The following is a 72,089-nucleotide window of genomic DNA, read 5'->3' as shown; positions in this document are numbered from 1 at the left end:
ACGCTACCGCACGACCACGAGATGCTGCTGAACTCCACTGACCAATTTTGATGTAGCAGGACGTGTAGTTTGAAGGAAGTTTGTGAGCCAAGCAATCTCCTTTTGTCACGAAAACAAGATTGCTGTTTGATCTTACTTACAACGGTGGTCTCTTAAGTACGAAAAGCTACGAAAACTTGGGCTCAAAGCCATTTTAAACCTTAAAGAACAATAACTTCGTCCAATTGCAATACGTCAACAACTGGTGCAGAAGCTGATCATTCAAGGAGGCGGCAACCAAAATTCAGGTACCAGTTACAACCAAAGTTCAGGTACCAGTTACGACTTAAAGTAAAAATCTCAATAAAAAATCTCTCTCTCTCTCTCTCTCTCTCTCTCTCTCTCTCTCTCTTTCCAAACACATATATAAATATCGATAATATTAAAAAAATTCATTTTTAGAATGCCAACATAAACATTCTGCAGGCTTCAATATGCTGGTACAAGCAGGGCAATGGACCACTAATGTCGTACGGGTTTTTGTGTTGGGGTCAGTCAGCAGGACTACACTTTGTTATCCATAGTCAGTGCTGAGTATGATGCTGCTGTTGGAAGGACATCGGGCTCGCGCTGTAATCTGTAACGTGCCTGAGCATGCGGCTGGTAGTACTCTGGGCTAGCGGTGTTCTACATCTACATCCATATTCCGCAAGCCACCTGACGGTGTGTGGCGGAGGGTACCTTGAGTACCTCTATCGGTTCTCCCTACTATTCCAGTCTCGTACTGTTCGCGCAAAGAAAATGGTTCAAATGGCTCTGAGCACTATGGGACTTAACATCTATGGTCATCAGTCCCCTAGAACTTAGAACTACATAAACCTAACTAACCTAAGGACAGCACACAACACCCAGCCATCACGAGGCAGAGAAAATCCCTGACCCCGCCGGGGCGCAAAGAAAGATTGTCGCTATGTCTCTGTGTGGGCTCTAATCTCTCTGATTTTATCCTCGTGGTCACTTCGCGAGATATACGCAGAAGGGAGCAATATACTGCTTGACTCCTCCGTGAAGGTATATTCTCTTAACTTCAACAAAAGCCCGTACCGAGTTACTGAGCGTCTCTCTTGCAGAGTCCTCCACTGGAATTTATCTATCATCTCCGTAACGCTTTCGCGATTACTAAATGATCCTGTAACGATGCGCGCTGCTCTCCGTTGGATCTCCTCCATCTCTTCTATCAACCGTATCTGGTACAGATCCCACACCGGTGAGCAGTATTCAAGCAGTGGGTGAACAAGTTTACTGGAACCTACTTCCTTTGTTTTCTGACTGCATTTTCTTAGGATTCTTCCAATGAATCTCAGTCTGGCATCTGCTTTACCGACGATTAATTTTATATGGTCATTCCATTTCAAATCCCTCCTAATGCCTACTCCCAGATAATTTATGGAAATAACTGCTTGCAATTGCTGATCTGCTATATTGTAGGATCTTTCTTTCTATGGATTCGCAGCACATTACACTTTTCTGCATTGATATTCAATTGCCATTCCCTGCACCATGCGTCAATTCGTTGCAGATCCTCCTGCATTTCAGTACAATTTTCCATTCCTACAGTCTCTCGATATACTACAGCATCATCCGCAAAAAGCCTCAGTGAACTTCCGATGTTATCCACAAGGTCATTTATATATATTGTGAATAGCAACGGTCCTACGACACTCCCCTGCGGCACACCTGAAATCACTCTTACTTCGGAAGACTTCTCTCCATTGAGAATGACATGATGCGTTCCCGCATGTTGAAGAGTAGTTGTTTGCCTGGCCCATGCTGTCTCATTTGCAGTGGGGGCAGGCATTGTCAACACGCGGATCTCTCCAACACAGTGGAGAACATCTTTAAATAGAGACATGACTGTCTGATTGTCCCCATTTTCCTATGCTACTATACATGCAGAAACACACAGCAGTGGGAGTGTTTGTCTACCATACAGCTTATAACAGTGTCTGCACTGAAGTTTGGATATGTGTTCTAGTTCTGAAAACCCGAGGGAATCCATTATCTCAAACAGTGTAAGCAAATTTCTCATCTTCTAAACATAGAACCAGCGAATTTTGAATTTTCCTGCCATTTAAATCTTAAGAGAGGTTTTCTTTTGGTTTTAGAACTTAAAGGTAACTGAGGTTTGTTAAATTACTTAAATTGTGATGTTAGAGGGTTGAGGGACATTGTTAAGTTGTAACTTCAGCGCAGTAGGGAAACTGTTCATGATTTTCCAGCAATTCTTTAAGGACGGCAGAAGTAGACCTAGGGCAAGTCCGACCTAAACTTTGGGTAACAATTGTTTCAACAGTGACATCAGAGAAGAACTGGGCTGTAACTTAGGAGAAGTACTACGTGTAATGTCAGGGGGGGAATTATGTCACCGAAAATAGATCAGCAGGCAGGTCTATGCTGGTTACTTCATATATATGGTGAAAAATCTGAGTGGGTAATAGTATGGAGGAAACATGTTAAGTATGTCAGCAGACTAATTGCATCCAAAAACCTAAACATTATGACCAACTGCTTAATAGCTTTTCTGTCCCACTCTGGAACGAAATTGATAACTGATTCTGCGGATCACGTATCCGACAGTTTGTTGGTAGGTTTGTCGAGGTATGTGGCATTAGATGCGGCCTTCATTATAGGCGCTGTATAAGTCCACACACGTTTGCATTCGTTCATTTCTCATTTCAAAAATTTCTGCGTGTAGTGTTCCGTGGGGTTACGTTGGTCTTGTCTTCTGGCGGAGTGCAAGAACACGTCGGTGGTAATGTACTCATCCACTGTCACTGACTTGGTAGATATGGGTAAATCTGGTCATACTGCAAGAATGTTGTTCGGGATAGAAGGTGGGTAGCGCTCTCCGTCACCATGACAAACAGCTACTTATTAACACGAGCAGCCTCATTTCTTCTGAACATTTTCAATATTCAACTGTCAATTCAATTGTTTATTGAAAGTCGAGTTGAGTATCTTTAAAACTTCCACATTGCAGTGTTCTAGAATGACATATAGGGAACTTCTTTATTATCTGCTAGCCCGATATGAGCAGATGCTTTGGAACAAATGAATAGGGACACAGGCATAGGGTCTCAAGTGATTTTTGAAACGTATTTGCTCAGAAAGGTACTGACATGCGACGCGCTGTTCAACGGTAAATTGAATGGACTGGGGACAGCACAACGTTAACTAGACTTAGCACATTCAGTGTGCAAGGAAACGTTTCTCATTCACATTTAAAAAAATATAATGCTATGCGTTGTCATAATAATCATAACCACCATCAAACTTAGATAATGCCACTGTGATTCTCATGTGGTAACAGACCTAAATGCAATATCTGTTTCGAAAGGAACTATGATGTGATGCCGTACCTCTTTATGGGGTTAAACATGAATTCCTGTCGTGAAGTTGCCAAGTACACTACTGGCCATTAAAATTGCTACACCAAGAAAAAATGCAGATGATAAACGGGTATTCATTGGACAAATATATTCTACTAGAACTTACATGTGATTACATTCTCACGCAATTTGGGTGCATAGATCCTGAGAAATCAGTACCCAGAACAACCACCTCTGACGGAATAACGGCCATGATATGCCTGGGCATTGAGTCAAACAGAGCTTGGATGGCGCGTACAGGTACAGCTGCCCATGCAGCTTCAACACGATACCATAGTTCATCAAGAGTAGTTTCTGGCGTATTGTGACGAGCCTGTTGCTCGGCCACCATTGACCAGACGTTTTCAATTGGTGAGAGATCTGGAGAATGTGCTGGCCAGGGCAGCAGTCGAACATTTTCTGTATCCAAAAAGGCCCGTTCAGGACCTGCAACATGCGGTCGTGCATTATCCTGCTGAAATGTAGGGTTTCGCAGGGATCGAATGAAGGGTAGAGCCACGGAACGTAACACATCTGAAATGTAACGTCCACTGATCAAAGTGCCGTCAATGCGAACAAGATGAGACCGAGACGTGTAACCAATGGCACCCCATACCATCACGCCGGGTGATACGCCAGTATGGCGATGACGAATACACGCTTCCAATGGCGTTCACCGCGATGTCGCCAAACACGGGTGCGACCTTCATGATGCTGTAAACGGAACCTGGATTCATCAGAAAAAAATGACGTTTTGCCATTCATGCACCCAGGTTCGTCGTTGAGTACACCGTCGCAGGCGCTCCTGTCTGTGATGCAGCGTCAAGGGTAACCGCAGCCTTGGTCTCCGAGCTGATAGTCCATGCTGCTGGAAACGTCGTCGAACTGTTCGTGCAGATGGCTGTTGTCTTGCAACCGTCCCCATCTGTTGACTCAGGGATCGACACGTGGCTGCACGATGCGTTACATCTATGAGGATAAGATGCCCGTCATCTCGAATGATAGTTATACGAGTCCGTTGGGATCCAGCACTGCGTCCTTATTACCCTCCTTAACCCACCGATTCCATATTCTGCTAAGAGTCATTGGATTTCGACCAAAGCGAGCAGCAATCTCGCGATACGATAAACCGCAATCGCGATAGGCTACAATCCGACCTTTATCAAAGTCAGAAACGTGATGGTACGCATTTCTCCTCCTTACACGAGTCATCACAACAACGTTTCACCAGGCAACGCTGGTCAACTGCTGTTTGTGTATGAGAAATCGGTTGGAATCTTTCCTCATGTCAGCACGTTGTAGTTGTCGCTACCGGCGTCAACCTTGTGTGAATGCTCTGAGAAGCTAATCATTTGCATATCACAGCATCTTCTTCCTGTCGGTTAAATTTTGCATCTGTGGCACGTCATCTTCGTGGTGCAAAAATTTTAATGGCTAGTAGTGTACATTTTAATGCTTGACTTGAAATAAGTTTGTCTTAAGACAGAACTCACGTTATAGACTCAAGGCAAATATATGGTTGGCTGCGAGACTGGCAGTCTACAGTACAGCGATGCCTGTTAACCAATATCCTCATAGTCAGAACTATTCGCTGTGCCGAGGGCGTATCCAACCGACAACTTACTTCACGATTTGATAGATATATAATTAATTATTCTGTTAAAAATTGATATTGTTTGGTGGAAAGAAATTAATCAGCATTTTGTTTTACTTTGTTTTGAAAACAACAAGATTTTGTAGTTATAGCATGTGCATGGAGCATCAGCTTGGTGTGTTACTTCGCCCTACGTGAAAGTTAGATCTCCCAGTTTCTTGTTACCCCACTCTGAGATACTCTTACTGAAGAAAAGTCTGGTTTTTATATTAATTTCTGACCTTTTCATTTTAAAGTTAGGAAAATTTTTCTGGACGTTTAGTCACACGATATGCATAAAAATAGTGTCCATCGTCATCATCATTATCAGTGTTCTCTGCTGAACTGAGAGTTCCTTTCCACCTTTTTATGAGGATGAGGTTGCCACTGTGCTTCCTAACTGGTTGTTGAATTTGCTTCATGTTGAAACTTACCAACAATGCACATTCTAGGTTTTCGTCTTGCAGTGATACTGGAACAACTCACTTTTCCATTTTTTTAACCGACACAACAGTGGTACATGAGCTATGAGCATGGAGTACGCAAGTACACGGAGGAAGATGCTCACGCCATGTATCGAGCAATGGGTCAAACTTTGATTCACTGACTACCAATTAACAGAGACCATCAGCAGTAATACATCTTTGTTAAAAATGAAGTAATGTCGTACGGCATGATTGGATGGGAGGCCCCAAAGGGCGAGTATAGCCAATAGGGAGGGTGTTTTCTTTCCTTCACGCCCAAACACAGTATTCCTTCGTGAAGTCTGTTGTTTACGTCTAGCTGCTAAGTGTAAGTGTCTGTAATGGGTGTGTTTGTAGCCAAGTGTCATGTATGTGCTGCATGATGAGAAAAGAAAGACGGTGGAACGAGATGCTGGCGCATAGTCTACTCCTTTAGGATAGCACCAGCGGGGTTGCCGATCTTAGCATCTCCATCCAGCAGACAGACTACCAACTGTGTCGCATGCCGTAAGTACACGAGACACTGAGGAGCGGTTTGCAATTTCATCCAGGACGTTGGCGCAAGACTGACCCTAATTACGTTTGTTTCTGTGATGAACACTGTGATATGCAACTACCAAAACGTACAACACAGACACAGAGCAATGTAATAATCATCGGACGAAAAATGTACTGTGATGTGCTTGTCATCATTGCAGAAACAGATCATATAGTGTCGTTGTACTGGCCTTCCACTGCATTCAGTGAATCTGTATACATATCGACCACCTCTTCATCGGTAAACCTACCCCAGCCACTGTGCATCCCCGTGATCGTTCAATTAACTCTGCCGCCAAGAGAAACCAGAGATAGGTCCGAGCAGAAGTGAATGAAAGCTTCAAAGCAAAGAGCAAAGTGGGCTTCACTGCTGTCAACAGAGTATCTCCTGAGAGCATGGTACAATTTTGCTTACAACCAAGACACACAACAAATACTCAAGTCATTTCTGCTGTTGTACAGGTATTTCTTAATTTCTGAATTGGGAAAAAATTCCTCTGTAACAAGCTATAAGATGCAACAGGTGCCTTATAAAGAAATATTCACAAAATGTGAATGCAGTGGAAGACCAGTATAACCACAATGTACTGATGTGTTTTGTCAGTGGGGTTCAGGTGCACTCTGCTTAAGTTTCATTAGTTAATAATCACAAGATATCTGTTAATGAAGAGTTAAGTCTGATTACAATAACTTTGTGACTGACAGACTGCAGCGGCTGGGGGCAATGTTTTCAATGTGCAACGAGCCACACGTAACAAGGCTCTGCAAATATGCACGAAACTGACAACACAGCGAACACATAGCGCTCGAGAGAGAGAACAACGATTGGCTAGCAGCCCACCCCTACCGCTCCACTTTACTGAAATGTCAGTTACAAAGTTTTTTTCCGATAGTGAAGTAGTGCATAACCAGCATATTATGTTACACCCCAGTGTAAAGTTCACGAAAGGAATAAAATATAAGTTTCCTCGAACTCTAAATTACAAATTTCAAAAGGCAACATAAATTTCGAATTTTTCATAAGCACATAACAAAACTTAGTACTGTATGTAATTATTCCTTGCAAGAAAATAAGCCATAATGAGCCTACTTCTATTTTATGATACATAATATTATGCGGATGTTTTTCTGAAAACAGTCTCGTAACCTATGCAGATTCATGAAGAAAGACCGTAAGGTTTGTGTAAGGAGAAACCCAACTACTTTACATGATACAACAATATTTCACACATCTACCTGATTTGTATTATAGCGTAGTATCAGAGAAACGCATTTTCTGCCACTTATTTCATCAAGAAGTTTTGTTTATGAAAAATAATTTGTCGACTGTGTATGTCATGTATCGATTTACTGTAATGTACTGATTTACTGAGGCATAATACTCCATAGCACGAGTTATCTGTCATTTGTGTAATACATTGATTGAAAAGACATGAACTTCTATAGGTACACTTGTAAAACTAGGTCATATGAAAGGATACATTGTTACGACAAGCGCTGCTGAGTAAAACAGTGTGTGATAGGCAGTACAGCAGTAATGAGGAGAGCAACTCATAGACGAGTCTTGGGCGAGATGTGAGAGTGATTAGTTCGCTTAGCTGATGAGTTCTGGGTCAGAGCAACTGTTTCCATTTTGAAGATAAGAAATTTTGAGAAGTGGAGAATAGTTAAGAATTGAATATTATTGGAGGAAACATTTTCAGAATTCGATTTTGGTGCAGAAACGATTAAGTAACCAAAATTTGTAACATCGCTTTTAATGCATTTGACGATGGTGATAGCTTGTTAATTTTCATAGTTCCGTGATGCTGACTGATATGTAAAGAGCGCGAATTATCAGTCATATTTCGAAGGTATTAGCAAATTCTGTCCATCTCTCTAAATTAAATGGAGTTTTGATTTAATAATTTAAAATTAAACTGATACCAGCTTTATACTTCAATAATGCTTGGAGTCCATGATAGGGTTAAAAAAATTAGTAATTTTATTAAAAAGAAATGAAATGTTAGATTTGCGATATCGTGAAAATTAACTAAATTCTGATTTCGTATTATTTTTCTTTTACAGTTATCGTCCCTCTTTCCTTAAACGACATACATTTTGAACACATTTGAATGGAATGAGTACTAAGAGTATTGTTTGGAAATCAACAGAATGATGAGTTGATAGGGTGTTGTCTTCCTTGGTGAACGGAAAATTATAGCCCGCAGTGCAGCGCTGCTCTCTTTCAGCTTATCATGTTGCAACAGCATTATCATTGGCAGCTACGACATGATCAGGGCCTAATTACAGAATCGTTTGGAAGGAGATTTCATCGTTGCATGCAGTGAAATAATTTAGACGTGAATGGATTCTCGACACATAATGTGTAGCCATTCTGAGAGAACATTTCCATGACAGGGTTTGTTTCTTTTGATGCTGTCAGTGTTGAGAGTTCCTTTCATTACAAATTTCCTATTTGAATAATTTTCATTTTATTAGATACTTTCCACAGTGTCTCAGCAAATAAATATTATTTCGCTAGATTCCTTCACTTGTCGACCTTTCTGTCCAGAACAGAATTATTTGACAATTTTATGTTTTATGGTCAGATTTACAGTACTGTTCTATTAATGGTAAGTGTATTCCAAGCACTTTAACACTGCATAATATTTTTTGTATGTAAAATTCACTTAAGGATAGTGATTATATGACTTCACGATAGTGGGTGGTTGTTTGTGAAGAACTGAATTTCAACTATCTCGTCAAGATGAACTAGCAACAATAGCGTTAGCAGTTCAATGGAAACTAGCCCCACTACACTAGACAAGATGCCCAAAAAAGATAAGTTTACGAAGAGTGAGACAGGCTAAGAAAATGTAACAATGACCAGAACAAGGAATCAGGTAAGCAATTTTGCAGATCAGAAAACGTTCTTGTAGGAAGTGACTGGCTAGAAATTCGAAACTTAGAAAATGTAGACTCATTTGCTGTGTCTAATGCACTAGGGCAGCCTGCTACAGCTCTGCCATTTGTTAGTAACAATGCTGAACGTTGTATAAAAAAGTTGCAAACCACACATTGTCAGACAAACCCTCTCATTTTGAGTACCAACCCACCAATAGACAACCAAAATTTATTTGACAGATAAAAACCATGACAATTTGGGCGTGGCAGCCAGAGACAGTGGTCATACGTGTGTGAGCTGCGTTTACATGAATGTGTGTGTGTGTGTGTGTGTGTGTGTGTGTGTGTGTGTTGTCGATTTTCTGTTTCAGAAGAAGGCCTTCTGGCCGAAAGCTTAGTAGCTTTTTGTTGTGTATGTCTGAGACTCAACGTCTCGGCTCTGTGGTGAGTAGCAATCTATTCTCTTCATACTACTGTCAAAGACAGGAAGAAAACTTCAAAAGACTGGAGGAAAACATAGGAAGCAAGGAAAGGATAACAAAAGATATAGGGAAGACATAAAGGAAAATTTTAAATAACAGGAAGAACATTTCAAATCTTTTGATGATGATTTCAAGCAAAGTGTGAGTGGGCTTGTAAACAGAACTGATCAAATGAAAACAATGAAGAAGCTGTAGTAAATGACCGAGAATATGAAAATGAGAGTAAGATCCAACAATTAGAGATGGAAGCTAAATGCGCTAGTCAGCAGTTAGGTATTGTCATGAAACAAGTTGAAGAATAGGCTCCAAACATTTGCTATTATGTTGCTAAGCGTTAACAACGGTGATACCCTGCCTGTCCCATGCTTTGAAATAGAGAAATACACATAGTAAATTGCAAAACTTTACAAAAGCTCCAATAGCTGTGTACCTGTAACAATGACAGATGGTGGGTGATCAGACTAAAGTTGCTAGAATAAAAGGAAAATTAGAACACAGAGAATTTGCAATTAGGTGTGACAGGTTTCATTTAAATGATTCAGGCTAACAATCAAGTTCATGATAAATAAGGGAACCATATCAAGAACACAACATCAGTTTTCATAGGCAAACTAACTGCAGTGTAAACTGCTACCTGGGAAAAAATGGATGCACATGCCAAGATGATCAGTTTGGTCACAAATATTTTCTCTCCACTACAAACTTCAAAATATTCCATAATGCTGAAAAGCGATTCACATTTAGAGAGGATTCCGCAATTTCAATATTCATTCCCACCCCTATGGCTAACTGGGCACAGATTAGAATTTCTGTGTAGTTTCCTTGAAGTGGAACCGTCTACAGCATTGCAATATACAGCGAGAGAATGCCAATGTTATGATGAATTTTATCATGCATTTCTATCGACCTACTGGTCTGCAGCAGTTTAATACCACAGCAAACATACAAAAATTGTTTCCAAAAGCCAGTCTGATTTTTTATTTCCTGCTAGCTTCTTCAAGCCTATGGTTTCTGAAAATAAGTACCTACATAACTCTTTTACTCCTTCAGACTTAATAAGAACGTGTCTAACGAAACTGCCAGTTTATTCCTGACACATTGTTTTGAAAGTGTGTTGTAAAGACTTAAATCCTTGCTTCAAGAGTTGTATTTCGACAACAACGAACGGCCACTTTGTAATCACAATAATAGTAATAACGACAATCGCACACAGAATTTCCATACAAATAGTGATCAGCCAACTCATCACTTGCAAAAAATGAACTAAAACAATGACTTCCGTAATAATGACAACCAACCATTTAGAAACAAACAGTGTACGTAAAATTAATGGCAGTCAAGGGAACACTTCAATGACAGGTGGGAGAATAACGGATATTTTTTTTAAAAAAGAAACAGCCACTTAGCGACAATTATTGGCAACCAAGGAACAGTGGTCACGAAGTTACAGCTTAAATGACAGAAATGGACAGCGCTGGTTTTCAGGTGGAAGGCGGTATGTAAATGAGAATCAGTTCAACTGCAACAACAGCGAACAGAGATTTAATCAAAACGTGGGCGAAGGGGAGGGTGGGGGGAGGAGCAGAGATTTGATCAGCCACTTATTCAACAGGTATTTGAGATTCGTGGACAAAACCTACATGCCAATAATGGAAGCCAAGAGAAACAGAGAGATCAATGACGTGTAGTATTGCCGCCATCGATATATCTTCACAGTACATAAACTATCATAATACATAAGGTAGGTGTTTGTGAGATGTATGTTTAACAAATAGTCATTTACGAAATAATTGAAAGAAAAGGTGTGTCTCCGGTTGTAGAACAAAAGCCCATTAGCCTCGTCAATGACAGCCGCTCGTGTCTGCCGAGGACGAGCCGTCGCAGCCTATTGTTGTGATGGCGAGCAACACATGCGGTAATCTAGAAACCGTTAGAACTGGTACTATTCAGCCAGACGATAGTGCAGAAAACTTTTTACTGTTTATGAAGACGTTACGAAGACCTGGCGAGGCGATAGTTTCTCTGAAGGTAAAATATGAATAACATTTGCACAATTATAGGAGTAATGTACCACAACAGTGCAGAATGATTCAGAATCCAATCCAAAAATGAGAATTAATTTATTACATTATGACAACATTAGGGAAATTTTTTTGGATAAAGAGGATAACATTCAGAAGATTATATCTCATCCAACTGTGACTATAGGAGAAATACCTTCAGATGCTGTTTTGGATTCAGGCAATCTGGTTGATGTTATAAGTAATATAGTACTTAACAAATGCCATTTTGTAGAAGTGTCTGACATTACCAGTGCAGCATGCTAACATAAAAGGTGCAATCATAGGTAAGAGTGCAGAAGTAAGAACCCATACAAAATTTGGTTTTATGTACGTGCCAAAGGTCAGCAAACTTTATGATCATGCCATTAGTTACAACTGGAATGATTCTAGGGGTTGAAGCTCTTGGCGACCACAAAGCAATTTTAGATTTCCTTGAGCCTGAATCAAATTTAGAAACTAATGGGAAGCTTGTAAATTTAAAATCTGGGGACTGGATATTTAATGTCGAAGAAGATTTGAACCATTTAAAACATCTATCATCAATTAAATTGTGAGTTTTATGTTAGATATTTTCTAAAAGTATGAGTAATGCAGCTGTGTTGTATGATGACTACGAGCAGTCTATTGATTTCCGAGCTGTCATACATAGTAATGTGAATAATATTGATAATTCTACTGAAACTGGAAACCAAGAATGCTTTGAAATTTTAAATTCACATTTCGAAATTAGTTAATAAACCAGGCACCATTAAAAATTCTGAGTATGAATTTGAGGTTAAGATAAAGCGCAACAAAAAATTCAAGAGATGCTTGAACAGCGTATCATAGAACAAACAATAAGCTCATATAACAATCCACCTGATACAGTTAACAAAAATGACATATACATTAAAGTGAGTCTTGATTCCTGGGCAAACAAAACTATTATCGTGCCTGAGATAGATCACCCACAATGTTGTATGAGATATTACAATAGAAGTATAACATGTTTTTGGCAAATTCATCTGAAATCTGAGTGTCATAAATACACAGCTTTCCTCATTTTCATACAGTGGTATCTACTTTGTAAATTACTGTTGATATTGGTACAACCTTGACATATTATGTAGACTATATTAGTATAGGAAATGCAAGTCTTAGGAACAGTAACTGCACTGTTGCAAAACCTAATCCTATCCCTTGTCCTAGTGTTAAAGAATGAACAGCCTGCAGACCATAAAAAGAACTGATACAATTTCCTCCATGCATAAAGCTATTTCACAGTGAGATTACGAATCCCACAGTAACAAATAGCACAAAAGTGGCAGAAAGAAGACAAGAACAGCAACAGGTCAGATAAATGTTAAAACATTGTCCATGACAAAATGTTTTAGTTAGATGCCACGATTTACCCAACAAAGGCATATCACTGAACCATTCTGTATTGAGCTGACTGTGTATACAGGTGCTGTGGAAACAAATTCTGAATACATGTAAATTTTGAGGGCTATGTCCTGAACTGAACACCAAACCATTCTTTGATTAAGTGAAAACACAATAATTTCTCATCATAAATATCATTTGATTTTATTCTGATTTTTGCTATCATATCCAACTCAGTATGAAATTACATTTTGTTATGAATGGCTTTGACAGTGTGCAAATATAATAATCTCTTGCATATTTTTCAGTGTAAGAAATAACACATGTGATTGCCACCTAAAATCATTACGTTACATACAAAGTATTATTGTAATATAGAAGACCACAACAATATCATCTGAATATATTAAAAGTATGGGAAATAAATTAATAATGATGAATGCAATATGTTGTCCAAGTGTTCACTACATGAGCAAGGAGGTAAGTAAATAATTGTTATGCAGAACATCAGGAAATGATGAGGTAAGAAATATATACAATGTTGCAAATTGTGACTCAAATGTTTAATGAAGACTGAAAAATGAGTTCCATAGGTAAAAATGTTATGTTGACAATATAAAAGGAAACAATGAAGCTATTATTGAACATAGGTGCTTCGGATTTTATGTGATTATTATTCTGAGGTTACAATGTTATGATGATAATAGGAAGGGAAGCAATGGACCCATCATTTACCTTTGGTATTCTTCACTGAACAGGGTTCAAAAATTTTAGGTAGATTGGGGATCATATCTAGTTGTTCAGTAAGTATGAAACATAATTTTCTTAGGTAAACATAAAAAGCTACATACGTGCTTAATGAAAAATTCCTTAACGATTTAATACAAGGAAAGTGAGGTTCATATTCAGCACATCAACACTGCTTATCATGCATCATTTAGTCTTAAGAAAGCAATGAGATATGCAATAGCAATTCAATATCACTCTCTTTATAATAAGTAATGACAATACCTACTAACTTTTCCTGTACATAATAGTACATTTGGTATTGTAGTTTAATGTTTTCTGTGTTGCCCTTGTGTAGTAATTTGTTCACTTTGTAGGAAGGTACCCTGTAGTTAGTATCTTCTTTTCGTTATGAATAATTTGGTATTGCAATTGCTATATATAAGGGAAACAAAAAACGTCACATTCACACGTTTCATGTATATGTAATTACGACTACGCATTATTGGATGTTAAGGAATTGAACACGTTGTCTTACACACTATGAACCTAATTTTTGAAATGACAGACTTTTATGTAAGGATGATTTATGGTTTCCAGTGTTTTGACATAAGTTGGACACTTATATGATACAGTCTATATTTTCCTTTTACACATGTGTTTACAACTTTAAGAATTATATAAAGGAGGAATTGGCATTTGTGACAACAATTATGAAACGTGTGAACAACAGGTATTTGGCATAATATTTGATTATTACCTTTTGTTCTCATGTGGAAAAGAAATTAGCTCGAGAGCTATTTATCTCATGAAACAAAAAATTCAGAGATACAGACTATGTAAAACAGTGTTATATGAAAACTGCATTTTGCATTAGTGAGCACAGGTGTAGGAATTTAGAAATTTATGGGTGAGCTATGTCAAACATATCAGTAGTTTAGTATTTCATCAAATAATACCTAGTGTCTCAAAGTAAAGAATTTGGGGTGGGTTATCAGTGACATGGACTATATATGCTTTAGCATTACTAGGTGTTCCCTTTCCACAAACTATAATTCGTTTATATTCAGAGTCTTGCGAGTGAAGACGGTGTCCCTGAGTCTGCCATTTGCCATTTCATTGACTATCTTCTGAAATTTTTAAGAAAACATAATAAAATTTTTAATTTTTACGCTTAGTTTTAGGTCCCTTCAATATTTTCTACATGTGATACACCTAATATTTTATTTAGGCCCTGCTCTTGTACTTATATAATTGTCGTAATTCTGTATATATGATATTATCTTATGTTCCCAGCTGGCATGAAAGTTTTTCTGACTACTTGAATAAAAAATCCTATTTTCTGGTACGATTTCAATATTTCTCGTGCTATACAATTCATATAAATTATAAAGTTTGAAACATGGCTGTTTCGCAGCAAGTGTAGACAACTTCCAAACGAAGGAATTATACAGCCAACCAGGTTCAAATGACTGTCTGGTAAAATTAACCTAGGTTTTGACACCTACCAAGTGTGTCTTTATCAGAATAAAATTTTGTGAAACTGTTAATGTGGCAGGACTGGCGAGGAAGAGAAAGCAGTGGGGACCCGCTGAGGTGAAAAATCAAACGTATTTTAGGTGCATGGCTGTTTAATGCCATACAAAGGAAATGCAGGCCTAGAGAAGCTGCTAGAACTGAATGGGCTGCTGCCCAAGAGAGCAGGAGAGGAGATCGTCTGGTCGGGTCGGAAACTGCTAGCCGAAGAAAGCAGACGGTGTGTCCACTCCCGGTGGCTGGTCGCGGTTCCATCCCCATGTGACAGCCTCCAACCCTCCCTATTGGACAACCAAGTTGTAGACACGCAGTTTGGTAGCATTATCTTCTCAGCAACATGTGAGTTTAGCTGCTGATGGTTCAACACGTGAGTTTCAAGGTGGTTCTGTCCGGTTTTGTGCAACATGACTGATAAACTGCAACTAGCCGCCAGACAGAGGCACTGACGAACATCAAGTGAAAAATAAAATAAAATATTACATCCATTCAGTGGTGCCCCCCACTGTACAAAACAATATAAATAATACATAGTCAAATCAGTATGTTTTTTTGTCATATTAACTAAGACGACAAGTGTCATGGCATACAAAGGTTAATTACATAAAATTACATTGTGAGAAAACAATTGTCAGAATTTAGAGCAGCGATACTCAAATTAAAAAAAAATACATTCTAGTCTTGTCACGTATATCTAGCTAATAATAACATCTGCCTTATCGACCCAAGAGCTTACATTGCCGCCACGAAAACAAGTAGCTCCGACCATCGGGGCGCGGACCGTGACACGTGCCCATTAGAAGTATTATGACAGAAATACTTGAAAAAAGACAGTTAATTATAAACCAAATTAGAAGAGAAGAGAGCTTAACATATTTTTGAAATTACTCAGTAGCGAAGCAGATGAAGTATAAGAGCCATTTATTACACTTTACAGGAATTACTATTATGTAAAGAACAAAATGACAGAGAAAATTTATACTAACAGCTCTAGAATGCACCTTAGGCATTACTGCAGTTTCTGACAATAATGAGCACATAAATGTTTTCTTGATTCCATTTCTAGGCCCTGTTTCTTATAAAATTCGTCATCTTCCTATTAAAAAATACAGGTGCAAAGTTACCTTCTCCACTAGCAATAATTTGCATAAAAATCTTATTGCTCCACTAGTATTAGTCTTAGTCGTAGGAAAGAGGAGTTTTGTTAAAATTCGGAAAAGGCATGGTTGGGCAATGAAGTCTGGGACCGCTGGCAGTGTGTGGTAATAGTCGGCAGCTAGTAGGCCAGACAGACTAAACATGGCATGTAGCTGTAGCAGAGTGTTGCACATACGATTTGAGCAAAAGCGAAACAGGGAACTCCACCGTTACTCGAAGTTTTTGTGATGTATGAGGTGGGGCACTAGGCCAGAGCCAGGAGGGCGATGTGTAAATAGCTGACGTATAGGAATTTACCCCAGCCATAGTTTCTGTCTGTATCTGACAGTACATCAGAAGCGAGACTTATAGGGGCCAGCCCGGCAGCAATGTTGTAAATTTTCTATGTAAACCTGTACTGTATTTCTACATACTTGTTTGGGCTGTCTTCCATCTCCGGGGATGCAACACCTGGGCGGGACGGAATGGCAGTCGGGTGCTTGGAGATAGCACGGTCTGCCTGAAGGAAAGCAGTGATAGCAGTCTGCAGCGGATCCTGGACGGGCCACATTCGCTTCCCACCTGGCATACGGGTCGGGCGAGGCGTACATTGCAGGAGGAGCAGCAGCGCTGCGGCAGCACCAGGGATGGTGGGGGATGTTGCCACCTGGCAAACGCTACAAGTGGCATGTTGGCAAGTTGCGGCACAGCATCCAGAAGGGCGTAGGTTCGAGTCTGATCCTATCCTGGGAGCAGTAGCGCCTGAGGGCCACTGGAGACCTGTGCATCCACCTTCGTTCCATGATTGGACAGAGCTGGCCAGACGGGGTGGAGAGTGGTGGGGACCAGGGACTATAACAGTCTCCAGAATCGCGGGCAGCTACACATCGGCAGGCGGCGAGCGGGTAGAGCGCGGCCGGCTTCCAGCTGAGCGGCCTTGCAGATGGCAGCAGCGCTGTTGGCATACCAAGAATTGCTGAGCTGGCTGGACTCGTGGGACAACGCTGTGGGCATCACACTGACACTATGCTGCACCCACCGTAGTACTGTAAATTATGTGAATAAAGGAATACTTCCAAATACCGCTGTATCAACCTGCACTGTCCCTTCACGCTATTGAACTTGCTCAGCCTCCTGACGAAATACGGCGCTGTGGGTCTTGGCTTCAGCTCGGCCAATTGGAGTCCCGGATTCGACCATTGACACTCCGCAACATTATTCACAATATTAAGTGCACAGCTGGTCTTATACACAATTCAGGAGTGTATAAATTACTTGTGATTCATGACCCATTTATTATACAGGACAAACTGGAAGATCTTTTAGTGTCAGGCACGAAGAACATTTATTGGGAAAAAGAAGCACTAATGTACATAAATCCACTTTTGCTGTTCTTCTGTTAATTTCTGGTCACAAACTGAAAAGCATTGAAAAAATTCCCATTTTTCATAGAGAAAAGAAAGGTGATAGACTTGATGTACTCAAAGCACATTACTAAAAATGATGACCTAATCCTCTCTCACAGATGTTTACTACTACAGTTACCTTCATGTAAAAATTTTTTGGGGTTCTAGAGCTGTTAGTATAAATTTGCTCTACTATTCTGTCTTTTCCGTAATAGTAATTTCTATAAGGCCTAATACATGGCTCTTATACTTCATCTCTTCATTACTGTGTATTTTCAAAAATATATTAAGCTCTCTTCCCCTGTAATTTGGTTTTATAATTAACTGTAGGTTTTTCAGTTATTTCTGTCACAATGTTTTAAGTGGGTACATGCCACTGTCTGTGCCCAATTGGCGGCTCTACTTGTATTGTTTTCGTGGTAGCAATGTAAGCCAACCAGCCAGGTTGGCCAAGCAGTTCTACGCGCTACGGTCTGGAGCCGCGCGACCGCTAGGGTCGCTGGTTCGAATCCTGCCTCGAGCATGGATGTGTGTGATGTCCTTAGGTCACTTTGGTTTAATTAGTTCTAAGATCTAGGGGACTGATGACCTCAGAAGTTACGTTCCATAGTGCTCAGAACCATTTGAACCATTTTTTGAATGTGAGCCACTAAGCTGATAAGTCAAATGTTATTCCTAGTTAGGCATATGTGACAAGGCTAGAATTCATTTTATTTTATGTTTGACTTTAGCATAGCTGTACTAAATTCTGACCATTTCTTTAGCACAATGTATTTTGATGTAAGTAACCTCTGTACGTTATGACAATTGTCATCTTAGTTAATATGTTTTTGTCATATTTAATTTTATATATATTATTACAGGGTTTCTCAAAATTTCATTCAGTTAAAGACAGCCTTAGTAGGCGTCGAAACTTAGGTCACTTGTACCAAACAGTTATTTGCAACTGGTTGGCTGTATAATTCCTACTATGTATGTAGAATTCCTATAGTATGCTCATTCACAATGCTTACTTTGTACTCTGAAACTGAAATTGAGATTGCCAATAAAAATTCTTTTGTTGAACACCGGGGGTGGGGGTAGAGGAGTGGGTCTGAAGTTTCATGGACGGTGACGGCCTCCTACTTTGCATGATGTATGAACATTATTTACAGTTTGACTTGTAGTATAGAATCATCTTAGAAAACAGATCGTCTGCCACTTACTTCATGCAGAAGTTTTGATTACAAAGATCTTTTGGCGCCTGCATATGTAATATATCGGTATAGTGTAATGTATCGAGTTACTGAGACATAACTTTCCATAGCATGAGATTATCAATTATTTGTGTAAGAGATAGATTTGAAAGAGTTTAAATTCCGTGGCTACGTTTGTAAAACTTCTACAAACGAAAGGATGCACTGTCTTTGAGTATTAAGTAAAGTGTCGTTGAATAAAACAGTGCCTGGTAGGCAGAACAGCAGTAACTCAGAGGGCAACTCATAGTCGAGTCTTGAGTGAGATGTGACATCGATTAACTGGCTTAGCTGATGAGCTCTGGATCAGAGCAAGTGATTCTCTTTTGAAGATGTGAATTTGTGAAAAGTGTATAATGGCTAATACTTGCATTTATTGGAGGAAATATTTTTAGGAGTTCATTTTGATGAAGAAACGACTAAGTAACCAAAATTTATTAGTTGCATTGCTTTGCATGCATTTGGCGATGATTGTATTTTGTCAAGTTTCATAGTTCAGTGATTCCGAGTGATAGGTAAAGGAAGCGATTTGTCTGTCAATGTACAAAGTGTTAGTAAGTTACATTGTTAGTAAGTTCTATCTACCTCTGTTAATTAATAGGAGATTTTGATTTAATAATTTCAAAGTAAAACTGATGCCAATTTTATACTTCATTAACGCTTGATATCTGTGATACAAAGTGAGTACGTTTACTAGAAAAAGTTTAAATGTTAGATTTGCAATTATGATAAATTTACATAAGTTCTGATTTCATTTTGTTTTTCATATATAATCATCCTCTCCCTTTTCTTAAATGATATACATGTTGATTGTACGTTGAATGCAGTGAGTAGTAAGAGCTTTGCTAACTTATAAACAGGATGATGAGTGTTAGGGTCTTGTCTTTTTTGAAATGTGGTAAATTATAGCGTGCAGCGCAGGGCATTTCTTTGTCAGCTTATTATGTCATCACATCACTGTGACTGGCAGTTACACTGATACAGAACAGAACCGAGCATCCGTTGCAGGTGAGACATTATCAGGCCTACTTACATAACTCATTTGGAAGGAGATTTCATTGTTGCATTCAGTGATACAAATTAGATGTAAACATTTTGTTGACATGTAGTGAATAGCCCCTGTGAGTGAGCATTTCTGCAACAAGGTTAAATGCATTTAATAATGTTAAAGTTCAAAGTTCCTTACATCTGAAACTTCTAAATTAATAATTTTAATTTTATTAAATACTTTCCAGAATTTCCCCCCCCCCCCCCCCCATTAAATATTTTTGTAATTTAGTACTTTCAGCCGATTTGGTCGTAATATTTAATTAACTCCAAGGAATACGATAAACAACAGTATTAGTGGTTGTCGGTAACAGAGTGCGGTATCGGGCACTATCCGATATGCCGCACTTTCAAATATGCGCGCCACCAGTTTCGCCGCCACCTTTCTTACAGCCGCCAACACGACACTAGGGTGCTGCAACGAATGACTACACCGCTGCCAATGAGATGCAAGCATCCCCAACCCAGAGCTCCACAGGCGGGAGTGCTTAAGTCCTAACACTCACGCCCTGAGTCCATTTCGTGTGTTTGCCAGTTGAATAACATTTATAGGCTTTCTTAGTGGACCAACGCTCGTTACCCATTGAATAATTCTTGTATTGAAGACTGACGAATTTATAAATCTGCGGTATCTGTATGTGTTTCATCATTCAAAGGAACAGTTAGTAAATGACGCTGCAACAACAGCAACAACATTATCTATTATTTTTACTATTTGATTTTAGATGTAGAATAAATTACCATCTTATTTCTCTGTTCACGAACAGCATCTGAACCTTGTTCCTGTATCCACTATAGAACCACACAGCGTGCAAGGAAGTTATAACACTTACTAATGCAGCTTTATTTTTCTTCTTGCTCTTGATTCGGATTTGGATGGTTTGTAGAGGTGAGAGAAGTTGAAAGCATTCTGAGTGATGGAAAAAATCCCAGGGAAAGTAGGATCTGTTGCCACCCATAGAGAACTCTCACAGTTGGCCTGCTGAGGGAAAGGCGAAAGTCAGTAGCCCACCGGTCATTGGCCGTGCTTTCGTACAGCTGTGCTGTGACATACAGATTTCTTAACACTGACAGGATCTCCTGGCGAAACGTTTCACAACCTGAGAGTGCAGTGAGAAAATTTGCGTTTTAGTAGAAGGCACTATTGTGACGAAAAGTAGAAACTGGGGGAGACGACAAAGACTGCTTCATTAGTCACAGAGAAAGACAGAGAGGAGAGAAGGGAGAAGCTACATTTCCTTTCGAACATGGTAGGACGACATTATTCGTTAATCAGCCAGAGGAAGGGGCAAGTGTTTTCTACGTAGCATTTTTATCGGTTGGCGCCTTGAAGAACAGGATTCCAACAATTTCAGTTTAGTAAGAGCCGCAAAACAGGACCGTGCGAGGTATCCTTTTAATTACCACTTGATCAGAAATCCTTGATCTTCGGGAGCCGCTGCGGGCAGACTTACACGTTGAGAGCCGACGTCGAGCCTGGGCGGAAGTATTGGCGACTTAGAAAAATATGGGACTGATCTGCTTTTAGCTGAAGGCGAGGGTCGACAGTTCCAGCAAAGACTGTTACTACGCTCCTTCAGCCTACACCTGCAAAGCTACGGTGAGATCGAGCAGCATCAGCGAGGCGATATGTAGGGACATTAAACTAATTTTATAATAACTCGGTTACCTCAAGATTCACTGATTTTAACAACAATGAACAGTCAACTTTCAACTCCAGCCACAGGTGTGATGTATTCCGCTCCTTTCAATTAACATCGTGACAATCACTGAGCACTTCACGATTACAATTAATCCACTTGCGCAGTTATTAGCATCTTTCACCCTGATCACTGTGTTAGAAAGGCCAAGACATAATTGTTTTAATGTTGCCAGTGTTTATCATTTGTTTTATCAACAACTTTATTGGAATAAATCAAAGTAGGTGTGACCCATGTCTCACTTAGAAGCCATAATTTTCTCGAGTTGTTATTTTGGAGGACACCCTGATATCAATGCGACACCTTTTAGGCTTACCTTGCAGTTCAAAAACAATGTCACCTTGCAGCACAGATAGCAACATGCCACTAGACGAAGATGAAAATGAAAAAAGACCCACCGATCTCGCAGGAAGTGGCCACCAACAATGGCTACAGAGTGGATATGGGCACAGAACTGTATAGGTGGAGAATTAAAATAGGGAGTGAACGCACAATTGCTGAGGATACATTAGAAACAGGAAACGACAAGTGCAAAAAGACAAAGTTCATCAAATTAAAATACTTAGATGCAGGCGCAGACAAAGCCGCACAGGTGTGCAAGAAAAGTAATGTAGGTATCAGTTTTCATACAGACATTATATTAGGAAAAAGGATCAGACGCAAAACTGGTAGAAACATCCGGTTTGCAAGATGTTGGATCTTACGAAGGGACTTTTGCACACGCATGAATGTTATGTCGAACAAAGTTGCCTGGTGTCCAGTGACAGAGTTAGCGAACATACGAGGGAGACTGAGAGTAATACCTCTACCTGCATCAAACATTTAAGTGAGAAGAGACACATAGATAATAACAAAGAGCCATTCAACCCAGTGTTTGAAAGTAGAATAATGAACGTACTCCAACAAACAGAAACTTACAACTACATCAAAAAATCCTACCGATGACTTGCCTACAGATGAGACAAATTTAAGAAACATAAGACTTTCAGGTAACTTTAAGTCTACTTTCCGCACTAACTACCGAAAATAACAGGGCATAAGGGTGCATATCCTGTCCTATTTGCTTAGGTTTACTGACCTAACAATTTGTTCAGAAACGTGTTTCGTTCAGTTTTATAATATGTACGGTGTATACGATGCTTTATACGTGATAACGAGGGAAATATGTAAACTTGTACAAGTTTTTATTTTATTTTGAGAGTGTCTTTTATGTTGTATGACCTCTATTAACAGTTACGTAACCACTTTTATAAGTGCAACTCGCTTACACCTTCGTCGCTAGCATCCTAATCGCCATGGGTTTGTTTTATTGTGTGACTACATTTGCATACATAGAAAGCAAAACAATCTTTGATCGCAAATTACTTTTATTCAGCTCAAGAATCGGTTTCTATGATAATGATCATCGTCAGATTGAAATATCTATTTAAAATTATTAAAGGAATAAAATAAAATTGATAGCTATTGTTGTAATCGTCACTTAATATGAAACCATGATAAATCTGGGATGAACACCCACGGCCCATGGTGTAGGCCCATCGTCAGCACGCTAACTGAATAAAACAAATTTGCAATCAACGACTGCTTAGATTTGCACACACATTCAAAAATTGGATCGCAGTTACATTCAAGGTGACCATGGCTCCCTCGTCACATTTACAAACGTTTCTTGAATATTTATATAAAAGTTCACGTATTAGAGTGTGGAGAAAGATATTTCCAGTATTTAGTGGGAGTAGTCCTCGTCATATATTTATATCTCAATTTTTTGTGCTGTGCTTTTGGTTGGTTTGTCGGATCGGTTCATGTGCAATCATTTTTGTTCCTTCTGTTGCTACGTATACGCATGTTAAGTGATTTGCAAAATTACTATTGCAATATTTGTATGAGCACCCTAGCCCCTGTAAGTCCTTTCGGACAGGTAACATAAGCACTTTTACGCTGCTGCGTTTAAATCCCTTTTTTCTTGTCCTTTTGTGCCATACAACTGCAGGGTTACACACAACGCTGTATTCTGCCAATAAATGTATAACGATATTCTGATACTATGATTGCGGGGTCACCGCCAGACACCACACTTGCTAGGTGGTAGCTTAAATCGGCCGCGGTCCATTTAGTACATGTCGGACCCGCGTGTCGCCACTGTGTGATCGCAGACCTAGCGCCACCACAAGGCAGGTCTCGAGATACGAGAGAGCACTCGCCCCAGTTGTACGGACGACATTGCTAGCGACCATACGGACGAAGCCTTCCTCTCATTTGCCGAGAGACAGTTAGAATAGCCTTCTGCTAAGTCCATGGCTACGACCTAGCAAGGCGCCAATTGTAACAGTACATGTATCTTACGAGTCTCATTTGTATAGTCAAGAGAGATGTATCACAAGGAGTGAAAAAAGTTAAGTATATTCCAGCTACGTACTTTTCATGCTACCATTCAATAGTTATCCTGTTCCAGACTTCACGCCCGTCTGCGTTAGATAGCGTGCCTATCGGCCCCCTAGTTTCAAAATTTTGCTCCCGTATGCGAACATCAGAAACGTTCTGTGCAATTGCATCACGCACCATCGTATCTGAATAAGAAAGGCCACAGTCACATTAAAAGGCACAGTCCCTAGTAAATCCCTCCCTTCAACAAGTGATAGACATATTGGATAGACAAGACACACTAGACTGTGCTCAAAAATCTTTTGAAACTTCGCCAGCTGGGTGTAACATTAACCGGCCCGCCGGGCGCGCTCGCGCTGCGCGGCCCGGTAAATTGCCCTCGCGCACGTCGAAGCAGCTGCCGCCGCGCTCTAAGCCACGTGTGCCGCGCCAGCACACAAATGCAGTGAAATCATGCCCGCGGTGTGCTACTAGACATTCGCGTGAACATTGCCCGTCACGCCAAGCTATTTGCTTTTTCTGCAATAGGAAAGGACATGTTCAAAGTGTTTGCCAGAAAAAGCTCCGATCAGACGATCACAACCATTCCAGGCCCTTTGCTTCGCGCCGGAATCGAACCAAGGACACTCAGGCTCGTGGACCTTCGCCCATGGACATTCATGTAGTTAAATCCGCTTCGTCCAGTGCCACTTTCTCTAATAGTGACTGTGTTTGTCCCACAAAAACTGTGCGTCGACGTCGCCGGAAGTCGCGTCAATTAGCAAGTGATGCTGTGCCTGTATCAGTTCAAATTGCACGAGACAGTCGCTCTTGTCGTCAGCAGGACGATAAAATTTTTGTAGATTTGGACGTTAATGGCAAAGTCATACCATTCCAGCTCGATACCGGAGCTGCAGTTTCATTGCTCAATCACGACACGTACAAACAACTGGGCAAACCTCCGTTGCGTGCCGCAAATGTTACGCTAAAAAGTTATTCAGGACAGCCGATCCCTGTGTTAGGACAGTGCAGCCTTCTTGCAACATACAAGGGACAAACAAAACTTGTGTCATTTTACGTTCTTCGTTCTTCTACTGCAGTGAACTTGTTTGGTTTAGATTTATTTCAGTTGTTTAACATGTCTATTGTAATTCAGGTCCTATCAGTGACTCAGACTGTGCCTTCAGACAGTGTTTCTCGTCTGTGTGAAGAATTTGCAGACATTTTTGCACCGGCCTTAGGTTGCGCTTAAACTATGAAGCACATTTGGAACTGAAAGTAAACGCGCAACAGAAATTTTTCAGAGCGCGCAATGTTCCTCACGCATTGCGTCATGAGGTCGCAAGAACATTCCACAATTTAGAATCCCAGATAGAGAAAGAAGCTTTGGCTCTCGTGTTTGGTGTTACTAAGTTTCATGATTTCTTGCATGGTCGTCACTTTACCATCATCACAGACCACAAACCTTTGACATCGCTTTTTCATCCGAACAAGCCTGTACCTCCACGTACAGCGCAGAAATTCATTCGCTGGTCTATTTTCCTCTCGCAGTACCGCTACGATATCTTGTATCGGTCCACTGCTAAGCACGGAAACGCCGATGCGTTGTCCCGTTTGCCTGTTGCTGAGGATAAAGCATTCGATTCTTCCGAACTTGCTTGCATGTTCATTGATTCGGAAACCGATGAAGTGGTCGAATCGTTTCCGATTGATTTTCGTCGTGTAGCTACAGCCACAGCTGCTGACCCTGTCCTTGCTACCGCTTGTGTTTTGTTGCTACGCAATGGCCTTTGTCAAAGTCTCGGATTGCGGATCCGTTGGTTCGCCGATTTTTTGCTCACAAGGAGAGACTTTTTGTTCGACGTGGTGTTTTGTTGTTGCGTTCTGATAATGATCAGTCCCGAGTAGTGGTCCCACGTTCGTTACAGTCCTCTGTTTTACAGCTTCTTCACCAAGGACATTGGGGTATAGTGCGAACGAAACAACTTGCTCGTCAGCACTGTACTTGGTTCGGAATCGATGCTGCGATTACGAATATGTGTTCTTCTTGCATGGCGTGTGCCGAACAACAATCCGCACCGCCGCGGAAAGTCTTTGCATGGCCAAAAGCCACTTCCCCTTGGCAACGCTTGCACATAGATTTTGCTGGTCCATTCTGGAATGCTCGATGGTTGGTTCTGGTCGATGCCTTCAGTAATTTTCCTTTTGTTGTCCGGATGTCTTCCACGACGTCCTCCGCCACCATCCAAGCGTTGTCTGCTATCTTTTGCATTGAAGGTCTTCCGCAGACTATTGTTTCCGACAATGGCCCACAATTCATGTCCGCAGAATTTCAGTCATTCTGCCAGGCCAATGGTATTCAACATCTGACATCCGCGCCGTTTTCGCCTCAGTCAAACGGTGCCGCTGAGCGATTGGTCCGGACTTTCAAGTCACAGATGTTGAAATTGAAAGAGTCGCATTCTCGGGAGGACGCATTGTTGCTCTTTTTGTCGTCGTATCGCTCTCAGCCCCGAGATGGTCGCTCGCCGGCTGAGTTGCTCCACGGTCGTCCTCATCGAACCCTGATGTCTTTGCTGCATCCGCCGCATCAGGTTCCTGTGCAGCGGCAGACTCCTGCTTTTGCTCCAGGCGACGTTGTATTCTATCGCAACTATCGCGGTTCACGGCGTTGGCTCGCAGGGCGCATTCTTCGCTGCCTCGGCCGCGCGATGTATTTGGTTTTGGGGGCCTCTGGTGAGGTGCGTCGGCATCTCAGTCAGCTGCGCCTCTGTCGTCGCACGGGTTCTGCCGCTCCCCGTCTGCTTTCAGCGACGGTGCCGTCCGGTCAGCGCCCTGGGGACCCATCTACTGGCTCGCCTCATCCCCAGGTGTTACCGACGATGCCTTCCACTTTGCCCCATGGCGACGCGCCGCCGCAGCAGCCGCCGCCGCCGCCGCCGCCGCCGCCTGTTCTCCCGCCGGCGCCGCCCGCATTCGACGCTTCGCTGCAGCCGCCAAGCGCCTCCCTGGGTCACGCGCCGCCGATCGCTTCCCGTGACCAGCCGTCCTCCGCCATGGACCTCTTGCCCGCTTCGGACCACATGACGTCATCGCGCGTCGGGTACCCCGACGCAATGGAGGTCGACCCTTCGGCCCCTCCTGTCTCATTACGGGCGCATACACCGCATGTTGACGTGCACCCTGGACTAGGTTTTCAGGCGTTTCCTAGCTCCCCTCGGACCGAATGGCCGGGTGCGGGTGGCACAGCCTCGCCTGTTGTTAGGCTCCCCACCTCATCGCATACGTCAACATGGGGTCCTCCCCACGGCGGGCGGAAGCCTTATCGCACGACCGTTCGCCGATTTGCGGGGGAGGAATGTGGGGTCACCGCCAGACACCACACTTGCTAGGTGGTAGCTTAAATCGGCCGCGGTCCATTTAGTACATGTCGTACCCGCGTGTCGCCACTGTGTGATCGCAGACCTAGCGCCACCACAAGGCAGGTCTCGAGATACGAGAGAGCACCCGCCCCAGTTGTACGGATGACATTGCTAGCGACCATACGGACGAAGCCTTCCTCTCATTTGCCGAGAGACAGTTAGAATAGCCTTCTGCTAAGTCCATGGCTACGACCTAGCAAGGCGCCAATTGTAACAGTGCATGTATCTTACGAGTCTCATTTGTATAGTCAAGAGAGATGTATCACAAGGAGTGAATAAAGTTAAGTATATTCCAGCTACGTACTTTTCTTGCTACCATTCAATAGTTATCCTGTTCCAGACTTCACGCCCGTCTGCGTTAGATAGCGTGCCTATCGGCCCCCTCAAAATAACACTGTGTCGGCACTTCTGTCGACACATCAATGATTACAACTGTTCTCGCTAAAATGTTCTATATCTGATGAGAGAAAAGGAGATATGATCTGTGAATATATCTTCACGCCAACTTCCTCAGTCCACAAGTAAATAATGTACAATAACTTTGGTTATAGGGCTTTGTGTAAAGCATGTTAACATTTGTAATAGTTTATGTCATCATCATCATCTTGTACAGTTTCCGGCCTCTGGCCGAGTCTGTATGGAACATAGGCCTCTCCATTATCGTCAGTCTTGCCGCCATCCCTCCGTCTTCACCTTGGTCCAGTCTTCTCCTTTCTTCTGGTCACATTTTTCTATTCCTTGCAGCCATCTGTCTCTCGGGCTTCCTCTTGGTCTCTTTCCTTCCAGTTTCATCTCGTGTATCCTCCTGGATATCCTCTTCTCCTCCATTCTCTTAACTTGTCCATACCATCTCAGCCTAGATTTCTCTATCTCCTCCTTAATGGTTCCACCTTCATTAACTCTCTGATCCTCTCATTTCTTAACCTGTCTGTCACTCCAATGCCTTTCTCAAGAATTCCATCTCACTAGTTTGTACTTTGCTCTTCTCTCTTTCTTTCATAACCCAGGTTTCTGATGCATATGTCAGGATCGGGACATTGTATGACCGGTATATAACCTTTTTACTGATTTAGGGTACATTCTTACTCCATATCAGGCTTCTGAAACTCTTCCGAAATTCTTCTGCTTTTCTCCTCTGCTCGTTTATTTCTCTGTCGTTTTTTCCATCTTCCTGTATCAGGCTTCCTAGGTGCTTGAAACTCTCCACTCTCCTCAATCGTTCACCACCAATTGTTATTCCATTTGTTCTCCTCTCCTTCTTTCTTGTTGTGATAATCATCTCACTCTTACTTATTCTAAATTTCGTCCTATATTATTTTTATGTTCGTTCCCTTACGTCCAACTCCTCTTGTCCTTCCTCTTTCTTATTCCCCCAAATCAGCAGATCGTCTGCAAACACCACAGCTTTCATCTTTCTTTCACCAATTACTTGTGATACTGTACTCATTATATCATCCATCACTACAATGAAGAGTAATGGCGAAAGTGCACTTCCCTGCCTCAAGCTATTCTTCTGTTCAATCCAAGCAGATCTCTCTCCTCCCACTTTCGCACAGCTCATACTTCCATGGTACATTTCCCTTATCCTCCAAATAATCTGTTTTGATATTCCTCTGTTCTCCAGGGCTTTCCACACTTTGCTTCTACATACACTACCACACGCTTCTTTAATGCCCAGGAAGGTTATTAGTAGATCGATTTCATATTCATAGTGCTGTTCCTGAGGTTGTTTACAGCAAGAATTAGATCCACCGTGGAGCTTCATGTTCTGAAGCCATGTTGCTCTTCTCTCATACTTTCTTCTAATTTTGCCCAAATTAGTGCTTCCAAAATTTTCTCAAAAATATTTGCACAATGACTAATCAGTGTTATCCCTCGATAGTTCTTTCACTCTTTCCTATTTCCCTTCTTAAAGATTGACAGTTATTCCCTTCTTCCATTCTTCTGAGATCATCTTCTGTCTACACTCAATTTTCATCACTCGATATAGCCATTGTATCCCCACCTCTCCTGCCGCTCTCACCATCTCTACACTTAGCTCATCCACACCTGGTGACATCCCTCCCTTCATCTTGCCCAATACCTCTGCCACTTCCCCCCATGTAAGGTCTTTTTCCATTTGCTGTTTCTCCTCTTTTTTCTCCTCGGCTTCTTCCACCTCATTCAGGTCTCCATTCGGGTTCAGGAGTTCTTCAGAATACTCCTTTCACATATTCTTGAGTTCCCCCTTATTCTCTACATCTTGTCCACTTTTGTTCACCATTCGAGCTTAATCAGTCGTACCATTCTTCCTCTAACTTTTAATCGTCCCACATAACACCTTTTTTGAACATTCACTATCCTTCTCTATCATTCTGGTGCACTGTTCCATCCACTTTCTTTGTTCTTCCACCACCACACTTTGTGCTTCTTTCTTTATTTCCTGACACTCTTCTCTTGTCTCTACTGTTCTCTTCTAGAGCCATATCCTAAAGCCTCTATTCTTCTTCTGTAGTATATCCTTTTCTTCATCATTCCACCAGGGTTTTTCTTTCCATCCCTTTTTGTTGCTTTTCCTCCCACATATTGCTTCTGCTGGACTTACTAAAGTTCCCTTGAATCTACCAAATTCCTCTTCTACCGTTTTTGGTTCATCCTTTGGGATACTTTCCTTTACTACTTGTAGGTACTATAGCCAGCTTTCTTCCTCCTTCAACTTCCATACCATTATACGTCTTCCCTGGTTTTCTGCCCCTTTATTATCATTATTCCCTCTGGTTCATTACCAGCAAATAGTGGTCGTTATCTAAGGCCTCTGATGGTATTACCTTAATGTCAATGATGTTCCTATTCATCTCACTATCGTACAGAAAGTAGTCAGCTATCGACTTCCTCTTTAATTCTTGACTGTACCAGGTAATCTTGTGGCTCTCTTTTCCTGAACCAAGAGTTCCCAACCAGCAAGCCATTCCTTTGACAGAACTCCAGTAGTCTTTCACCATCCTCATTTCGGCATTCTCAACTCTGTGGTCCAAGCACACTTTCGCAGCCTTGTCTTTCTCTTCCAACGTGCGCGTTAAAATCCCCCATTACTGTCATATTCTTCTTTCCCATCTGCTTCTGCATTTCCTCTTCAAACTCCTGCTTCTCCTCAGAAGGGCAACCTACCTGCGACGCACGCACTTCTACTACCTGCATGGGCGTCCCCTAGAGTGATATTTTGGTCATCATCATCCTACCACTTATTCTCTTCACTTTCTCTTTTAATCCATCTCTTATTACTATTACGACTCCATTTCTACTTCCCTCCTCATTTCCACTCCAGTACAGTCGGTAGCCTTTCCTCAGTTCTCTTCTTCCATCGCCTTTACATCTCGTTTTAGCTAACCCAAACAGGTCTAACTTAATTCTTTCCATCATGTCTACCATCTCCTCCACCTTCCCAGTCAATGTTTGTGTATTTAATGTTACAAATATAAGTCCTTGTTTATAGCTAGTTCGTCGTCGATTGAATCCGTGCTTTCAGAAGCCTGTTCTATTTTTGGAAGAAGTAATCATAATCCACTACTGGCTTGCTGGGACTCTCGTAGCTTCACCAGAGCCCCGTTAGCCGTCACTTTTCAGGGTTCCTGTAGGACCTTCACAGCTACAGTAGCGGTCCCTGGGCACACACGGTCCCCACTGTACCTCGTTCCTACAGGCAATCCCCTACTTCATGCCGTTGCCCATCTCCCATGACTACGACGAGGGTTGGACTTGTGGAAGACAAGTTTATGTAATTTAAGTAATTATACGCTCTTCTAATGTTGCTGTATTCCTACAGTTGTGTAAATGTCGGAGGATCTTTCCAGTTTGACCTTTGTTGAAACACAGTGTAAGTGATACGTTGTTACTGACGTTTCTGTAATGTATTTCAGTAAATATAGCATGTTAGCACCGTTCTGTCTATGCTATGTGATATTTATTTTTTAGCTTTTGTAGTATTCCACTTTATAGTGGCGTTAAGGCCGAAATTGCAGTGGTGAAAATAAGACATTGGCGAATTTGATACATTTCGAAACATTATTTTATTGGGCGTATAATATTTAATAACTAAAGTCTCTTACAAGCGGGCACTTAACTTTTCACTAACGGAGGACGTACATGCAAGCGACCAAAACAGAGATAAAATTTTGTTGGCTCTGAATTAAGTACATAGAAACGAAATTTCAGTTCCTGAATATTACGTACCAGTTCCTCTCCTAGTGTGATAAAAATAATAACTGGCAGAAGCTTGCACGAGATCACGCCCCTTCCTTGTTCTGTGTTCTCTAATTATTTGTTCCTGAGGCGTTTTCTTCCAGTTGTCTGCAGTCACCATGCAAGGAATGTTTGAGTAGTACATCAAGAAGGCTGTGGAATACCATTACAGACACTGATTTTATATTCATTGATTTATGGTGTTTGTTTACCAGTTGGAAACGAGTAAACTTAACGCTTACTGTGTGTGGATCTATTATTCCAGTCTGCAGCATACCTGTGTCCAGTAAAGTGTAATTATTACACCTTGTTAATCTTTACAGACTACGAACTCTACAGAGGTTTGGATTTGATCTAGGAGCTCTCACACTATCGATTAAAAAGGAAATCGATAACAGGGAAATTCCTGCAGCTAACATTATTGCTACTCAACTGCAAAATCAGATTAAGCAAAGAAGGTAAGAAAAGAAGAGGGGTATGCTTATGGTTAGCACTAGCCCCACAGAAAGTAAGGCCTTGAACAAACATTGTCAAATCGTCAAGAACGTAGTTCCCACATATAATCTTTTCCCTGATTTATTAATTATGTACATTAAATGAAATATTTAATATTTTATGTATATTACTGTGATGTATATAGGTGTATATGTTTTAATAATTTCCTGTGTGCAAAATTACAGAAGAAAGGGAATATAAAGAATTGTAGCAGACGTACTGGCCACGTCAGGGAATATCGATTATGTAAACCAAAGAGGTTACTGTTATTGTCGTACTGTTGCTGGGCACAGGAGCTCGGCACCGTCGGGCAGTGTGTGTCAAATGGTAAGGAGAGTCGGTTAGTAGGGAGCGAGCGGGTCGGATGGAAAGGAGGAATTCTGCCGCGGGAGGACGCAAGACTTGTATCACTGCAAGATCCCTCGTACGGTATGGTCAGGCATAATGTGGAGAAGTAGTTGGGCACAGCACAAAGCAGTGTTTCAGAAGAACGCTTGGCGCCCAAAGTTAATTGTGGGAAGGCCTGTGGCTGCACATTATCGTGGTATGGACTTCGCCGCACCGACTGCACCGCTATGAAGTAAGACCCGACCAGTTTATCATTTAGAATTGTAAAAGACTTGACAGTGTTAGCTGCAAATCGTCCAATAAAAGTACATTAGCGACTTATGCGGGCCAAGGTGTGTAATCCTCAGTAGTAACTACCTGTCAGGATCCTGCCCAGATCCGTAATTAACCGTGTCATTAATGAAGTGAAAGTAAATGATAAGAAGAGTGAAGTTTATCGAATTGATTAATTCTTTAAATGAAAGTTAACAAAAAAGTCATTTTTTGGACTTGCTAATTAACTGCTGATTATTGACAAATAATTTGACAAAGCAGTATAGTTAACAATATTTCATGTCCAGACAATTTTTTGTGAGAAGTAATTTATGTAACAAGAAGTTAGTTTTATCGACTGGCCAATTAAGTGTTGATTTATGACAAGTAATTTGACAAAGCTGTACGTTTAACAATGCTTCATGTTGAGACAATTCTGTATGAGACATAATTTACATAATAATATCTAAAAGCAGCGACTCCATAATCATTTTAAAAACCAATCATTATAATTTACATAATAATATCTAAATGCACCGACTCCATAATCATTTTAAAAACCAATCATTATTGTAGAACAGTCAGTTTAAATTCAAAAATTATTCTATTCGAGAAGTTTACCTCTTGCAAGACAGTTTAATGGCCATTAACTATACACTGAGACACACAGTTCAATTGTTATGTAAAAGGTAGTGCAGAGAACTGATAATTAATTCCATGAAGTAGTTGAAAGTTTGCTTTTGTTCATGACTGAAATTTTTCTGGGTGATCATCGTGTTTTGATAACGAGCGCGAGTCATTGTCTTTGCAATTGTCCACGCCTGCCAACATGCTACAATAGTAACTTAATGTAATTTCAAAGTCACGAGTTCCGATCGATTTCACTCACACTAAGTGAGCTGGCGACCGTTCATTTACAGTAATTTCCAAGCAGAGTCAAAATTAACTCATCGTTTCGGACCAAAATATCACTAGCCAGTTCCCGTAACACTTTGTACACTTTCCATTTCTGCCAATCGTTATGACACAAAGTAAACTGCACAATAACGATCAAGTTATGACAGAAACTTCGGTTTCAATGCCTTATCCTAAATTAATATCAAACCATTAGCAACACTGTAATTCCTTAATTAGTCTACCAACCAGAGAGCAAGCGGGGTGTTACTAAATTTTGATTCGGGTTTCCCCTAAGTTACATTTTGGAAACTTCACGTACCTTTTCCTAACGTTTCAGTACTAGCCAATGCTAAAGTGAAATACTCTTTGGAATAAATTAAAAACGGAAAACGCCAATAAGGATGAAAATTTGCGTGTGGTTGATAAAACATTTCTTAACAACTGTGCCAAAGGTATTCACACTGTCTTGAGAACTTTGGACTTAATAAGTTTTTTCTTTCTTTCTTTTTTCCCCTTCTTTTTTTCAAAGTATTGCCATTACACAAACGTCCCCAGTTAAGGTGTAGGGTAAAGAGATGTCGTCAATTGTGATTTCGTTCCCTGAGCGAGTTTCCTGTTTCTGTGAGGCCGCATACAGTTGAAAGCTACCTCTCTCTCTCTCTCTCTCTATACACTCCTGGAAATTGAAATAAGAACACCGTGAATTCATTGTCCCAGGAAGGGGAAACTTTATTGACACATTCCTGGGGGCAGATACATCACATGATCACACTGACAGAACCACAGGCACATAGACACAGGCAACAGAGCATGCACAATGTCGGCACTAGTACAGTGTATATCCACCTTTCGCAGCAATGCAGGCTACTATTCTCCCATGGAGACGATCGTAGAGATGCTGGATGTAGTCCTGTGGAACGGCTTGCCATGCCATTTCCACCTGGCGCCTCAGTTGGACCAGCGTTCGTGCTGGACGTGCAGACCGCGTGAGACAACGCTTCATCCAGTCCCAAACATGCTCAATGGGGGACAGATCCGGAGATCTTGCTGGCCAGGGTAGTTGACTTACACCTTCTAGAGCACGTTGGGTGGCACGGGATACATGCGGACGTGCATTGTCCTGTTGGAACAGCAAGTTCCCTTGACGGTCTAGGAATGGTAGAACGATGGGTTCGATGACGGTTTGGATGTACCGTGCACCATTCAGTGTCCCCTCGACGATCACCAGTGGTGTACGGCCAGTGTAGGAGATCGCTCCCCACACCATGATGCCGGGTGTTGGCCCTGTGTGCCTCGGTCGTATGCAGTCCTGATTGTGGCGCTCACCTGCACGGCGCCAAACACGCATACGACCATCATTGGCACCAAGGCAGAAGCGATTCTCATCGCTGAAGACGACACGTCTCCATTCGTCCCTCCATTCACGCCTGTCGCGACACCTCTGGAGGCGGGCTGCACGATGTTGGGGCGTGAGCGGAAGACGGCCTAACGGTGTGCGGGACCGTAGCCCAGCTTCATGGAGACGGTTGCGAATGGTCCTCGCCGATACCCCAGGAGCAACAGTGTCCCTAATTTGCTGGGAAGTGGCGGTGCGGTCCCCTACGGCACTGCGTAGGATCCTACGGTCTTGGCGTGCATCCGTGCGTCGCTGCGGTCCGGTCCCAGGTCGACGGGCACGTGCACTTTCCGCCGACCACCGGCGACAACATCGATGTACTGTGGAGACCTCACGCCCCACGTGTTGAGCAATTCGGCGGTACGTCCACCCGGCCTCCCGCATGCCCACTATACGCCCTCGCTCAAAGTCCGTCAACTGCACATACGGTTCACGTCCACGCTGTCGCGGCATGCTACCAGTGTTAAAGACTGCGATGGATCTCCGTATGCCACGGCAAACTGGCTGACACTGACGGCGGCGGTGCACAAATGCTGCGCAGCTAGCGCCATTCGACGGCCAACACCGCGGTTCCTGGTGTGTCCGCTGTGCCGTGCATGTGATCATTGCTTGTACAGCCCTCTCGGAGTGTCCGGAGCAAGTATGGTGGGTCTGACACACCGGTGTCAATGTGTTCTTTTTTCCATTTCCAGGAATATATATATATATAATATTTTCGTCAGGACAGCACGAATGCAATCCCGACTACCAAAAATTATGCGTCCGAACGACGCGCATTTTTTAAATTTATTTATGAACATAACATCGTTACAACAATACATGAACAGAAGAAATGTAATTGTAAATAGCTGGTCAGTATTTCTCATAATCGAAATCCTTTAAAAACAGAAATAAATACGAGTGAAACGTGTGACAAGTTATTCACAGAGAGCGGTTAGTAACAATTCTAAAAAAGCAGTGTGAGTTGTGAAATGTAAACAAAAATTGAAATAAGTGTACCAGGTAAGAAACCAAGAGAAAATGGAAAACCCTAATGAGGAAAGAGAAACAAAAGGGATACTTCTAGCGAAAGCATTCACTGTAGGTGAAGCGTCCTCTGATATTCGTACCATAACGCAACTGATAATGTGTTAGCAAAATGTTCGCGGTAGTGCGGTGAAGTATGCAATCGTTGATGACATTCCCACTGGTAGGCCACGTACTGTACGGCGTCACTGAGTTGTAACTCAAAAATGGCGTAGGCAGTGTGTCCCAGTACCCAGGCCACGGCGTTGCACTTCATTTTTGGGTGCAGTTTAAGTTCAGGGATGATAATCCACGTTGGTGTCACACTGGAAGGCGCAGTCTGGTTAATAAGCCCCACCATCAATCGGCACGACTCCCATACTCCCCACACGTAGCGGCACGCTATACCGTGGTCTCTATATTCGAGCTCTACAGTGACTGAATAATGTTGACGTGTCGCTGTTTCGTCAGAGGAATCCATGCTACCAGGAAACAGGAGGACGTGCTCCAGCTTCAGAAGGCATCATTGTCTTCGTGTCTGACGTCAGCTTGGGGTAGCTGGCTCCTGGGAATGCCACCGCGTCACCTATTCCTCGCACGGAATGTGCGTGCGTCCGCTCCGCTGCACGCACCTGTAGGGGCCAGCGCGAGGGCGCCACCTCTTCTCTTCCGGCCCCATTAGACGCTGAGTCACCGGAGGCAGCACTCAACGACGCTTCCGGAACGACTCACACCTCGCCTGCTGAGCGGGCTTAAAGCGTGGCCAGCGACGGCGCACTCTCGCAGACGCTTACTTTTCTGTGTTGGTAGGCTACAGGTAAGGAAATGCGTAAAACGTGGGGAGGGATAATGGTGACTGTAACATTGAAGAATCCCTAACATTAATATTAGTTTTGTAATAATTCATGCACTTTCTTAAGATGTTACAGTAATGGCGGATCGTGCGTTTGTCTGAACGTTTTTCACTCTGGAGTGAAATGTGTACTGATTTGCAACTTTCTGTCACATCAATTGCTGTAAAAGAAGTAGGCAAAAAGGAATACAAATGTCTCAAAAATAAAATCGACAGGAAGCACAAGATGGCTAAGCAGGGATGAATACAGGACAAATGTAAGGATGTAGAGGCTTATCTCACTAACGGTAAGATATATACTGCCTACAGAAAAATTAAAGAGACCTTTGGAGAAAAGTGAACAACTTGCATGAATATCAAGATCTCAGATGGAAACCCAGTTTTAAGCAAAGAGGGGAAATCAGAAAGGTGGAAGGAGTATATAGAGGGCCAATACAAGGGCGATGTTCTTGAGGACAATATGATAGAAATGGAAGAGAATGTAGATGAAGATGAAATAGGAGATATGATACTGCGTGAAGAGTTTGACAGAGCACTGAAAGACCTAAGTCGAAACAAGGCCCCAGGAGTAGACAACATTCCATTAGAACTACTGATAGCATTGGGAGAGCCAGCCGTAACAAAACTCTACCATCTGATGAGCAACATGTATTAGACAGGCGAAATACCCTCAGACTTCAAGCAGAATATAATAATTCAAATCCCAAAGAAAACAGGTGTCCACAGACGTGAAAATTATCGAACTACCAGTTCCATAAGTCACGGCTGCAAAATACTAACACTAATTCTTTACAGACGAATGGGAAAACTGGTAGAAACCGACCTCGGGGAAGATCAGTTTGGATTCCGTAGAAATGTTGGAACACGTGAGACAATACTGACCCTATGACTTATCTTAGAAGCTAGATTAAGGAAAGGCAAACCTACCTTTTTAGCATTTGTAGACTTAGAGAAAGCTTTTGACAATGTTGACTGGAATACTCTCTTTCAAATTCTGAAGGTGGCAGGGGTGAAATACGGGTAGCGAAAGGCTATTTACAATTTGTACAGAAAGCAGATGGCAGTTATAAGAGTCGAGGGGCATGAAAGGGAAGTAGGGGTTTGGAAGTGAATGAGACAGGGTTGTAGCTTATCCCCAATGTTGTTCAATCTGTATACTGAGCAAGCAGTAAAGGAAACAAAAGAAAAATTCGGAGTAGGAATTAAAATCCATGGAAAAGAAATAAAAACTCTGAGGTTCGCAGATGACACTGTAATTCTGTCAGAGACAGCAAAGGACCTGGAAGAGCAGTTGAACGGAATGGACAGTGTCTTGAAAGGACGATATGAGATGAGCATCAACAAAAGCAAACCGAGGATAATGGAATGTAGTGAAATTAAATCGGGTGATGCTGCGGGAATTAGATTAGGGAATGAGAGGCTTAAAGTAGTAAATGAGATTTGCAACTTGGGGGGCAAAATAAATAATGACAATCAAAGTAGAGAGGATATAAAACATAGACTGGCAATGGCAAGGAAAGCGTTTCTGAAGAAGAGAAATTTGTTAACATCGAGTATGGATTTAAGTGTCAAGAAGTTGTTTCTGAAAGTATTTGTATGGAGTGTAGCCATGTATGGAAGTGAAACATGGACGATAAATAGTTTGGACAAGAAGAGGATAGAAGCTTTCGAAATGTGGTGCTACAGAAAAATATTGAAGATTAGATGGGTAGATCACATAACGGATGAGGAGGTATTGAATAGAGGTGGGAGAGAAGAGAAATTTGTGGCACAACTTGACTAGAAGACGGAATCGGTTGGTAGGGCATATTCTGAGGCATCAAAAATGGTTCAAATGGCTCTGAACACTATGGGACTTAACATCTATGGTCATCAGTCCCCTAGAACTTAGAACTACTTAAACCTAACTAACCTAAGGACAGCACACAACACCCAGTCATCACGAGGCAGAGGAAATCCCTGATCCCGCCGGGAATCGAACCCGAGAACCCGGGTATTCTGAGGCATCAAGGCATCACCAATTTAGTATTGGAAGCCAGAGTGGAGGGTAAAAATCATAGAAGGAGACCAAGAAATGAATACACTAAACAGCATCAGAAGGATGTAGGTTGCAGTCGGTACTGGGAGATGAAGAAGCTTGCACAGGATAGAGTAGCGTGGAGAGCTGCCTCAAACCAGTCTCTGGACTGAAGACCTCAACAACAATAACAGTCACATCAAAACTGTGTGGCGTATCGGGAATCTTTCGCTGGCAAGTCCTCTACCGCCTGAGCTATCTGAGAACGATTGAAAACCGTCCTCACAGCTTCACTTCCGCCAGTACGTCATCTCGTACGTACGAATCTCCTCACATTCACTGTAGCCAGAAAATTTATTCTGGAAACCGTCCCCTGTTATCCACAGACTCTGCAGTATCCTTTCTTTCAGCTGTGCCGGTCCTACGAGGTATGGAAAAGTCTGGCGTAAGTAATTTTTTGAGGGCGGTTCCTGTGCCAGGACAGCTCAATTCGTCTGGCGTAAAGGACACCATTATCATGAAGGCGGGTTTATTGCGCTTAAGTCGAGCTCTCCTCTGGGAATACTCCCAAATGCGAGTAATTCGGGAACATAGCTTTTGGTAGTCAGGACTGCGTTGGTGCTGCTCTGAAAAGAAAACAAAATAAAAACATCCCAAGCTGGAGTTCCTGTCTTGCACACAGTTTCATTTACCTGTATTTCTATATTACACACGTTGTTCAGTTTATGAATGGTGAGATATCTCTTTTCTTCAGAAATTATCATAGTTCTAATCCTTCGCAGTATTAAACTCCTTCGAATAATTGATCTATGGAAGAGGTGAGTTTGGCTTTTTTCAGAATTAGTATTGTCGTCACATACGTCTCAAGAGCAAGTGGAATGTCACCTCAATGACACTAAAAGGACTACCAAACTGAGAAGAGCTATAAACTAACTATAGATAGTCCGATAATTTTCCTTTCAGAGGTTAAGAGGAAGACACGCCTTTGCGGTGGCTTTCCCGATTTTCTTTTGAGATACTGTGTACTTGGGATGATGGTGTGCAGCCGGGATTCTTTATGCTGGCCTGGGAAAACTGCCTACAACTCCAAAGCGAAAGCCGGCCGGAGTGGCCGAGCGGTTCTAGGCGCCACAGTCTGGAACCGCGGGACCGCTACGGTCGCAGGTTCGAATCCTGCCTCGGGCATGGATGTGTGTGATGTCTTAAGGTTAGTTAGGTTTAAGTAGTTCTAAGTTCTAGGGGACTGATGACCTCAGCAGTTAGGTCCCATAGTGTTCAGAGCCATTTGAACCATTTTGAACCAAATCGAATAACCAGTGATCGAAGCAGAATGACATATTCAAAAGTGTCCTTAATCCTGTAGCTCAAATTCGAATGTGCAGGAAAGGTACGTGTCAGCTCTTCCAACCTTAACATCTGTCATCCTTAGACTTATTGCTGTGTGACTAAGAGACAGGTTGTGAAGGGAAGATGGAAGTCAACAATAATGGAATATATATTGAAGAATGCTTTCTGACCATTTAGCAAGAGGGTTTTTCTGAGTGAACGTTGTCACACAGAAACATAGATATTCGTGTGAGATCCAGAAATGTTGAGAATCGACGAGTGAGGACCCAAATGACTGAACTGTGCAAAGTGAAGCTGTGGTGAGACGCTGGTCTGGTCTTTGAGAGCACAGTGCATCAGATCCTGGTCTGGCCAAAATGGTTCAAATGCCTCTAAGCACTATGGGAGTTAACGTCAGTCCCCTAGACTTAGAACTACTTAAACCTAACTAACCTAAGGACATCACTCACATCCATGCCCGAGACAGGATTCGAACCTGCGACTGCGCCGTTCCGAACTGAAGCGCCTAGAACCGCTCGACCACAGCGGCCGACCTGGTCCGGACGTTCAAATACAGGGTGGACATCAATAAAACAGACAAATTGCAGGGAAAGATTCCTGGCTGGAAATGGAAGATAAAAAGTCCCAAGGACACGTGTTTAGAAATGGGAGGTGTGGGGGCAGTGATAAGAGATCGTCCTGGAACACAGTGTGGGGGTGCATCGCATGCACGGCGCAACAAATGTTCAAAGAGGGCTCCTATGGGTGCAATGCACGTGTTCATACGTCGCATAATGGATTTCCACAATATTTTGCACATTCCGGCCTCTCTTCGAATAGCATCACAGGTGTCGTGAACACGCAGTTGAAGGGTCTGTACACCAGGAAGTGGTTTATCATACATAATGCTTTTCAGATTTCCCGAGAGATAAAAATCCAGAGCTTTCAAGTGCAGTGATGTAGGAGGCCATGCTTAAGCCGTCGGCACACGGACCGTGCTATCGAACGTTAACGTTGAGCGTGCCAAGCTCAACGTGCTGCTGAACGCTCAGGAACGATTCGACTTGTGCATACGGTACGTGGGCCCCAACGTGGTATACGCGATCGCAACGCACTTCAGCGACAGTTGGGGGATGTTTCTAGTTCGTAAATCACACTGTTTATTCAACGGGCGCGCGTAAAATTCCCACGTTAGCTCTATTAAAACGCACATGTCTTTCATCGTCCACGAAAAGGAAAGTACCATGTCCAATCAATAAGGACACAGGCTTATAAAAGTTCCATTACAAACAGTGCGTTACAAATTTGGAATACTTCTCCGCATAAGATAAACATTATTTCATCATTCCCACGTGTCAGTAAAACCCCAAGGTCAGTCTTACTTGATCACTGTTCCTACCCAGTAGCAGAATCTTTGCAACATGTGAATTACGAATCATAAAAGAAGAAGGAGCAAAATATCTTTATACAAGTAGCGCAAGCCGTCCTTTAGATTAAGCCAATCGAACAAAGTCACCCCTCAAAAAAAAGGTGAACTTGTATTTACATAACATCAAATATTAAAGTCTATACTTACATTAAACTAATAATAAAGTAACAGAACCTAATAAAAACGCGAATGTTAGGGGGAAAAAATTGGTTGTGTCAGGACGCGAATCACCGCCCCAACAAAAAAAAAAAAAAAAAACTCATTTTTCGCCAGTGACGCTATTCATTACGCTAAATCAACATCGTGCGTTCCGTCTCTAATTATAATATCTTACCACTTGCTAAAACCTTTACTCGTAGATATGTTAAAAAATGAAATTTAATTATAACAAATTGTACGAAGAACAATGCGTTTTGGGTGGATCTTCAGTGTGTCGCTGCCTTCAAATAGCCTACTTTCATTATACGCAAGTTACAATAATTCTTTTGCCACGAATATGATGTTTCTCATTATTTTATTGGGACGAATCACACAGTTAACAACAGATTTTCCAGTGATTCTCAATTTTCTAGTGCTCGGAACGGCATATATACGTATAGGCTTGAAATGAAAGCCAATTAGGCGCCTCACAGCTCTGTACTGAAGGGAGACGGCGTGCGTGTGACGTAGGTGGCGTTGTGCCATCTCATTGGTCAACGCTCAGACGCACGCTCAGAATATCTGACATGCCAGATATTGCTCTGCACGTTTGGAAAGACTCCCGAGCGTGCTATTCCATGCTGTGACGTCAGACACTCGGCACGCTCAACGCTCAACGTTCGGATGCACGGTCCGTGTGCCGGCGGCTTTACAGGCACTCTGTGTCCTATGCGACGACCGGGAAAGATGTTGTCGAGGTGTCGGCGAGCTGTAATGCGGAAGTGGGGTGGTGCTCTACCATGCAAAAAGCACATAACTTGTCGTATTGCCGAAGCCACATTATCAGGCAGCTATAGGCAGTGTATTCTATAGGAAGTATACGTATATTTCTCCATCAATGCACTGTGAAATAATAACCGGTCTATGAATCTGGTCACAAAGAATCCCTGCCCACATCGATGCTTAACTGATGCTGATGTGATGCGTCAACCATTCCCCAAGGATTATCTGTAGCGCACAGATGTCGATTATGCAGACTGATGATGCCAGATATGATAAAGGTTCCATCGTCATTAAAGAGGAATTATGACAGAAATCCCATAAATGTGATGGTCTGGTGGAAAAATCATCGACAAAATCCATTCCATTGAGAGAAATTCGCTTCTGATAATCCTTGCACTCGTTGCAGGTGATATGGATAGCAGCGGTTGTCATGCAGGATACATATAATCGTACTTTGACATGCACCATGTTGACAGGCCACTTGCCTGGAGCATGGACTAATAATGGTCTCCATGGCTTCGGCTCAATATCCTGTAGAACCCGGTCCTCCAAATCTGGTGTACGCACAGTCCACCACCTCGCTGCACGTTCGTCAGTCCCAGTCCACCACCTCCCTGCACGTTCATCAGTCCCACACAACCACCCAAAAAATGTCTGAAATGTTGTGTGATGTTGTTAGTGTCTGTGAGGGTACTTGTTTTGGTTTAGCTGTGCTCTCTCTCGACTATTTCCATCTGCTTCGTCGTACACAAACACAATGTCGGCTTGTTCCCGGCATGAATACCAGATCATTCTGCTACTTGTAGTATGCTATGTCAGTCACACAACCTGCAACACACAAGGAACACATGATGCGTGCTCACAGGAACTTTAATTCGTCATTGCCATCTATCGTGGCAACGATACATTTCAGGATACATGGTCGAGGTTCTCTTTTCCCCATTTCCAGTCAGGAACCAGTCCCTGCAGTTTCTCGGATTTATTAATGTTAACGCTAAAGTGTTAAGACAAATGCTGGGATGGTTCCTTTAAAACGACACGGAAGAATTTATTCCCTGTCCCCGGTGCGTACTTGTACCGTGTCTCTGAAGTCCTCATTAACAACGGAATGGTAAATGCAAATATTACTTCACTGCAAAAGACCATTGTGCATGACCAACTAACACTGACACGGTAGTGACTTGTCATGGATCATCAGTGTGGCTTAAAAGTAGCGACAGTAGATTTTTTCCGGCGTTTTGATTACCTACCCATTGTAAATGACAGCGAGACAATATTGGGGCTCAATGTCGAATAGAAATCTGTAAACACGCAATGCGCCATGAACTAGAGACGGATGGCAGACGTATGTAACTATAATAAGGTCAAATATTTTTCGCTATCAGTACTGTTATCTGTGTGAATCTTTGCAGCTAAAAGCTATTAAGGAAATGCAGGGCTTGCACAATCACTGTACATAGTATAATGAATGACAGGATTTTGAAGAGGTGGATAAATGCTAGATTACGCCTATAACGAAGACAGTATTAGTGGTCAACGTTGGCGCACGTCTGACGGTTTAAATATTTAAGGATAATACTAAGTAGCGAAATTAGGAGTAACGAATGAAAGAAGCAAGTTTAATAGATTGTTACGAAATGGATTCGCATTATGCGAATCAGGATTGACGTCCGATTTTTGTGCCACATGAAAATTTATGCCACGCCGGCCAATGTGACCGATCGGTTCTAGGCGCTTCAGTCCGGTACCGCGCTGGTGCTACGGTCGCAGGTTCGAATCCTGCCTCGAGCATGGATGTGTAGTGCTCAGGGCCATTTGAAAATTTGTGCCAGAGCGGGACTCCAGCCCAGTTTCTCGCTTATCGCGAGCGATCGTCTTAATCAGTTCTGTTATCCGAACAAACTCCTGTCTGAGAGGTCACAGTTGGTAGTAATTGACGGAAAGTCATCGAGTAAAACGGAAGTGCTTTCTGGCGTTCCCCAAGGTAGTGTTATAGGCTCTTTGCTGTTCCTTATCTATATACGATTTTGGAGACCATCTGAGCAGCCACTTCCGTTGTTTGCAGATGACGCTCTCGTTTATCGACCAATAAAGTGATCACAAGATCAAAACAAACTGCGAAACGATTTAGTAAAAATATCTGAATGGTGCGAAAAGTGGAAGTTGACCCTTAATAACGAAAAGTGTGAGGTCATCCACATGAGTGCTAAAAGGAACTCGTTAAACTTGGGTTACACGAAAAATCAGTCTAATCTAAAGGCCATAAATTCAACTAAATACCTAGGTATTACAATTACGAACAACTTAAATTGTAAGGAGTACACAGAAAATGTAGTGGGGAAGGATAACCAAAGGCTGCGTTTTATTGGCAGGACACTTAGAAATCGTAACAGACGTACTAAGGAGACTGCCTACACTACGCTTGTCCGTCCTCTTTTAGAATACTGCTGCGCAATGTGGGATCCTTACCATATAGGACTGACGGAGTACATCGAAAAAGTTGAAAGAAAAGCAGCACGTTTTGTATTATCGCGAAATATGGGAGAGAGTGTCACAGAAATGATACAGGATTTGGGCTAGACATCATTAAAAGAAAGGCGTTTTTCGTTGCGACGGAATCTTCTCACGAAATTCCAATCACCAACTTTCTCCTCCAAATGCGAAAGTATTTTGTTGACACCGACCTGCACTGGGAGGAACGATCACCACGATAAAATAAGGGAAATCAAAGCTCGTACGGAAAGGTATACAGGGTGGTCGGAAAATCCCGTTACATACTTCTAGGGCTTGTAGAGGGGAGTGAGTACATCGTATTTTGAATAGGAACCCATGTCCGGAAACGTCATCCAACGAGACTACAGAGCGTCAAAGTTAGAGGCGCGGGCGTCTGTAAAGATACACGGGGTGATTCCGTGATGATGTTGCAGACTTTCTATGATGATGGAGAGCGATAAATGTATTAATTTGAACTAAGGATCCCTGTGCCGGAAGCGAACGAGTCGAAAGCTATAAACGAAAACCGTTCTGATACCTCTGACAGTTGAATACATGTACCGGTTCTTGTGTTGCGAAGAGTGTAGGGTTGGTAACTTTTAGCGGTGGTAATGTGGACAAAAACGAGAAAAAATGTCCAGTAATCGTGGGCTCTAAAGTGTGTACCATAACAGCCGTGAAGACTCGCTCAGTAGAGGAAATGTGTTTCACATTAGCGGAGATGAACGATTGGTCATAGCTCCTCAGGTATGCAATTTAGAGCCCAAGTTTATTGGACATTTTTTGTCGTTTTTGTCCACACTATCACCGCTGAAAGTTACGAGCCCTACACTCTTCGCAACGCAACAACCGGTAAATGTATTCAACTGTCAGAGGTATCAGAACGGTTTTCGTTTATAACTCTCGACTCGTTCGTTTCCGGTACAGGGATCCTTACTTCAAATTAATACATTTATCGTTCTCCATCATCATAGAAAGTCTGTAACATCGTCACGGAATCACCCCGTGTGTACGTACACTTACAGACGCCCGCGCGTATAACTTTGACGCTCTGTAGTCTCGTTGGATGACGTTTCCGGACATGGGTTCCTATTCAAAATACGATGTACTCACTCCCCTCTTCAAGCCCTAGAAGTCTGTAACGGGAATCTCCGACCACCCTGTATCTGTTCACTTTTCCCGCGCGCTATACGAGATTGGAATAGTAGAGAATTGTAAGGTGGTTCGATGAACCCTCTGCCAGGCACTTGAATGTGATTTACAAAGTATCCATGTAGATGTAGATGTAGATGTAGAAGGATCGACCCAAAATTCGATTTGTCAAGGAGCCCACAACCCGACACTCGCATACTTCGTGATTCCCACACAGGGAGAAATAAATATTTTGCATGGTTGCCTGTCTGAAAGACGTCGTAATGTGAAGATACAGATCTATATATATAAAACAAAGTCGGGTTTGTTACAACACTTATAACTCGAGATCTGCTGGACCAATTTTCATGGTTTTTGATTTGTTGGATTTGTCTCCGCCCCGAATAGCAGAATACATCTTAAAAATAATGAAAAATTGACGAATAAAAATTTTCATAGTTTTTGATTTGTTGGATTTGTCTCCGCCCCGAATAGCAGAATACATCTTAAAAATAATGAAAAATTGACGAATACTTGAAAAATGCGTTATTTTCCCTAAAAGTTCTTTAGTTTCGGAGCTGTCAAATTTTTTTGTCAAAATCTGTAAGTAATGATTGACATTTATGCATGCGTTCATAAACTATTTAAAATGGATGAATAAACTATTATGTGTATTTTTTTTAAAAAAAGATTGAAGAATATTACGCGTGCGTTCAGAAATGTGTAATGAATACTTAATCTATATACATACAAGAAAGTCGTGTTAGTTACACTATTTATAACTCAAGAACGGCTGGACCGATTTGGCTGAAAATTGGTGGAGATGTAGCTTAGAACCAGGAGACGGACATAGGATACTTTTTATCCCGTTCGACTGCTATGAAACGTGGTATAACAAAAACGCATGTGGCATGGAATAACAAAACGCAAATGTCAGCTAAACGTCACTATAAAACGTGGTGTAACAAAAACGCATCTGACGTGGAATAACAAAACGCAAATGTCAGATAAACGTCTATGGTTAAGTAAAAATTTAAAGAAATAATTTGTAGTTTCTTTGAATCATCATTGACAATGCCGCGACCAAGACGATCGAAAATTTCTCGTCAAAGCCGTAATGCAAGAAGGATACAAAACATTGCGAATGAAAAGAAATGAAGAAGAACAAAAAATTGCCCGTGAAGAGCGCCGCGTTAGTATGGCTCGACTTCGTGCTTCTCAATCACAAGAGCAAAGTGAGGCAGCCCGTGAAACGGTTCGCAATTGCTCTGAACAGTATTGGACTCAACTGCTGTGGTCATAAGTCCCCCTAGAACTTAGAACTACTTAAACCTATCTAACCTAAGGACATCGCACACATCCATGCCCGAGGCAGGATTCGAACCTGCGACCGTAGCGGTCGTGCGGTTCCAGACTGTAGCGCCTTTAACCGCTCGGCCACTCCGGCCGGCCCCCGGGAAACGGCTCAGTTGGCAATTCGAAATAGTCGAGCGAACAACAGAGATCAACATGTAGACAATTTTCGACGCACAAGAAGAGATTTTGTCACGTGATGATTTGAATCGAGCAGCGTTTAGATACGATTGCAGCACTGATTACTGCTTGCATCCTAGCGTTTGCGCTGGGTCGATGGACGTTGTTTGCGAGTATTGTGGCTAAGAATAAAGATGTAGATGACCTAAACTACATAATTCACTATGAGATCATTGGTAAAATGCATTCATTCAAATCTATTAACAGTGTAACAAATGAAGATGTAGTCACCAACTATCCAATTGAATTTTTAAACTCCTTGGATGTGCCTGGCTTACCACTGCACAATTTACGCCTAAAAGTTGGCTCCGTAGTAATCATGCTTCGAAACATAAACCAACCAAATCTGTGCAACGGTACGCGTTTGGTGGTAGGTAAATTGATGAACAATGTTATTTGCGCAACGATACTGAAAGGAAAATTCGAAGGTGAGGAAGTTCTCATGCCGAGAATCCCGATGACCCCAACCGATATGCCGTTTGAGTTTAAAAGACATCAATTTCCGATCCGTCTTGGATTTGCCATGACCATTAACAAATCACAAGGCCAATCCTTGAAAGTTTGTGGTTTAAATCTGGAATATCCATGTTTTTCACATGGTCAATTATATGTGGCATGTTCACGGGTCGGAAGACCATCTGCGTTGTTTGTTCTTGCGCCTGATAATAAAACAAAAAATGTCGTGTATCACAAGGTATCTAATTGAAGAGTGGAATCTATGCACCAAAAAACATAAAGAATAAAGAATCATTAAAATACTTAATTTTTTATTTGTATTTCCTAATAAAAATCGATCTGAACATCCAAATTCTGATTATTTATTGGCTTTAAGGCGGAACAGAGTTCGCTGGGTCAGCTAGTACTGTATAAATACAGACATTGTAACCATAACGTTGTGAGAATGTTCGTAGGGAAGTGCAGTGAATCAGTAGAATCGCTAGTGCCACAAGTTATGAATTGCTGCTCTAGAGTTTTGAGCACTCAAGCAGGAACCAGTAATTTTGCCATGTTAGTAAAAGGTCGGTCACTGTGGGAAATTGAGTGGACAGCTTCGGAAGAAAAACGACATCATTGTGGCGAGACTTTGTTGGACACCTTTAGTGAACTAGTACTAGAGGAAAAAGCTGCGACAAATCTGCTGCAATCGCAGTGAAATACATGTAGGACTCAAGACATAACATAGATTATAACTACTGGGTATAAGGTCCGTCCGTTACGCAAAACACTGTCTTTTCATGTGACCGAAACATGTTTCATTATCTCCATGATATCATCGATAGCCTTCCTTTATTAACATCTGTGAAATGTGATCATATTTTGAGTGGTAACTGATCGAAAAAAATTAGGCCTAAAGAACAGTTTTTGTTTGTTTCTGTTATTACCTCAATTTTACGTTACAAACTTCTGGGGAACCATTGGTACATTATCACGTACTCATTGCGTGTCACCCGTATTATCATCGTTTCTCCGACTTACTTCAAATTTCTAGATTCATATGAAATAATGAAGAAAATTATTGAAAAATTAAGTGCCTAAGAAACGAAATATGTCGTAGTTAACTGACTGCTATTCCTATCGCGAGAATAAATTGCAGTTGCAATGCTGTTCTTTGAGATGTAGCATCGGAGGTCATTAGCTCGCGGTATGAGTGATGTTTTACAGTTAGTTTTATGTTTTACAGTTACTTTTATTATTACAATGCACAGTACCTCAGAAACGCTAAGGCATGTTGTGTATATAATATCGACGAAAGTCACAAGCTCGCAGGCCAATCAAAAGATCGAACAGAATCCGAGCTTTCCCGAATTGCAACTTATACTATTCGAACAGTTTGAGTCGTACTCAAACTCAGCCCTACTTGAAACACTGAAAGCCGCGGGGGATTAGCCGAGCTGTCTAGGTCGCTGCAGTCATGGACTGTACGGTTGGTCCCGGCGGAGGTTCGAGTCCTCCGTCGGGCATGGGTGTGTGTGTTTGTCCTTAGGATAATTCAGGTTAAGTAGTGTGTAAGCTTAGGGACTGATGACCTTAGCAGTTAAGTGCCATAAGATTACACACACCTTTGAACATTTGAAACATTGAAAAGTGAGCTGGATCAATACAAGACCAATTCTGATGAGACATCATAGCAAAATGTACAACAGATGCCGCAGCGAATCATCTTTTCGTATAGGTGAAGACGTATTCTTTCGTCACATTCCGTTGACACCCAGTGACTCAAATATGCTCTACGATTTAAAGCGATTGCAGTTCCCCATGCGGCTTGCAGTCTCTATGAGTGTCAGTCAGTCAAAGAGCCAATCAGTTTGTGTAGCAAATATTAAACGTCCTGGGTAACGCCAGGCACTGCAACTAGTATCCAATAATTTTAAGTACGCAAGAGCAGCAAGTCCGTGACATGAAAATATTATAGTGTGTGCAGGGCGATCGAGTTTTTCCCTTGCTCGCATACAAATGTTGCTATAAAGTTACCTCCGCCACACACCGCACAGTGATTTGGGGAGTGTATATGTAGATCCAGATATAGACAGCAACATCCCTGCATTCTCCTCCAGTTGTTTACGGATACGGTCGAAAATTTCGAAGGGCGTACAGAGAAGGGATCCTGCCCGTTGCCGAAGACCAATGCAAAAAAATGGCTCTGAGCACTATGGGACTTAACTTCTAAGGTCATCAGTCCCCTAGAACTTAGAACTACTTAAACCTAACTAACCTAAGGACATCACACACATCCATGCCCGAGGCAGGATTCGAACCTGCGACCGTAGCGGCCGCGCGGTTCCAGACTGTAGCGCCTTTAACCGCTTGGCCACCACGGCCGGCAAGACCAATGCAGTTCAACCTCCGTCTACAGCATCGGTCAGTACCGTAGATGACCTTGTTGTAAGTGTACCATTTGTTCCAACGCGACAAAATATACCCTTTCCGCACTTTGCGCTTTCTTGAAAGGAGCTGGTGGAAAGCGCCATCACTATCGGCAGAAGAGAGGTGATTATGTCACGGCAGCGTCAAGATAACCCGACCCGCCCGCTAGTAAGGAAGCGGCCGCTGGTAACGTAATCGCGGCAGTCAACCCCTGACCGCAGCCCAGACGTCTGGTGGGTAATTAACACAGAGCGCTGCGGCCCGGGGCAGGTGGAGGGAGGTACGGCAGCCCGCCGCTCGGCGCTGTTGTCCGTTTACCGGGCGACTGCCCGCGGCTGGCCCGGCCCGCAAAGGCAGCGCGGCGCAGCCCGGGCCATTGTTCGCTCGCGGGGAGATTTACAGATGTAATTTCACGGCGGGTCCCCACCATTCACGGCGCGCGGCCAGCCAGACGCAGGCCGGCCCGGGGCGCGCCTAAACTGCCCGCCAACTGGCCGCTCCCGTACCAGGGGCGACCGCCGCCGCTGTTTGACGTACTGCGGGCCACGGCCTGGCTGGCCTAAAGGTGGCCGTTAATAGCGCCGTCCCCTCTGCGCAAGCTGCCGCTCTACACACACGGCGCACAACACGAGCAACTACTTCATACGGCCGCCGTGTGCGAGAACTGACGGCGTGTTCATTTTTACAGATGCGGAACTTAGCTAAGTTACCCACCCTTTAAGCGAGTTCAGGTGGGACGATATCTGAGACGTCATGGCGAGGAAGCAATTAACTTTAGGATTTATGAACCTATTAACGGTGATGTGATAGATTGAGATGTGGCATGAGCCCCCTCTCATATTTCTATCTTACTCTGAGTAATTCGATTTTCCTCTCTAATTGCATGCAGTGAAAAGTTGCTATTCCTCCACACGCGGACTTCCCATGCAGCGTCTCTCGTCACCCGGATGGTCCGGTGACAGGCGAGTTCTGCTGAGCTTTAAAGGGTTAAGGCTACGGGTGTGAGGGAGTCGAGTGGATACTTTCCAGACGCCGACATTGTCATAAGAGTGGGAGCATCATGCCCAGATAGGCCGGAAGGGGCGGCTGGGCTGGAGATTCCGTTACTTCGCAGAAACTTAGTGAAAACCGTTTCTGGCGGGCTACCAGCGAGGCATGGGAATGACTTGTGTTCCCAGGCAGTCTTGGCGGGCAAATTCCCGCGTTTTCTGCAAAATAGTAACTGTGATTGCTTGCTCAGGGCATAGCTCCGTGACGTAGCAAAATCAGCGCAGAAATTGGCGCCAAGAATCTCCATTGGTGGAATGGTAGTGCTCCGGCAATAGAGTGGAATTTTCCGCCGGTTTTCGAGTTGCTGATTGGAACGTTTAACCACGGCCACTGTCGTGGGGGCGGCAATGTTCTGTGTTCGGTTTTGTATGGGTGCTCTTGAGAGAGTCGGCTCTCGCCTTTCGGTCAGAGTGGTTACAAGACTGAGCTCTCGCTGCTCTGGACAGCCTGCCCTCCGTTGGCTGTCTAATATACTTTTATTTGATTGTAACTGTTTAACGAAGTTGCTGAAGTTTCGACTTCAACTTAGCTTTCCGAGCATTGGTAATTGAGCGTTCTGCGTACAAGCGCCCTATGTTGTCTGTATTGGGCAGTTTTGGCTAAAGTTGACTGTATCGGAGTTACTGTGTAACTTCGCTTGTTAAAATCAATCACTGTACCGTCAGTGATTGTATGGCGGGCCTTCTTCGTCTCCCTCAGAGGCGTATTTGTGTTGCTAGGAAGTCTTTAGTTGGGATCAACCAGACTGGATAATTTGTTTCGGGCTATACTCACGACATTATCATCACCACGACGGGACGTCGAAGCAACCAGCCATCGCCTCCGGTATGCCAGATCGTGTCCTTGCAGTTCAGAAGAGAGCTTGGTAATGTATGTCCGCAGCACTGGCAGATTAGGGAATTTAGCTATGTGACAATCAGAGGTCAGTAGAGCACTCCTGTTCCCGTCTTTTCTAACGTGGTTCTGTGTTGGGTGTTCATTGTCTGAGTTCTCACTACTGTAGCAGCAATTAATGTTGGGTTGGCTGGGTGTTTCTCTTAAGATTTGAGTTGCAAGGAATTGGCTCCACATACCACTTGGTCATAAATGTCACAATCTAGTTTATGGACAACTTCACCTTCACAGCCTTTATTTGAGTATCCAATTTGATGTATTGTAAATGTTTCATGTGTTTTGTTTATTATTTTGAGTTTAGTCATAATAAATCAAATTGTTATTTTGGACAGAACTTTCATTCTGTTAATCGGTAGAGCAACCCTTTCATTTCTCACTACGTTAATGAAACTTTCCTTAATTTCTATCCAATTAAATTATTGCAGGTGCCAAACTCTTTTCTACTCCATTTGCAGGGTCGATTACAGCCAGTTCGCGTTTCTTCTTAATCCATGTGCAACAGCAAAAGTAGGAGTTACAAAAGAGGGGGCTTAGAGCATCATTTCCATATGAAGATTCGAGAAGAATTTAGTGTTAAATACACTGCTAGCCCCGGTACCTCGCAATATGTTGTAAAAAATTTGATTGTGGAATGAAACCAGGTATGTTCCTTTCAAATGAACAAGTACGGATGGCCCTGCAGCAAGGAATTTAGGTTGCAAGATCCCCTTGCTTCTAAACTGATACTGTTATTACTCAGCTTAGCCGCGAGTCCGTAGAGGGTGGCATATGTGACGTACAGTATGACTGGTCAGCATTTCCACCCGGAATTTGCGAGTGTAAGTCGGACCTTCCTTGATCCGCCTTGATGGGTCGTGTCGTCGGATTTCCTCCTACCTGTGCGCGGTGCACCTCTCGTAAATGTCCCGTGCAGGTTCTTCATTGGCGCATTGGATGTCTCTGTCGGTGGAAGCTAATTATCTGAAACTGCTGTCGGTCGACTTTGGGGTATCCGTTTACTCGAAATTAACATTGAGAATGCTGTAATATCACTTTTATTCCTATTAGGTCAATAATGAAACACTCATGTCACAAACTACTCATAACCGAGAGCATGGCTACCATCGAACAAGACAGGAAGAGCTCTTAACGCCGACTGCCGACTTTGGCGCGCGGTCCATATCTCTTACTAGTTTCGTCACAGTTCGTGGATTTACGATCAAGTTCGTACTTATCAAGATATGCATTTCTTAATGGTTCAAATGGCTCTGAGCACTATACGACTTAACTTCTGAGGTCATCAGTCGCCTAGAACTTAGAACTAATTAAACCTAACTAACCTAAGGACATCACACATATCCATGCCCGAGGCAGGATTCGAACCTGTGACCGTAGCCGTCGCTCGGCTCCAGACTGTAGCGCCTAGAACCTCACGGCCACTCCGGCCGGCATTTGTTAATGAACGGGTGTAAATTTTAAAGAGGCAAAATTATGATAAATATCTTTAAACATCCAGAGGCTCCTCCTAGTATTCATGTTGTCATAAATGACTTTAATCATTAAATATAAATAAACAAAATAGGTGACTTTGGCGCCAAGATGGCGGTACTTCCCGCCGTGTATATTTCCCAGGCTGACGCTAGTTGCTACGCTCGAGCGCCGAGCCCCACCCCACTACACGCGACATATGTTCGCTTCGTCACCTAGCCAGCCAGCATGGGAAATGCTCTCCGATTCATGGCCGGCTACCGACTACACCACTTCCTAACTATCGCGCATACATCAATGAGAGACAATAATTTATTAAAACTGGTAAAAATTTCTTCCTCACGTAAGAGGCACCTTACAAGGTGGAATCGGGGTTTGGGCTGGAGATTGTGCAGATATGGGACTTAGTTGTTTTGTTATTTACCACGCAAAATACCATCTTATCTAGATAGAAAAAAACTATTATAAAAACAAAGTCTCTCTGTGCGCTGGAGACATTTGAACAGGACATAAATAACACGATGGATAACACGAAGTATCTTCTTGAAATAATTAAAATAATTAATACAAAAAATTCAATCCGAGCCCACTCATGCAATCCAAATATTGACTAAAACTTTGCAATATAGGCCTATAGTCTTTCAGCATTCAAAATGCCGCACGGGATAGCCGACCGGTCTAGGGCGTCTTGTCACGGTCAGCGCGGCTCCCCCCGTCGGAGGTTCGCGTGGGTGTGTGTGTTGTCCTTAGCGTAAGCTAGTCTGTGTTAGATTAAGTAGTGTGTAAGCTTAGGGACCGATGACCTCAGCAGTTTGGTCCCTTAAGACACTACAACAAATTCCCAATTTTTCCACTCAATAGTTACGCTGCGACCAGTGCATGAGGGCACATTGTGATCAAGAGTTTGAGCATAGATGTAGGTGAGTAGCCCAGTGCACACCCAGAGGCATCACTGATACTACAGTTCCTGTAGTAACATTCATTTATCATGCACAGTGTACAGGGACATATAAGTGTTCTCAGAGCCGCAGTCAGCAGGTCTACGTAAGTGTACATCCTATGAAGGGCTGATGGTACCTTGTCTGTGAGTTGCCACGTCATCACCTGATGTCAGTACCATAGCTGCATGCTGTATCGGTGACAGTGGCAGGGTGAAGAATATGCTACACACCCGGGCATTTCACAGTGACATAGTTTGGCTATCACCTCAGCAATGCTGAAGAAAGCCAGTTGTGCGCTCATATTGAGACTACTGGCTGTGGCCTAGGATGTCTCTGGTCAACCACCATGAGTTGCTCAGGAGGCTGTGAGGACGCACCTTCCCTCGTCAGTGCGAAGATGCCGGCTTGTACATCATCAATGGTGACCCAGTAATTCCATTTATGACACTGTAAGATCTCTTAATGCTATATAAGTACGAACATACGTAAACATTTACTTGAAGCTGACTAAGTAGGCAAATTTGGTCAGTAGTTTTGAACTAAATATTTTGTTTCTAGTATTATGACAGCTGTAGCAAAATTTTAGAAATCTGCCTTCTGTGAAAGTGTTTTTCGTTAACAAGGCATTTGTCTAGTACTTCCTCTAGGCCTGAAGTATTTCTTAAATTTGTGTTTACGTCTTAAATTTATAGAATGACATTCTATGGTAAATTGTAGACTGGCAGCATACCGTGTTTTATAGTTTTATCTCCGCACATGGCTTCATATTTAATCCTAGAGTAGAATATGAACTGTCAGTTGTACTGTTTCTTTGCCTCACAGACAACCTTGTCAATTTTTTGCACACTTTGAAATAGTCGTGAAATTTATTGTCCTTTATTCCGGTGTAAGCTACACAAGAAACTGTTTTTTTCCAAGAAATTCGTATTCCATCCTATTAGCTTTTTGCAGTGCTGTTTGGATGTAAAACTGTTGGAAATGCTACATAACAATATTGCAGAGTACGAATTTAAAAACAATCTATCAAATTCACCCCACAGCAAAAGTTATGGTACTTCGAGCTGTGGAGTCTAATTTTGAAATGATATTTTGCCAGTAACTGCTTCCTGATTTGCATCCTTTATTTGGTTGGGATATGATAAAACAATTGCTCTGAGTACAACTCTGTATGTCTTCTCAACAACATGCCGCAGGGTTGCAAATGGTCACGTGATGCCCCACCACGAAATTCCACCAGAAATTCGACGAAAAGCGTATGAACAGAGCAAGCACCAAGCACGGGCTGTCTACGTCATCGTAGCTGGACATGCGCAGTGCAGCCTGTTGCCTGGCGCTGTCTGGTAACTGCTCAAACCAACCTGATCCCTACTCAGCTTGGGGCCTGCTTTACACACCATGGAAGCTGGCGCTCCAAACGCTCAGTCAGCGCATATTATTCCTCCGCTTCCATGCAGGCAGAGAGGACAATGCATCTCGACGTCCTGTTGTTCTGCCAGGCTTGTGTTGGCGGTCGGGGTGGCCAGGATGCTGGGTCCCACGTCTGTGGGGGTCGGTAGCGCCAATGGAAGAGGAGGTGTGAAGGCTGCGGCCCTGTCGGCAGTGCCAGGCCTTGGTGGCTCTGAGCACTATGTGACTTAACTTCTGAGGTCATCAGTCCCCTATAACTTAGAGCTACTTAAACCTAACTAACCTAAGGACATCACACACATCCATGCCCGAGGCAGGATTCGATCCTGTGAGCGTAGCGGTCGCGCAGTTCCAGACTGTAGCGCCTAGAACCGCTCGGCCACCCCGGGCGGCCCAGGCCTTCGTGGTGGGAGGATCTCTGATTCCAGGCGATTTGCAGGGTTGTTATCAGCAACAGAAGAGGAAGGTAAGTCACAGGAAACAGTAATCTCCCCATGAGAGGGCTGCAACTGATTAACATGTTTATGACACACTGACCACATAAGGTAACCTTCGCCATGTCCCCCCCCCCCTCCCACCACCCAAGTAGCTGGGAGATAAGGCCTTAGACCCAACATGAACAACCTTTTGGTCAATGTCAAAACTGGGCCCTGGAGGGAAAGTCGGCGACGCTAGGCTCGCTGGTTGGAGCGTGGATGCAGGGAAGGATGCATTAAAGAACTTAAATAACGTAAAGACTGATGGTCACGGCCATATGAGCATTCTGCAGTTGTGGACCCGTCTTTAGGAGCAGACAGGTAAGATGCGAAAAAGCTTTCTCCAAAGGGTGGTGGTGGGTAAGCTTGGAGATCTGCATTTTAAATGTCCGAACAAACCGTTCGACTCGACCATTGGAAGTGGGATGGAATGGGGCCATGTGAAGTAGTTCAGTACCATTATTGGAGCAAAAAGTGGTAAATTCTGCTGAAGCGAATTGGGACGCTTTATCTGTAAAAATGGTCTCAGGCAAACTTTCAGTGGCAAAGATGTGGCTCACTACCTGTATGGTCACACTTGTGGAAGGATTCGATATTTGTGAGTTGTATGGAATCCAGACGCTGGCATTGACCAGCATGAGCCAGGTGTGCCCAAGAAATGACCTCAAAAAATCAATGTGGAGACAGGGTCAAGTGACTGATGCATCAGGGCAAGGAAGGAACTGACATGTGTGAGAAGAAGTAACCATTGTGGTGATATCCTTGTCCATGCCCTGCCAATAGGCATATTGACAGCTCAGTCTCTTAGTGAACACCACCACCCAAATGTCTCTCATGTAAGAGAGTGAGAACCTGCTGCCCTGGAGATTATGGCTCTGGTCTACTCAGAGTCACCCTGTAGGAGAAGGAACCCCTGGAGAGTAGATAAACTGTTCCACCAGTACCAGCAAGCTTTCAGCTGATGAAGCTGTCAGTAGTTGGCTGGTCACCTGATGTGTGTCCAGTGGAGAACCTCCCAAAGGACTGGGTGAGCAGCTTGGTGTCCTGTGGCATGTTGCTGACCGCTTATTCCGCTGCAGAATCTGAGGGGAAATATACGTTGAGATCTTCATTGAATGCCACGTCCTGTCCAAGAGGTAAGCTATAAATTTAATCAGCATTAGAATGATTGGAGTTGGAGCGGTACTGAATGTTGTAGTGATAACTAGACAAGAACAAAGCCCACTGCTGAAGAAAAGAAGTTGTTTTTGTGGAGGCAGAAGCTGACTTTTTAAAGAGCAGGGGTAAGGGTTTATAGTCAGTTAGCAACGTGGACATTGGTTATAGTTAGCAATGTGACATTGACATAATTGTGCAATTTCTTGACCCCAACTATAATGGCCAGTGCTTCTTTTTTTTAACTTGGCTATAGTTCCACTGAGCGTTTGGAAAAGACTTAGACCCAAAGACAATGCGCCACTTATCCATAACCTGGAACAACACTGCATGCAGGCTGTAATCGGAAGTGTCCTCAGCTAAGAGGTCTGGATGGAACATAGATTGATAGACGACTGGGTGAAGGAGAGCCTTCTTTAGTGCCTGAAATGCATCGTCACTGTCAGGCGACCAATGCGATATCACATTCTTTCAAAGTAGTTTGAGTAAGGGTTCGGCCATGGCTGCCACAAGAGAAATAATCCTGCAAGAGTAGTTTAGTGGGACAAGAACTGACTTTAATTGGCTGGTGCTGGAGGAAGGAGGAAGATACTCAATTGCATCCACATATTGGGGAATTGGCCTGATCCCTACAGCTCTGAATACCTGGTCTAAGTATTCCATTTGATTTATGAAAAACAGAATTTGTCCTTATTGTCCTTAAGATTGGCCTGCTGCAACACAGTGAGCAGGGAATGAAGATTGTTGCCCAGATTCAGGGCCTCTTTGTCTAGTACCAGTATGTCATCTAAGTAATTGGCTGACCCTGGTATCTTACGTGTTACGTGTTCGAAAATCTGCAGCAAGATGGAGGCGCACTGGCGATACCAAAAGGCAACCGATTATGGTGACAGTTGATGGTTGGAATGCTGACACCAAAATTTTCATATAGTTTGCGTAACCCGTTATGTTGGCCACTGATGACATATATATATACACTCCTGGAAATGGAAAAAAGAACACATTGACACCGGTGTGTCAGATCCACCATACTTGCTCCGGACACTGCGAGAGGGCTGTACAAGCAATGATCACACGCACGGCACAGCGGACACACCAGGAACCGCGGTGTTGGCCGTCGAATGGCGCTAGCTGCGCAGCATTTGTGCACCGCCGCCGTCAGTGTCAGCCAGTTTGCCGTGGCATACGGAGCTCCATCGCAGTCTTTAACACTGGTAGCATGCCGCGACAGCGTGGACGTGAACCGTATGTGCAGTTGACGGACTTTGAGCGAGGGCGTATAGTGGGCATGCGGGAGGCCGGGTGGACGTACCGCCGAATTGCTCAACACGTGGGGCGTGAGGTCTCCACAGTACATCGATGTTGTCGCCAGTGGTCGGCGGAAGGTGCACGTGCCCGTCGACCTGGGACCGGACCGCAGCGACGAACGGATGCACGCCAAGACCGTAGGATCCTACGCAGTGCCGTAGGGGACCGCACCGCCACTTCCCAGCAAATTAGGGACACTGTTGCTCCTGGGGTATCGGCGAAGACCACTCGCAACCGTCTCCATGAAGCTGGGCTACGGTTCCGCACACCGTTAGGCCGTCTTCCGCCCACGCCCCAACATAGTGCAGCCCGCCTCCAGTGGTGTCGCGACAGGCGTGAATGGAGGGACGAATGGAGACGTGTCGTCTTCAGCGATGAGAGTCGCTTCTGCCTTGGTGCCAATGATGGTCGTATGCGTGTTTGGCGCCGTGCAGGTGAGCGCCACAATCAGGACTGCATACGACCGAGGCACACAGGGCCAACACCCGGCATCATGGTGTGGGGAGCGATCTCCTACACTGGCCGTACACCACTGGTGATCGTCGAGGGGACACTGAATAGTGCACGGTACATCCAAACCGTCATCGAACCCATCGTTCTACCATTCCTAGACCGGCAAGGGAACTTGCTGTTCCAACATGACAATGCACGTCCGCATGTATCCCGTGCCACCCAACGTGCTCTAGAAGGTGTAAGTCAACTACCCTGGCCAGCAAGATCTCCGGATCTGTCCCCCATTGAGCATGTTTGGGACTGGATGAAGCGTCGTCTCACGCGGTCTGCACGTCCAGCACGAACGCTGGTCCAACTGAGGCGCCAGGTGGAAATGGCATGGCAAGCCGTTCCACAGGACTACATCCAGCATCTCTACGATCGTCTCCATGGGAGAATAGCAGCCTGCATTGCTGCGAAAGGTGGATATACACTGTACTAGTGCCGACATTGTGCATGCTCTGTTGCCTGTGTCTATGTGCCTGTGGTTCTGTCAGTGTGATCATGTGATGTATCTGACCCCAGGAATGTGTCAATAAAGTTTCCCCTTCCTGGGACAATGAATTCACGGTGTTCTTATTTCAATTTCCAGGAATATATATATATATATATATATATATATATATATATATATATATATATATATATATATATATATATATATATATATAGGGATCGTGTCAACCCTTCAGCGTCAACTACAGCCTGAAGATGGTGCGTTGAAGCGCCGAAACTGGTAGCTACAAAATAAAGAAAATGAAAAGGAGGCATAGGGCGTTTCATTTTCTACCAGAACTGGCCTCATCAGTCTGCATAATCGTCATCTGTGGGCTCTCATCGTCATCGGTTAAGCATCAGTCGGTGGACAGGCAACCATATACTTCGACGGTTGTTATTCCACAGTACCTCGACGGAGGAACGTATCTCGACTTTCTTCAGAATATTCTGCCTACGCTGCTTGAGAACGTGCCTTTGGCAGTACAACAGGTTATGCTGTTTCTGCTTGACAGAGCACCACCTCACTACCGCATTATCTTTTGCCAACAACTCAACAACATATTCCCCGGACGTTGGAAAGGACGCGGAGGCCCTGTAACATGATCTGCTAGATCAGTGGACTTAAACCCCCTAGAGTTTTACCTCTGGGTGCATCTGAAAAGCACTGTGTATGCTGAACCACTTCCTGATGTGCAGACCCTTCAACGACGAGTTCACAACGCCTGCGACACTGTTGGGAGAGAGGTCTGAAGTGCGCAAGAGTGTGGCAGTGGATAATGCGACTTCTGAACTTGTGCATTGCACTTCATGGAGGCTACTTTGAACATCTTTTGTGACGTGGATGCCATGCAGATCTGTACTGCGTTCCTGGACGATTTGTTATCCTTCCGCGCTCACCGTCGATTTCGCGACACAAGTTCCTAACATCTTTTTTGCTCCATTTCCATTCAGTACCTGTCCCTGCGGTTTGTTGGTTTTATTCACGTTCACCCTGTATATAAACAACCTAGTAGGGCCTTAACTTTTCCCGGTGAATCGAATGTTCAAATAACTTACGGGTTTGCTGCCGGGTGACGTCGTCGTACACAACCGATATTTCGACGGGAGCACACCCTGCCATTCTCAAGGCGCAAATGCAATGAAGAAAAAATGTGCAAGCAAATTTAATACCTCGGTTCACAGAGGAGAAACAAGGAAGACACCACACACAGAACAAGTGTCAACACAACCCAAGATAACAACATCAGAAATATCGATAGTTACTATTAATCAACAGGTGAGGTAGCACTAATTCTGTCCCTCTGTTTTTTGATGTGAGACACAGCCGCATTCCAAGCAGCATTTAAACAAAATCCACAATCTTTATTAATAAGGTTGCTTGATAGTCTGATTTCAACAGCTTCCTTAATAACACTATCCCAATAGCTGGACGTACAAGCCAGAATCTCCGTGTTGTTGTATTCCATAGGATGACCGCTGTCAAGGCAATGTTCTGCAATAGCGGATTTGGTCGGCTGTTGTAATCGTGTGTGACGCATATGTTCAATACACCGGTCTTCCACAGTCCTGATTGTCTGACCGATATATGACATGCCACAACTGCAAGGAATACGATAGACCCAGGCCTTACGCAAACCAAGATCATCTTTTACGGACGCCAACAGGGCCTTAATCTTAGAAGGTGGTCGAAAAACACATTTAACATCATATTTCCGCAAAATACGGCCAATCCCAATGGAAATGCTTCCTGCGTAAGGCAAAAAGGCCGTAGACTTTGGCGCCACTTCGTTGCTATCGTCACTCACCCGTTGCACAGAAGGCTGATGGCGCAACGCACATTTGATCTGCCTCTCACTATAACCATTCTGGAAAAGGTGACTTCGAGATGTGCTAGCTCAGCTGCCCAAACTTTCGAAGGTCTGAGATAACGTGGGCCCTGTGAACCAAGGTGCGAAGTACTCCTTCACGCTGAGCTGGATGGTGACAACTATCAGCTCGCAGATACAAGTCAGTGTGGGTGAGCTTCCTATAAACAGAATGTCCCAACGTACCATCAGTCTTCCTTTTGACCAACACATCAAGGAAGGGAAGGCATCCATTCCTTTCCACCTTCATAGTGAACTGAATATTCGGGTGGATTGAATTCGGACGTTCCAAAATCCGGTTTAAATTCTCACTAGCATGAGGCCAAACAACAAAAGTATCGTCTACATATCTGAATTTCCATTAGGATTGGCCGTATTTTGCGGAAATATGATGTGAAATGTGTTTTTCGACCACCTCCTAAGATTAAGGCCCTGTTGGCGTCCGTAAAAGACGGTCTTGGTTTGCGTAAGGCCTGCGTCTATCGTATTCCTTGCAATTGTGGCATGTCATATATTGGTCAGACAATCAGGACTGTGGAAGACCGGTGTATTGAACATAATCGTCACACACGCTTACAACAGCCGAACAAATCCGCTGTTGCAGAACATTGCCTTGACAGCGGTCATCCTATAGAATACAACAACACGGAGATTCTGGCTTGCACGTCCAGCTATTGGGATAGTGTTACTAAGGAAGCTGCTGAAAACAGACTATCAAGCAACCATATTAACAGAGATAGTTGATTTTGTTTAAATGCACGCATATTTTGACCCCTGTTGACCACTCCACCGTAGCTTTGCGCGGCTTTCTCGCATGTTTCACAGAAAACGGGATGAGAGACATTTATCAACAGGCATAAAGTTCTCTGTCTGTTTCCCGGTACATCAGCATGGGGTCAGGGTCAACCACCCATGCTGTCACTCATCTTAAGGCGGCTGGAGGCCGCGCCGTGTTACCGCTTTCTCAGAGCTTGAGCCGCCCTAAGCTGCCTATTATCGCTTCCCTTCGCCGTTCCCCATCTGGCCATGGTCAATTCTAAATACTTCCCTGGGTAAACTAGCGTCCAGTAAATCGACTTGTTTCCACAAAGTTTTCATGTCATGTGAATTACTTTAAAACCATCGCCTGACATTAATTATTCCACTACGTCCACACTATACCCTCTACAAGATGCATTTTGCCTTGTCAGTCATTTTGTTCAGCCCTGCTGTTCGCTCAACTTGAGTTAGGTGATCTTTAAAGACTTCATGTAAGGGGCATAGTTCTTGCCATCTTACAAACTTCCCGATCATTCTCGATCGTGAAATAGACATCTCACGCCGGACCATTGCAGCGTACAGTGTAACGTGAACCAATATGATGCGAGATAGCACAGTTAGAAGAGAGCAGACATCATTTGCCTGTTGCCCTAGTTCCGTGGGTAGTAACCCAGTAATTATAACTTTCGATCAGCGAAAATAGGCACCAATATCTCAAAAGTTAATGAAAGAGTCTTTTGCATACCATATGTTTCAAAAAAATCTCAAAAACCGTGTCGCTCCTTAAAATATGTACAGGGTTAGACACTTAAGACAGACCACCTCAATTATTCAGCAACTTTTAGTGATAGAAAACAGTCTTTCAAACAGCGATAGAAAACAGTCTTGAAGGAGGACATAATGTAGTTCAAAAATGTCTCTAAGCACCATGGGACTTAACATCTGAGGTCATCAGTCCCCTAGACTTAGAACTACTTAAACCTAACTAGCCTAAGGACATCACACACATCCATGCCCGAGGCAGGATTCAAACCTGCGACCACAGCAGCAGCGTGGTTCCGGACGGAAGCGCCTAGAACCGCTCGGCCACAGCGGCTGGCGACGTAATGTAGTGTTCATAATTTTTTCGTAGGTGGAAGGGTGGAGCAGATACATAGTCAGTTTTGTTATTTTAAATGGACTGGCGTGTTACGTCATTTACCGTTTAACAATACGGTTGAAGACGCGTGCAATGCATTAAGTTTCGTTACGTATGAGGGTCTGTTAATGGTGAAGTATCAGAAACAAAGAACACGTACACTACACGATTGCTTTAATGCACAAGTTAGATCGAATGTAAACAATGCTCCACTCACTGTAGGTTTTGTGTGGATTAACTGTTATATGAAGAACGTTACAAAAAAATGATGACCACCATACGATGCCCCCTTCAAGATAAGCAAATTTTGTTTAAAGGTTTTCTTCCATCACTAAGAATGACTGAGTTATTCAGGTCTTGAGAGCCTCACCCTGTATAAATGGTGTTCGGAAATTCCCGTTACAAGCTTCTAGGACTTTTAGAGGGAAGTGAGTACATAATATTTTGAATAGGAACCCACGTCCGAAAACGAATTGTTTTCGTTGTAAGACGATTTCAGTTCAAATGTGTAGCGCGTCCACATCTGCTGAGGGAAGGAGAAAATTCTCGGAGTTACCTGTCCTGGTATGCAGTAGGTCAGAGAGGATGATACTACGTCAGACGGTCACATGATGTCTCTTAACGTCTACCTTGCTGCGAGACCCATTCAGTGCCTTTGTGTCTCCAATACAGTAAACATGGTTCTGTGCACGTTTTCGGAATACACAGCCGTGCTTCTTGTGTTCAGCGAAGCTCGAGGTAACGGAATACATGTCGGCTATACCACGAACGTTTTCAGCAACGTAGCACGCTGTCGCACAAACTCTTTACCCAAGTCACGCAACGGCTCTTCAACGTGAAGAGGCAGATCTGGGTGCTCCACGTCAATGCCGCATACCGTAATTTGAAGAAGATGTACTGTATCGCGTTGAAGAGAACCCGTCAAAGAGTACTTGACCAACTGCGCGAAATGCGCGAGTAGTAAGTGTTACCGTCGTCTTGGACGTTCTGCATGAGCAACAAATACATCCGTACTACTTGGGTTCATACTATGGATCCAACCGATTTGAAATAATGCATTGCCTATTGCATGTAGTTCCTTCACCGCTGCTTCCACACACACCTGTTTTCACGACGAGTTCTATTCACAGATGTATGTAAATTCACTCCGGTCTGTGCTCTGTATTCGCGAAATGGCCATGTATGGTCAGACAACAACTTTCGTGCCCCGCATGTTCAGGGATTTCAGCACCGGTTTGGTATTAACGTGTGGGCAGGTGTTCTGAATGGTCATGTGATTGGGCCATACTTCCTTCCACTCAGGCTAACTGACCCTGCATACTTGACCATCCTACGAAACGTTATGGATCCGTTCTTGGAAGCTGTGCCACTGAATGTTCATCAGGAAGGTGGTTTCTGCATGACTGAGAACCACCTCGCTTCGCATTTGCGGTTCGGAGACTTCTCAGCATACGATGTGGTGACAGACGGACAGGCCGAGGTGGTCCAACAGCGCAGGCGCCGCGACTGCCGGATTTAACTGCCATTGAGTACTTCTCGTCGTGTCATATGCAAAGTTTATTTTACGAAACTCCTGTAGAGACAGCGGAAGATGTTCTGGCACGAGTTAGATATTGAAGAAACACCAGATGGGATATCGTTGGTGGTCGCCACATCGAGCCGCTGTTGTAATGCATCAGTACTTCTCTGTACGTACAGTACACTGGATTTCTTTTTTTTTTTTGGAATTGTGTAAACAGGTAATGTTTAAATCTTAATACAAACAAATGTGCTTAAGAGATACATGGATGTATCGCTATGTTTTCTTTCTAGTCGTTACCTAATAACTATATTGCGTTGCGCCTAATTCAGTTCCTCAAGCAAAAGTCGATGACTTAAACGTCTGAAATGAAATAGTCGTAGGGCGGAGACGGTACGTTTCTGGATATGGATTCCTATTCAAAGCATTATGCACTCACTCCTCTCTATAAGTCATAGAATTTCCGAACACCTTGTATATGCTCGTATAGAAAACAGATAGAGAAAATGCCGTGGGTAAAGATGAGATTGCTGATGTAATACTGTAAAAAGGATCTGATAAAGCTATGGAAGACCGTAGTCGAACAAAGCACCAGGAGTAGACGAAATTCCTGGAGAGTTAGAATGTATGATGTATTCTCTCAGACACCGACAATAATACTATCATTTCAGTACTAAAGATACCAGCTGCTGTCATAAATGATAAATACCGAATCATCAGTTTAATAAATCATTGTTGTGGCATAATAATACGAATTACATACAGAAGTAGACTGGTATAATCAGAATTCATGAGAAGTGCAGGAAATAATGTCGACCCTATGACTTGCCTTAGATGCTAGATTGATTGAAGAAAGGCTGTCACATCCACAACTAAATTTTAAAAAATCACTTGATGATTTTGAGTGCAACATATTCTTTGAGATCCGGAAGCTGACAGCGACAAAATGCAGGGAAAGAATGGTTATCTACATCTTGTACAAAATGCAAGTTGCATGTATATAGGCGAAGAAGCTTAAAGGGAGTTAGTAGCTGTGAAGAGAGTGATACGCGGTTGTTGCCATTGTAACCTATCCTATGATCGCAGAATGGAAAGTGAGAGAGAAGTACTGCCGAACGTAAAGTTACGAGGTCGGGCCGTTAGTTGTGAAAAGATAACTGAGATGGTAAGAGCATTGTCCCTGAGACGCAAGGTTCTAGGTTTGATTCCCAGTCCTTGCGACATGGGTAGGAGGAACTGTCCTTCAAGAAGGTTGTGATATGAATATCAACAACGATGACACATTAAGAAATTATGTGAGAAAATTAGTCGCTAGAGGCAGTATCTGAGCTCTGCTGTTTGGCTGTGTTTGTCTGCAGTGTATTCGTATAGAGAAACTTAACGTCGAACGATACAGGCAGAAGAAAGTAGAAACATCTGAAATGTGATAGTAAAAAGAATTTCAGTGATTGCGTGGCTAGAGTGAATAACTAATGAAGAAGTAATCCAATGAACACATTCGTGGCCGGCGTTTATGAGTTAAGACTTTCGGGTTCAGAGACAATGGTCGAGGGAAGAAATTGTGTGCTAACGTTTCGCCCCCATCAGCGGAAGACATCTCCTCAGCTAAACTGGGCAACTGCATCGCAAGCTCAAGGTGCTTCGAGATAACAGTTTAAGAGCTGTGTAGACATGGTATCGTAATTCGTCACGAGAAGCCCAACGTAAGGTTATTTCTGACTGGTGTCATTATTCTCAATAAACTTGTAGTTATTGTCTTGGTACATGGTTGGCATTAAAAAATAAAAATGTTTTCCAGAGCGAGAATAAAAGAATGCACTAGAACAGAAAGAGGTATACGCCATCCACTACCCACAGCTGATGAATATGAAATTCCATGGAGTTGTGACCTTGCTGAAATCGTAAAAGACACGTAGAAACTCACTCAGCCGAACGTAAGAGGAACTGTGACTTTGGAGAAACTGATAAGTTGGCCTCCCGGGTACGTGCAATGCAATGTGGAAACCGTGAGACTAGCATCATAGCAGAAATAAAGGATTATCATATGCACTCGTATAAAGAGGCAATATTAATATATAAACAGTTCCATAATATTAACAAAAAGGAAGGAGCAGCGAAATAAAATAAAATGTTTATCTAGGTCTTACTTTACGGGAGTTCAAAAAAGTGTTCAAATGTGTGTGAAATCTTAAGGGACCAAACGGCAGAGGTCATCGGTCCCTAGACTTACACACTACTTGAACTAATTTATGCTAAGAACAACACAAAAACCATGCCCGAGGGAGGACTCGATATTCCGGCCGGAGGGGCCGCGCAATCCGTGACATTGCGCCTCAATCCGCGCGGCCACTCCGCGCGGATGTCAAGGAAATGATTATCAACCAGTAACGATATCAACGGTCATAGACAATCATGATTTCGTCATAAAGTGATGAAAGTTGTTCTCTTCTATACAGTAATGGTTTCAAATGGCTCTGAGCACTATGGGACTTAACATCTGTGGTCATCAGTCCCCTGGAACTTAGAACTACTTAAACCTAACTAACCTAAGGACATCACACACATCCATGCCCGAGGCAGGATTCGAACCTGCGACCGTAGCAGTCGCGCGGTTCCGGACTGAGCGCCTAGAACCGCTAGACCACCGCGGCCGGCTATACAGTAATAATCAAGAATATTTTACAATTGTTTTATGCATCGAGACGGTCCGTAGCGATTGCAGAGAGTCTTGCAATCGGCACGAGATATATCGTCCGCAGCTAGCTGACGTGCTTGCAGCGCCGAAGCCTAAAGAAGGTAGGGATAGACAGGTGAAGAGACTTGTGGACGGGCAAGTGAATGTAGTGGTTTACCATCGACCGGATAGTAGGGCTTCGTCAAAGTTGAGTTTACAGCAGGCAAGAGCTGGTGTGGTGTCGAAGTATACTTTAAACATCTCGCAGACAGCAGTGGAAGCCGAGAAATGTTGTTACGTGTTAGTAAGCCATTGTGTACGGGCTTACACGTGGACACGGTGCTCGGCAACAGGGAAGTTCCTCGTTGCCACAGTTTGAGTTGTCCGTTGTAACCACATTGGACGAGGCATTTTGTGGCTCGCTAAAGTGGAATACGATGAACGCTAGGCGCCTTTAGTTGCTGTCTCATTGGGAAGACGTTGTGCGCTCATGGAAAGTTCGCTTCAGCATGATGAGGATGAGCATCTGCAAGTGTGTAAGACTTTGTTAACTTCCTGTGCCTTAACCGTTTAGTGTATTTTGCCTTGCTGCTAAAAGGCACAGAGCTTTGTTAGCCCGATATGAATTTGGTTTGTAAATATGCTGGTTGCTTTTTAGAATAGTTATAATTTCATAACTGTGTTAAAGTACCCTTTAAAGGATTTGTTTGATTTACATTTTGTTGTGTGATCTTAAGCTGGCCGAGTTTATCGAAATACGCTCCTGTTTGATAACCTTAAATTTGCAGTCATCGACCCATTTGTTCATAAACCATTCACTAATCGTTTGTTATTGGATGGTTATTGGTAGATTGTCTTGTCCTTTTTTGAAGAAAAGTAACTGCTGAGCAATTTTGCAGCGCCATATATATCTTATTTAAAGTTGTGTTTTAAATTTTTCTTATTTATCAAAATAGTTTATTAATTATAGTTATTGCCGTTCTGCTTTCTTCCAATCCCGAGTCGGGGCGGGTTGTGGGCTTGTGAAACCATTGTTTGTTGTTGCATGTATGTTCGCTTTTTGTTCTAGAAATCTCCTGCACCAAGACTAATCAAAGTGCTAATGAAACGGCAGCCGGCCGCTGTTGGCATAATGTGGTGCCTGCAGGCGCGTTATGCTCGTTAGTAACAACCTTTGTAATTAATAATATTTTCTGGTTACAGAGGTTTATTTGATGTAAAACATTGTAATAAAGCTTTGTGAACTTCAAATTTTTGCCTCTGGATTAAGTACCTGTACACTCCCTAGTTTGAACATAACTTTAATCTCTCTCTTGTGTCCGTGATTGTTCTTGGACTATTCAATTTCTTGGAAATTTAATCATATATATTTCCCTCCAGTAGGATAACAGTGGCGCCAGTAATGATACTATGAGGATGAAAATCAGGTTTGCTTTAAAAACGCACTGTAACCGTCGTGAGCGTTAGTTACCTTCAGGTTTGGACTTGCTGAGTTGATGTTAGTCAAGATAAAGACGCCATTGCCAGCACCTTACTGAGTTTGAACGGGATTGTGTAATAGGGCTACGAGAACCTAGATGTTCCTTCCGTGATATTGCGAAAGGTCTTGGCAGGAGTGTAGCCAGTGTACATGATATGTTGCCAGTGGTGGTCGTGAGAATGTACCGTCGCAAGAAGACCGGATTCTGGACGGCCACGTGGAACTACCGAGAGAAAAGACTGTCGTGTTCAGCGTATGACTGTCGCACAGTATTGCGTCTACAGCAGCAATTTGAGCAGCAGTTGGAGCCCGAGAGACACAACGAACAGTCACAAATCGGTGTCTTTAAGGACAGCCCCGAACTACACACCCTGTAGCGTGCATTCCACTTACCCCAACCCGCCACCATTTGTCACTTCGGAGGTGTCAAGCGAGAGTTCATTGGAGGGCTGGGTAGAGGTCTGTTGTGTTTTCTGACGAAAGCTGGTTCTCCATCGGTGCCAGGGAGGCCGTGTGTTAATAGGAGGCTAAGTGAGGACATACATGCAACCTGTCTGTGTGCTAGACACACTTGACCTACACCTGGAGTTATGGTATGGGGTGAGATTTCCTTTGACAGCAGGAGCACTTTCATGGTTATTCCACTCACCCTGACTACAAAATCGTACTCCAGTCTGGTGATTCGACCTGTTGTGATGCTGTTCATGACCAGCATTCCAGGGGCTGCTTTCCAAAAGAATGTTGCTCGCCCACATAACACATACCACTGCTGTAGACCAGTATGCTCTACAGAGTGTCAACCTGTTGCCTTGGGCTGCTCGATCACCGGATCAGCTCCAATCGAGCACATACGTGATATCATCGGATGGTAGCTCCAGCGTCTTCCACAAACAGCATTAACCGTCCCTGTACTGACCGACATATTTCAAATACTGCAACAGTCAGGTAACCCCATCCCACAAACTGACATCCAGCACTTGCACAGGACAATGCATCCACGTTCGCATGCTTGCATTCAACATTCTGGTGTCTCACTGGTTATTAAAGCACCAGAATTTCACGTTTGCAGTGACTTATTTCACGCTTACATTAACCTGAGAAGTTGTAACTTTAATCACTTAAATACGTCACCTAGACAAATGTAATTCCGAATTTCATCATCTTCATTAATTATGTTTTGGCGCAGCGATTTTTTTTTTGTTTTTTTTTTTTTTTTTGTTTGCCGTTAGTGTATATGCAGTCTCAAGTATATATGCAGTTCCTTCGAAGTTTCACATTTTCATGTGCATGTATGTTCCCTATCTCCTCTTAACTACTGGATCGATTTCAACCAACTTTGCACCCATATTACTTCCTATCTGGGAAAAACCACTGTGAGGATCAGAACCACGTAAGTGTCAAACTGGTGGAGTGGGAGTGAAATAGAAGCGTATCTCACTATGCGCAAATGGCCACAGTATATTCATCTACTGTTAGAGAATGAAAGCACTTAGTGAGTTGCAACCAACTTCACACACAATTTCGAAGCTTTATGAGACTTCCCAAAAATGGTGAAAGGGAGAGTTTACTGTTCTTTTTCAAAAATGGTCGTCTTTTTGTTGTGTTCTCGCAGTCCGTCTACTCCATACCTTGACCGAAAGCGAACTACTTCTTTTCGACTTCGTCTCCAGGCAGGATTATGCTGTAAGAGTGTCTTACTATTTCCACATACTGAATGACGAACACGTATTCAACGATAATTTCCGAACACCTGTGTTCTAGGGGTAGCGTCTTTGATTAGCACTAATAACGCCCTGGGTTCCGGTTTCGAAACCGCCACCGCTTACATTTTTACATTTTGATTAATAATCGGCATTGGCGGCCGAAGACTTCCGGCATAAGAAGGCACCCTCATCCTGCCAATGGCCTTGTCAAAGAGGCAGGAGGATTAGACAGAGCTTATCCTTGGGATGGGAAACTACCCCTAAAGGCGAAGGAGTCAGCAATGATCAACGGCATAAGGATAGCGAAGGAAATGGAAACCACTGCTTTAAAGACACATAAGTGTATCCACATGACATGTGGCCTAAGTGTTGAGTCGAGGTGTGGAATGTCAGAAGCTTGAACACGGTAGGGAAGCTAGAAAATACGAAAAAGGAAAGGCAAATGCTCCATCTAGACATAGTAGAGATCAGTGAAGTGAAATGGAAAGAAGGCAAAGATTTCTAGTCAGATGAGTATAGGGTAAATTCAACAGCAGCAGGAAATGGTATAACGGTAGTAGGATTCGTTATGAATAAGAAGGTAGGGCAGAGAGTGTGTTACTGTGAACAGTTCAGCGAAAGGGCTATTCTAACAGAACCGACAGCAAACCAACATCGACAACGATAGCTCAGGTATATGT

The sequence above is a fragment of the Schistocerca americana genome, chromosome 6, assembly GCF_021461395.2.
Source record: "Schistocerca americana isolate TAMUIC-IGC-003095 chromosome 6, iqSchAmer2.1, whole genome shotgun sequence".
Taxonomy (NCBI): domain Eukaryota; kingdom Metazoa; phylum Arthropoda; class Insecta; order Orthoptera; family Acrididae; genus Schistocerca; species Schistocerca americana.
This window is presented reverse-complemented; position numbering follows the sequence as displayed.